This window comes from Triticum urartu, chromosome 5 (assembly GCF_003073215.2).
Source record: "Triticum urartu cultivar G1812 chromosome 5, Tu2.1, whole genome shotgun sequence".
Taxonomy (NCBI): domain Eukaryota; kingdom Viridiplantae; phylum Streptophyta; class Magnoliopsida; order Poales; family Poaceae; genus Triticum; species Triticum urartu.
Genome location: NC_053026.1, coordinates 179,993,336 through 180,065,424, shown reverse-complemented (window position 1 = coordinate 180,065,424; position 72,089 = coordinate 179,993,336). Strand labels below are relative to the sequence as shown.

At 49.6% G+C, this 72,089-nt stretch overlaps 1 pseudogene; it reads right to left on the bottom strand.

The window, feature by feature from the left end:
* Positions 1 to 46,819: 46,819 nt before the first annotated feature.
* Positions 46,820 to 59,758, bottom strand: LOC125506900 (annotated as a pseudogene).
* Positions 59,759 to 72,089: the final 12,331 nt, after the last annotated feature.

The following is a 72,089-nucleotide window of genomic DNA, read 5'->3' as shown; positions in this document are numbered from 1 at the left end:
GTTTTCAGCAGAATTGCCATGGTGTTATTTTTGTGCAGAAATATAAGTCCTCGGAATGACCTGAAAATTCACGAAGATCATTTTTTGAATTAATAAAAATATTGGGGAAAGAATCAATGGAAGGGGGCCCACGTCCTTCTTGTTGTGTTTCGCCTAAAAGAGAGGAACAACATATTAGTCAAGGGCTCAAGCTAGCATGAAGAATGAAATTGCATGAATCGTTAAGGGCACAAACCACATACCCAGTGATCCCTGTATCAAACAGGTCGGAGCTCCCTTGATGGTGTGGCACACCTTGCATTTGGGCACGCTTATCCCTGGCCTTGTTGTGGACGGCTAGCCATTGGGGAGAGCACCACTCATCCACCAACGCCTCCCAACAGTCCATCCTATCCGCACACCATCTCGGGGGCACCTAAGTTAGGAAAAGAGAAATTGCAGCGCTACGCCTACGAATGAAATCAAGGAAACTAAGTACAAGGCCTTAAAAATAGGTAATTACCTTCATGTACTTCTCCTTACTCAGATACATGGCGCGACACTTCTTCTTGGCCCTCCTGTTAGGCGAGGCGTAGTAGTCTCGAACAGCCTGCACCCTAGCCTCGTGCCGTAACTTCTGAAGTAGGCACTTGCACTCGACTTCGAGAGCCATAGCCGTGCCCGCCTTGTGTTCCTCAAGACACCTGTAGAAGGTCTGCAATCGAACAAGACAACACTGATTAGTACAATCACTAGGTACTGTTGATTTTTAATTATGTAAAGGAGAAATTACCCAAAAACGCCGCCTCACAATGTCGGCCACCGTCTCGCACAAGACACCATCGAACCTCTCCTCCGGCGGGGCCGTGGCAGCCACATACAGCTCCCAGCTCAGTGCTAGCTGTGGAACGTGACCCTCACCGGGAAACGTGACCCACCCCGGGAAGTGGTGCCGGCAAAGCACACCAAGGACCTGGTTGGGCCTGCAGATTCCATTGTCGTATTTCCACCCCCCTGCAGTATGACAAGGCCAACACATTAGATATTAATTTGAAGAAACATGAAGGACAAAGGTTAAAAAAGAGTAAATGCACTTACTTCTCCTTGTTAGGCTCAATCAACCACCTCTGATCGCGGGTCGCCAACACGGCCGGGAGCTTCATACCACCATGCTGGAAGACCTTCTTGCCCCCCTCAACCAGCTCGCCCTCGCTATAACTATCATTAGAAAAGGTGTCCTCACCATCATCATGGCCACTAGTCTCCGGAGTCACGTGGGACGAAGACTCTAGGACCGGAGTCTCATGGAACGAAGACTCTGGGGCCCGAGTCTTGTGGGTCGAAGGCTCAGCGACCCGAGGCTCCTCGGCCTGAGGCTCGTGGACCAAAGTCCGAGACGGGTCCATGTCTGACGGGTCCACCTGAGACGGAGTACTCCAGTGGTCCAGAGAATCAGCCGGGGGTGGCGGTGAGGAAGGTACAGCAGCCTTCCTACCTCTCCTGCCGCCACGTCCACCTCTAGCATCCCTCTTGGGCTTCCCCTGACCTCTCCCGGCCGAAGAAGAAGCGCCCGCCGGTGTCGTCATGCTGTCTACCAGCGCTCTCCGAAGGTGCTGGGGTGGAATAATAGCACCCCTCCGAGCACGCGGCGAGGAAGGAGGCTCGGAGCGCTCTCGACCCGCGCCCACCATCTATCAACACCTACAATGACAAAGAGTAAACAAAATTAGTACAACATAAACATAATAAAATATTTAAGTGTGTACCATCATCATGAACATAATAAAATATTTAAGTGTGCCGGGGTCGGGGTTGCCGTGTCGGGGTCGGGGTATTGTGTCGGGGTCGCGGTGTCGAGGCGGGGTCGCGGTGTCGTGTCACGGTCGGGGTGTCGAGATCAGGGGGTCGGGGCGGCGACCCTCGACCCCTAGAGACCTCGATCCTCGACCCCTAGACCGTCAACTCCTTTTCCCCTCGATCCTCGACCCCTTTTCCCCTTGACCCCTCGACACCTCGATCCTCGACCCCTAGACCCTCGACTCCTTTTCCCCTTGATCCTTGACCCCTTAACACATGGATGCACCCGAACAATGGTCTTTCATAATGAAGGTAAACGGGATCAACTACTTGAATCCTACACTAGCTATAGTAGGAACCACGTCGTGAGACCAATAATACACCCCACAGTGGTTTAAGCGGATTGCGAGTAAAAGGTGTATTAAAATGGGTTGCATTTGGAATGTGGTCGGATAATGATAGTGGCTAGGTACATCACCACTCCTACCGCACTATAGCTACAATCAGTGTCATCATCCCTTAAAAACGAGGAAAAGCAAGCATTGCCCTCAATCGAAAAGCAAACGGTTTGCTTATTCCCTTGCTTGATACAAGTTACGGGAATATGCAGATTATCTGGAATGGTGATTGACGAAGAACATGAAAACAACGATGTCGCAAGTAAACCAACCGCACTAAAGAGGGGTTATGACCAACTTATTATATCCGTCGCATCTCCAGCGGCAGCGACAACGCTAGCTACACTCGGTTTAGTTGCGACAACTATGGAAATAAGCTTCTCCCAGTGACAGTAGACTTTAGTTCTTCTTTCCTTCTTTTTCTGTTTTCTTTCTTCTTCTTCTTCTTCTTCTTCTTCTTCTTTCTATGTTTTCTCCTCATAGTCCTTTTAGGTCTTCTTTCTTTCTTTTCTTTTCTTGTTCTAGGGCTTATCTAACTAAGTAATTAACCTAAAAACTAACTAAGTAATTAACCTAAAAAATAACTAACTAACTAACCTATGTATAGTAGGGTAAAACAACTAACTAATTAACCTAAAAAACTAACTAACTAATTAACCTAAATCAAAAAACATCAACAAAAAAGACAGAAAAAAGGAAAGAAATCTCACCACGGGGCGGAGCGGCGATGGATGGCGGGGCAGCGGGCGGCCTGAGCGGCGGGGGGTCGGGGGCGTGATACGTCTCCAACGTATCTATAATTTATGTAGTATTAATGCTGTTATATTATCATTATTGGATGTTTTACAATCATTTTATAGCAACTTTATATCATTTTTAGGGACTAACCTATTGACCCAGTGCCCAGTGCTAGTTACTGTTTTTTGCTTGTTTTTTACATCGCAGTAAATCAATATCAAACGGAGTCCAAACACTGCAAAACTTTTTGTGGATTTTTTATAGACCAGAAGACCACTAGTGGGCAAAGAAGCACCTGGGGGTGCCCCGAGGGGGCCACAACCCACCAGGGCACGCCTGGGGGCCCAGGCACGCCCAGGTGGGTTGTGCCCACCTCGGTGGCCTCCCGCACCCCCTCTTTACACTACAAATTCACAAATATTCCGAAAAACCTCGGGGTTAACCTAGATCAAAAGTTTCGCCGCCGCAAGGCTCTATAGCCACCGAAAACCAATCTAGACCCCGTTCCGGCACTATGCCGGAGGGGGGAATCATCTTCGGTGGCCATCTTCATCATCCCGACGGCCACCACGATGAGGAGGGAGTAGTCCACCCTCGGGGCTGAGGGTCTGTACTAGTAGCTATGTGTTTGATCTCTCTCTCTCTTGTTCTTGAGATGTCACGATCTTGATGTATTGTGGGCTTTGTTAATATAGTCGGATCATATGGTGTTTTCCCCTCTCTATCTTGTTGTGATGAATTGAGTTTTTCCCTTTGAGATTTCATTGTTATCGGATTGAATACTTTTATGGATTTGAGAACACTTGATATATGTCTTGCAATTGAATACTCGTGGTGACAATGGGGTATCTATTGATTCACTTGATATATGTTTTGGCACTCAACTTGCGGATTCCCGAGGTGACATTGGGGTAATCTATGCATAGGGGTTGATGCACATTCTTGTCTTTGTTTCTCCGGTAGAAATCTTGGGGCACTCTTTGAAGCTCTTTGTGTTGGATTGAATATTATGAATTTTAATTGCTTTGGTGTTATTTTAGTACGAACTCTTGGTTAGATCGATCGGAAAGAATAACTTCGTGTTATTTTAGTACGAACTCTAGGATTGATTAATCGGAAAGAATAGCTTTGAGGTGGTTTCATACCCTACAAACAATTCCGTCCTATGTTCTTTGCTAGATTGGAACTTTGGAGTGATTCTTCGTTGCACGTCGAGGGACGGTTATATGATCCAATTATATTAGCATTGTTGAGAGGTTGCACTAGTGAAAGTATGGACCCTAGGCCTCAATTTTAAGCATTGCAATACCATTTTTCTGCCCGTTTACTATTTTCTACCTTGCTGTTTTTATTTATTCAGATTACAAAAATATATTTCTACCATCCATATTACACTTTTGTCACCATCTCTTCGCCGAACTAGTGCACCTATACAATTTGCCATTGTATTGGGTGTGCTGGGGACACAAGAGATTTCTTGTATTTGGTTGCAGGGTTGTTTGAGAGAGACCATATTCATCCTACACCTCCCACGGATTAATAAAGCTTAGGTCATCCACTTGAGGGAAAATTGCTACTGTCCTACAAAACTCTACGCTTGGAGGCCCAACACGAGTCTACAAGAATAAAGTTGCATAGTAGACATCAGGGCGCGGGGCGGAGCGGCGACGGGCGGCGGGGCGGCGGGGGGTCGGCGGCGTCGGGGGCTCGGGCGGTGCGGTGGGGGGTCGGGGGCGTCAGGGGTGGTGGTGGTCGGGGGCGGCGGGTCGGTGGGGGTCGGGGGCGGTGGGGGCGGGTGGGATTTGGCGGCGGGGGCGGTGGGATTTGGCGGCGGGGCCGGCAGGCACGAGGGTGGCACGGGTGAGGTGAGGGGAAAGAGAGGGGGTGGGGTGCGGGGCCGACCGGTTTTTAGTTAGGTTTAATTTGTTTATCGTCTGCTAGCAGACGACAAAGAGCGTAGCTAGTGGGGTGGGGCCGGGGGGAAACAGTCGTTAGGTTGGCTATTCTCTTTGCCGTTTGCTTGCGGATGGCAAATAAAGTGGCCCCTAGGTGGTTCTCATTAGTGGGCAACCCTCCCTCTTTGCCGTGTGCTAGCAGGCGACAAAGAACTGGTTGATGGCAAACATGTTCTTTGCCGTCAGCTCTTTCTTTCCTGACAGCTTTTTTTTAATTTGATGGCAAACACCTTCTTTGCCGTCAGCTAGCAGACGACAACGAGCTGGCCGACGACAAAGATCCTGATTCCAGTAGTGAGATATGAATTGCCTGTTGTACCTGAGGGTTATGTTATGGATGAAGAAACCGCTAGACTTTTTGTTTGTAATGATAGAGAGCATCTTAAGAAACTGTTAGCTTAGCTGAAAGAAAAATCCTTGAATGCTAGAATGAAATATGATCCCAATTTTTCTACTTCACCTATATTTGTTACTGATAATGATTATGAATTCTCTGTCGATCCTGAGCTAATTACTTAGGTTGAATCTGATCCTTTCTATGGTTACGAATATGAAACAGTCGTGGCACATCTTACTAAATTGAATGATATAGCCACCCTATTTGCTCATGAGGAAAAATTTGCTATTACTATATTGTCAAATTGTTTCCTTTCTCATTAAAGGGTGATGCTAAGTTATGGTTTAATTCTCTTGCTCCTGGTTGTGTGTGTAGTCACCAGGATATGATTTACTACTTATCTCAATGTAACATCCCAAAATTCTAAATTTTGGAATGTTATATTAAATAATAATTATGATTGCTTGTTTGATTGCTTGGGTGATTGATTGACTGAAATTGACAGGAATTTGAAACTTTTTGAATGTTGAATGAGAGGGAATGAAATGACTTTCCCAAACTTTATCTTTGCATTCTGATCTCCATGAATTCAAATTCATTTCATCACAAAACCCTAGAGTGAAGATGACATGACTTCTTCCATTTAATTAAATGAAAAAGGTTTTGAAAAGATTTGAATTCCATTTGGAAATATTTCAAATTTGGAAACTTTATGCAACTCAATGATTTTCACAAGAGAGGATAAATGACTTCTTCAATTATATGAAATATGAGTTGGAAGTTACAAAGAATCAAATTGAAAGTCATTTGGAAGTATTTTGAAACCCCCTTTCAATTTGTAGTTATTTGGTTTTTATTCAAATTATTTTCTCCAAAAATAAAATATATTGAAATAAGGGTAAAATGATTCCCTTCCATGAAAAATTAGGAGAAAATAAATTTGAAATGATTTTGGTATTTAAAAAATGATTTTTGTTGGGTTTTAATGCAACAGTAGCACTGTTTGTTTTATTTGTACTTTTATGTATTTTATTTGATCTTTTAGAAATCTTCATCTTTTAGGATTTCGTTTTCTGAACATTTTGATATAATATTCCTATATATAATTTTGCTTATGTTTACTTTGTTTTAGTTTTCCTTGCCATGGTTAAAACAAATACAAAAAAAACGCCTTCGGCCCACTGCCCTACCGCACCAGGGCGGCCCATGGCCACATTCCCCACGGCCTCACTCCCACAACCGCTTCGCCCCGGTCGCCCGCTACCTCCTCTCTCTCTCTCTCTCTCTCTCTCTCTCTCTCTCTCTCTTTCTTGCCGATGCTGACTTGCGGGGCCCACCTATCCGCCCGAAACCTTGCGCCCACCTTCTTCTTCTCCAAGCCACGGGGCAGAGCCCACCGCCGTCGCACCGCCGGAAAATGCCGATCTCCTCGGGATCCCGAATCCATCTCACCCCTCCTCCAAGTCGACCCCATCTATATAAGGACGCCCCCTCGACCCTCTGAGCGCAAAACCCCTCTTCCCCGTTCCCTCTGCCTCGCCCGATCGCTCGTCGGAGCTCACCTCGGCCACCGCCGCCATTGCCGCCCACCCGAGCACCTCACACCTCCCCATCACCTCCAACGCTCACCCACGGCCTTCCCTCGACCTTCTGCGTCACGTCGACCATCTCCGGGAGCTCGAGGATGTCACACCCTAGCTAGTTCAAGAATTAGAGTGTGCATCATGTTTAAATTCCTTTTAAATTTGAAATGGGGATGACAGAAGCCCCAGCACCCCCCTGGAAACAACTAGGGTTTACTAAAAACTTTTTCAATGAACCTGAAATGCCCTTCTAAAAAGCCCACCCTTTTTGTTTTGGGTTAAAACCTTTGACAAAAATGGTGCACTCTTTCTAGGACATTCTGGATTTTTTGATTTAAATCATAAGTATTTGAATTTGGGCATTTAAATGCTATAAAATATGTTAAATGCTCAAATAATTCTGGAAATAAGTGTGGGCTATTGGAAATAATCTAAACAGAGCCTATGATTATTTTCAGGATTTTTGTAAGTGCCTAAGTATTTTTAATAAAGCCACAAACTTACAGAAAAATAGAAAAACAGAAATAAAAGAGGAGCAGGAAACTTACCTGGCCGCATCCCACCTGGCAGCCCACCTGGCCGGCCCAGCACTGTGCTGGCCCGCGCCAGCCAGCTGCTTCTCCCTCGCCAGGCAGGCACAGAGGTGACGCCGGCGAGCTCGAGCTCGCCACGGCGTCAGCTGCTTGCCGCCCGCGAGGCCAAGACACCTGGGCGAGCTCCACGTCGCCGCCCCGACCCCGTGGAAATCTCATTCGCCCCCTGCCTCTCTCCCTCGCTCCCCCGAAGCCATGGCCGACGCAGCCGCCATCGTCTTGCCGTCGTAGCCGCAGCCACCGTCGTCCCCGTGTCACCCCACCGTGCCCACGAGCTCCGCAACATCTCGCTCGACCTCCTCAACGAGCCACGAGGCCTCGGACGCGCTGCAACGCCGCCACCGCTGCCGTTCGCCTCGTCGGTCACCGGAGATCGTCTTCAACATTTTGCCGCCTCCCAAGCTTCCCCGAGCCCGCTTTGACGCCCACTGCACTCATCGTGAGCTCCTCTCTCTTCTCCCCCTAGCCACGTCGCTCGAGCTGCCCTCTAACCCCGTTGGCCATCACGGCCGAGAGCTCGGCTCCGCCGGCCATGTCGCCGCCGTGGCCACAGGCGCGTAAGCTCGATTCCGAGCGCGTCACCACATTCACCATGTTCCCAGGAGCCTAACGCACCACTCCCTGCGCCTCGCCGTGCCCTGTAGCTTCAGCTTCATCCTCGCCCGAACTCCGGCAACTGCCAAGGTCGTCGCCGACGTCGTTCCCGGCCTCCCCGAGCTCCACTTTCTCCACCAAACGACGCGGCTCGCTCCCCACGTCACGTAGCTGCTCTCCGCCATCGATTTGGTCGCCGGAGACGCAAACCCGAGCCCCTCCGCCGCGTCTGTCGTCGCCGGCGTCAAGCCGCTGGCGAGTTGACCACGTCTGACCCGTGTGGGCCCAGGTTGACCCTCCTGAGTCTATGACAGGTGGGGCCGGTCTGCTAACTAGTTTAGGATTAGTCTTAACTAATTTTAATTAGTTTAGACACTGACATGTGGGCCCAGGCCCCACTGACAGCTAATTAGTGTTAATTAAATTCTGATAATTAGCTGAGTCACTGATAGACAGGGCCCACCAGTCAGGTTTGACCTGGCTGACCCAGTTGACCTGCTGACATCACACATATGTCATGCTGACGCATTAAATCAATTACTGGAACTATTCTTATATAGGAAATTCCAGAAAATAGCCAAAACTTCTAAAAATCATAGAAAATCAACCATAGCTCCAAATGCAAAGATTTATATATGAAAAATGATCAGAAAAATCCAATCTATCCATCTGTAATGGTTTCATGCATGACAAAACAAGTTAACCTTGCTGTTTAAGAAGAATAAGGTAATGCACTAATAAGGCCATGTTTAATGAGCTAACATTTGAATCTTTGATTCAAATGAGTTCATCCCCTTCTGTTTTAGCTTGCATTAGGCCAAGACACTTTCATATTGCCATGTCATAGCATGCATCATATTGTTGCATATTGCCATGTGTTGATTATGTTCGGTGTGTCTTTCGTGGTAGGTTCTGCCTCCGAGGATAACCCCGAGTATCCGTCTGAAGGGCAGTACCCTACTACCACTACAACAGGCAAGCAACCCATTGATCATTCCGATACAACCCATGTTCTCGCTTCTGCTCTTGTTTACTGCATTAAGACAAGACGATTCAAACTGCTGTGTGCTACGGTAGTTGAACCCTTATCCTCTGCATGACCTGTCATTGCCATAGTAATTAGATGAAACCCACTAGCATGTGTAGGAGTTGATTGAGCCATGTATGTGATTCCTACCTTGCTATGCCTACTATGCTTAGAGTTGTGTCAGGTCTGGTTCATCTGGGTGATGGGCTAGAGTGAAATGATTATGTCGGTAATGTGAGGGATGTGTGGAACATGTTTTGGTAAAGGTATTTATGAGAGGCCATGTAGGAGTACATGGTGGGTTGTTTCATTGAGGCCGTCCCTAAGAAGTGAGATCTGTATGTGTGATTTTAAGATTCAGCTACTACCATGTGTCGGATTTGGGTTCCGGCAGACCCTTGGGGTGCGCGCGGAGATCTCGCTTCCTACCTACCTGCACCCCTCCACCTTGCTAAGATCTAAACTATGGAACGAACAACATAAGAGACACAGGGTTTATACTGGTTCGGGCCACCGTTGTGGTCTAATACCCTACTCCAGTGTGTGGTGTGGTGGATTGCCTCTTGGGCTGATGATATTGAGTGATACAAGGAAGAACAGCCTTGCGAGGGTCTGTTCTTGGCTGGGGCGATGAACTGCTGGGGGGGAGTTCAGCCACCTTTCTCTCTCTCTCTCTCTGATCGAACCCCTCTCTAAAGAACTTCCTCTCTAGAACCCTTGTGAACCCCCCTTTGCTTTTGCGGGTGGCTGGTCCTATTTATAAAGGCCCTGGTCCTCTTCCCAAATAACGAGCGGGAAGGGAGCCAACAATGGCGGGCTAATTTGAAGGGGGGCAGCTAGTACTAGCTACCCTGACAAAAGTAGTCTTTGCCTGCGCAAAGCTCTGGTGGTGACGCCGTCTTGGGCTCCACGATGACCTCCGTCTTGCAGTCCTTCTGGTCTTGGTCTTGTTGCACCGAAATGGCAACCTTTGCCTGATGCCTCGGTACTCCGCGGCTGCGCTTGCCCCCTTTGCACCAAAGAGGAAAGGAGGACACTGCGCGGGCTGGCACCAGCCTGGCGCCCTTGGTCGTCATGGCTTGCGTCACGGGCACCTCGTGAGGTACCCCGCCTTGGTCTCTCCGCCTCCTCGTGAGCCAGCCTGATGAGGTTGTGCCTGAGGAAGCTCCGTGTCGTCCGCCCCGCGAGGCTTGGCCCCTCGCAAGGGTCTTGGGTTTATGTTGGTGAAGATGGGCCGCGCTGGGCCCCCCTTTGAGCCACGCTGCTGGCCGCAGGCAGGCAAGTCTGGGGACCCCCGTTCCCAGAACGCCGACAGTAGCCCCCGGGCCCAAGGCGCGCCCGGACTTGGCCGTGCAGGGAGGCGAAAGAGCAAGAGCGAAGCGCTGTGGGCCCTAACAGCCTGTGGCCTTGGGCGCCGCGTGGCGGTTGACTGGACGTGGGCGTCTCCACTTCCCCATGGCGCCTCGGCAACTACACGGATTGGACAAGTCCCTGCATGCAAAGCGGGTCATGATTACCTGCGATCGTGGAGGTCGGCGGTTGGCCTTCGCCGGCTATAAGTACGGAATGGCGCGCGCCCTTCCAGTCCATCCCTTCTTGCTTCTCCTTCTTCCCGATCCTTGCTCCGTCTTGCTGCGATGGCTCTGATCCGCCGGTTCTTGACGGCAGAGAAGGGAAAGGCTCCCCGAGAGGAACCAGACCCACTCCCACCGAAGAAACGGCTCGTCCCCCGTGGGCCGGACGAGGGGGCCCTTCAGGTGGTGTCGAGGCCTTGGTGCGAGCGGGCGCCGCCGGGGTTCCCGCTTTCATTGTACGCCCACGTTGAGGGCCCTGAAGGAGCTGATGCTGACCGCCACGGGCGGCGCCGCCGTCGGCGCCGACGGGTCATGAAGGTGTGGGTCGTCCCCGTTGGGGTCCACACCGAGGGCTCCTCCCGAGAGTTCGTGCTCCATGTCGCCATTCCTCTTCAGTCTTGGATTCTCCTTCCTCCCTTCTCCACCTCCATCATCCCGCAGGGGGAGCTGAAAGTGCAACTATCCCTAGGTGGTTTTGGTAATTCATAACAACATATAGCTCATTGAGCTAATGCTATTCCAAGATGATTATTTCAGGAAAGCTCAATGATTGGCATGGCATGGATGTGAAAGTGGAACCCTCAAAATGCTAAGGACAAAGGATTGGCTCAAGCTCAAAAGCTCAAGACTCTTCATTTTATATTTTAGTGATCCAAGATCGCATTGAGTCTTTAGGAAAAGCCAATACTATCAAGGAGGGATGAGGTGTTTCTTAATGAGCCTCTTGATTCATGTGCGTAGTGATATGCTCCAAAACCCTCAACTACTTTCCCATATCCACATTTGACCTAAACCCTAAGCCAAACTCGGTCCTACCGATCTTCCTATCCGGCGCCACCGAGTTTCACTTGTCATTAGCCGATAAGGATCTCGGTCTCACCGAGATGGGGTTGCAAACTCTCTGTTTCCCTTCCGTAACTTTTCGGTCTCATCGAAAGAGAGAATCGGTCCCACCGAGATTGCAATGTAAACTCAGTGTTTCCCCTTTGTAACTTTTCGGTCTCACCGAGTTCCACTCGGTCTCACCGAAAGAGCAAATCGGTCCCACTGAGTTTGCCTGACCAACTCTCTGGTTAGCTAATTACCAAATTCGGTCTCACCGAGTTTGTGTAATCGGTCTCACCGAGATTACGTTATGCCCAAACCCTAACCATATTGGTCCTACCGAGTTGCATGTCAGTCCCACCGAAAATCTCTAACGGTCACTAGGTTTACATTTTCGGTCCGACCGAGTCTATTGATTCGGTCCCACCGAGATTGGAAAACTGTGTAATGGTTGGATTTTGTGTGGAGGCTATATATACCCCTCCACCTCCTTCTCATTCGATGAGAACCATCAGAACACATACACCATTCCAACTCATATGTTCTGAGAGAGAACCACCTACTCATGTGTTGAGACCAAGATATTCCATTCCTACCATATGAATCTTGATCTCTAGCCTTCCCAAGTTGCTTTCCACTCAAATCTTCTTTCCACCAAATCCAAATCCTATGAGAGAGAGTTCAGTGTTGGGGAGACTATCATTTGAAGCACAAGAGCAAGGAGTTCATTACCTACACACCATTTGTTACTTCTTGGAGAGTGGTGTCTCCTAGATTGGCTAGGTGTCACTTGGGAGCCTCCGACAAGATTGTGGAGTTGAACCAAGGAGTTTGTAAGGGCAAGGAGATCGCCTACTTCGTGAAGATCTACCGCTAGTGAGGCAAGTCCTGTGTGGGCGATGGCCATGGTGGGATAGACAAGGTTGCTTCTTCGTGGACCCTTTGTGGGTGGTTGCTTCTTCGTGGACCCTTCGTGGGTGGAGCCCTGTGTGGACTCGCGCAACCGTTACCCTTGGGTGGAGCCCTATGTGGACTCGCGCAACCGTTACCCTTCGTGGGTTGAAGTCTCCATCAACGTGGATGTAGGATAGCACCACCTATCCGAACCACGGGAAAAACATCCATGTCTCCAATTGCGTTTGAATTCTCCAAACCCTTCCCTTTACATTCTTGCAAGTTGCATGCTTTACTTTACGCTGCCTATATACTCTTTGCATGCTTGCTTGAATTATGTGATGATTGCTTGACTTGTCCTAAATTAGCTAAAATCTGCCAAGAACTAAAATTGGGAAAGGTTAAGTTTTTATTTGGTCAAGTAGTCTAATCAGCCCCCTCTAGACATACTTTCGATCCTACAAGTGGTATCAGAGCTTTGGTCTCCATTTGCTTTGATCTCCATAGCTTTGGTGGTCATAGCCTTGGTTTCACAACCTAGGAGAGTATGGCGTCTAGCGAGGGAAATTATCACCGTAGAGGTCCTTACTTTGATGGTACTAATTTTGCTAGTTGGAAGCATAAAATGAAAATGCATATTCTTGGACATAACCCCGCCGTTTGGGCTATTGTGTGTGTTGGCTTGCAAGGCGACTTCTTTGATGGGACAGAACCAAACCGTGAAGCTACCGCGGATGAGTTGAAGATGTTGCAATACAATGCTCAAGCTTGTGATATTCTCTTCAACGGATTGTGCCCCAAAGAATTCAACAAAATCAGCCGTCTTGAGAACGCGAAGGAAATTTGGGACACTTTGATTGATATGCACGAAGGTACCGACTCCGTCAAGGAATCCAAGTTGGATGTGCTTCAAAGCCAACTTGACAAATTCAAGATGAAGGATGGTGATGGTGTCGCCGAAATGTACTCTAGGCTTGCTCTCATCACAAATGAGATTGCCGGCTTAGGAAGTGAAGAGATGACCGATAGATTCATCATCAAGAAGATTCTAAGAGCCTTGGATGGAAAATATGATACCGTGTGCACATTGATCCAAATGATGCCCAATTACAAAGATCTCAAGCCAACGGAGGTGATTGGAAGAATTGTTGCTCATGAGATGTCACTTAAGGATAAAGAGGAACTTCACAACAAATCAAGTGGTGCCTATAAAGCCTCATGTGAAGCCCCTAAATCATCAAGTGAGAAACAAGACTTCAATGAAGAATCGAGCTTAATAGTGAAGAACTTCAACAAGTTCTACAAGAGTAGAAGCAAAGATAGAAGCGCCAAGTCAAGGTCCTACAATGTCAAAAGATCTTCTAGTCGAGAGCGAAACTGCTACAATTGTGGAAGACCCGGACACTATTCCAATGAGTGTATGGCTCCCTACAAGAGAAGAGAAGATTCTCCAAAAAGAAGAAGCAAAGGATCACCACCAAGAGAGAGAAGGAGTAGAGATGATCGTTATGAACGAAGATACTCACGGAGAAGCAAGGATTCGGAAAGGAAGGAAAAATCATCAAGGAGCTACACAAGACGAAGACATCAAGATCATGTTGGTGAATGGGTATCCGGCTCTGACTCCGACAGCCACTCCGAGAGAAGTTATCACTCCGATTCCGAAGATACTCAAGATGAAGATGTTGCCGGTCTAGCACTTGTGTCAACCAACTCCTACGACATATTTGACTCACCAAATGAAGGAATTGGAAGATGCTTCATGGCCAAAGGTCCTAAGGTAACACACCCCGAGTATGTTGATTTCAATAGTGATGAAGATGACTTGTTAGGTGATGATTTGCTAGGTGACAACTCTAGTGATGAATATTATGATGAAAGACCAATTAATCATGCTAATCAAGATAAAACGAATGACAATGATAAGGAGAAGATTGAGTCTCTAACTAAAGAACTAAACACTCTTAAGTTAGCTCATGAAACCATCTTCGAAGATCATCGAGAACTTTTAAGAGCTCATGAGAAATTACGCTTTGAAAGGATCAATCTTGAGCAAGAGCATGAGTTCTTAAAAGCAATCAATGATGATCTCCGCAAGAAAAGTTCTTCTTACATTGCCAAGCGTTTACTCTTATCCACTTACATGCCTCAAGTCAAGTCTAGCAACAAGAACAAGAAAGATTCTTCCTCTAGTAGTAACAATGATCATGCTAAATCCAATATTGTTACTTCTAGTAGCTCTCTTGATTCCACTAATGATTCTCTTAGACAAGTTACACTTGAACAAGAAAATAGTTTATTGAAGGGAATTATAGAGAAAGGAGTGTACAAAAGCCTTGCCGGGAGTAAGCAATTCGAGGAAATTGTGCGCAAGCAAGGAATGCACCGGAAGAATCAAGGTGTTGGTTTTGAACGAAAGTTCAATGCCAATGGAGTTGAGTGGGAAGAAGATCAATACCCCAAGACAAAGTTTGTCCCTCAACAAGAGAAGTTCAAGGGGACACAAGCTCAAGATGATCTTCCACCACAAGACTACAAGCAAAAAGGCAAGGACGAGCTTCAAGAGGAAATTGATGCATTTGAAGAAGCTCCAAAGACCTTAGTCAAGTGGATTCCCAAGACTAATTCAAGTTCGACTTCATCAAGTACGACTACAACTCCAAGGATTCCCATCAAGATGATGTGGATCCAAAAGAAGAAGAACTAGAGAGTTCTTGAGGGTGACTCCGCCAACATACTTCACTCTTATCATTTTGGCAAGAACAAGTGCAATCAACTTCCACATCGTGCACTAGTTCAAGGAGTCACAAACCCTCTTGTTGGTAAGACAAGGGACAAGGTAACCTAAAAGTTTTCATGGACATCATCTTTTGTGTGCATCACTCTATGTCTATGGATATCCTTGTTTGTTCCTTGTGGGACTAACCCATGTAGGTATTGAAAGTGCAATTCACTCAAATGGATAGCTCCAAGTGATCTACATCAACATTGAGCATCCACATCTTCAACATCTACATGAAGTCATCATCGACAAAACCCAAGGTTAGTTCATCCCTCTTAGGGGGGATATCACATCTAGGGGGAGCTTTACTCTAAGACTTGAGCTAAAGCAACTCTAAAGATGTGAACACAACAATGCTTTATGTAAAAGTGGTAACCCCACTTGAGCTTAAACGATGAGTATGACCTATGATCAAGTGTTCTCACTTGACTCCTAAGTCAATATACTCATATATAGATGACCTTGTCATCGCAAATTGCTTGATAGATGCTAGAATTGGTTGTGCATGCCTTGCACATATTTCATTTGCCATCTTATTGTGTGAGCATGCTGGTTGCATATTTTACTCATTCGAGGACATCCACTTGTTGTTTTGATTGTTTGGTTTTATCTCTTTGCCAAGTGGATGGACAAGAATGCCTAAGAACCTCCTCTAGCTATCTTATGCTTTTCTCGTCTCAAACTCTATTCATGCTGCATCACAAAATTTGATCAAGTCAGATTCGAACCACTCTGTGTGAGGAGCGCTCGGAGTCCCCGATTCGTCATAGACTTAAACTTCCAAAACCTCTTTATGATTCTCGGTCTGACCGATACTCCACTTTCGGTCCTACCGAGATCATTAAGTTGATCTAGGTTTTCGATCTCGGTGCAACCGATTTGAACATTTCGGTCACACCGAGTTTCAGTAACTGCTTGCAGTTATGAATCTCGGTGCCACCGAGTTGTTCCACTCGGTCACACCGACAGGGTCGGGCTATATATAGTCACGGGCAAAATTTTGGAAATTTCTCCGAACCCCTCGCCCGCGCGATAGCCTGCTCTGCCCTCGTGGTCTCTGGATCGTCTTCTCGCCGCCAGCCGGCTCCAGTCGCTGGTCTCCGTCGCCGTCAATGGGAATTCTGCCCCGCCGTTGCCGCCATAGCAAGTCTCTGCCGAACTAGGGGTCAGCAGTTAGAGTTTGCAGCATGTCTGATCAAAGTGATAGCCAGAATGTGTCAGAACAGCAAGTGGTGATGAGTGAGGGCACTAGTCCCTCCAGCTCTTCTGATGAAGGCAGCAAGAGCACTCCTAGCAATTTGCCAAAGGCTGCCACGAGACAGAGGAAGAAGAGGACTTCAGATTCCGAAGATGAGGACTATGTGGCAGAGGAAGAGGCCACTTCCAAGAGAGTTGAGCCAGCTCAAGGCACTAAGCCAGGCCTGAAAATCAAAAGGCCAGCAGGCAGGCAGCCAATGTCAAAGGACAGAATATCAACTGAGAAGCCCATAGAGCCAGTTGCAGCTGAGGGAAAGAAAAGAAAGGAAAGGGTGAAGAAGACTGTGGCTACAGTACTTGGCAAAGCTTCCATCATGGAAGAGGAAGAAGAAGAAGAGGTAGCTGCACCAGCGCCCAAGGCACCCAAGCTAATGGGAGATGCCATAAAATCAGGGGGAGCTGCTTCCAAGGCCAAGCCAGCTCCAAAGCCAAAGCCAAAGAGGAATACAAGAAGCATTCCTGCAGCTGAGAAGAACAAGGCCCCAGTGCCTGAGACTGCTGCAGAAGAAGAGGAAGAGAATGTCCTGAGAAAGCTAAAGCCCAAGATCCCAGACCACAACGATGCTCATCCTGTGGCTGAGGATATGAAGCTCAGGAGAGATTCAGGGCTGAGGAAGTGGAGAGAAGCAGACCCGTATGCTTCAAGGAGAAGGACAGCAGTTGACTACAGGTTTCACACCAAGGAGCTGCAGGATTTTTATGAGACAGTGCTGCTAGATAAGAAGCCCATTGTCTGTGATATGCGATGGGTTGATTGGCAATACATTAAGGACAATGAGGAGCACTATCCTGGAGTGCAAGACAGCTTCATAGCTGGTGGAGTAGCTGACTTTGTTGGGCAGAGGCTCACAAAGTGGAACGAGGAGCTTATCATGCAGTTCTACTCCACGGCACACTTTTATCCAGATGGGAGGATCACATGGATGTCTGAGGGTACAAGGTACCAATCTACAGTGGCTAAGTGGGCACAGATCATTAATGCCCCAGAGGAGCATGATGATGACATGGACATATATGCCAAGAAGAAGATGGACCACAACTCAATGTCAAATATGTACAAGGAGATCCCAAATGAAGCACTTGATACCTTCAAGTTTGGCTCAGTACATTACCTTCTGTCAGGGCTCCCGACTATCAATTGGATCTTGAGGCACACCTTATTGCCCAAGTCAGGTGATCACAAGATGATCAGAGGCCACGCTATCAACTTGCTACATGTGTTTGATGTGCCTCAGAAGTTCAAGGTGATGAGCCTCATAGTGGAAACAATCAAGAGGACTGCAGCAGATCACAAGAGGAGTTGCGGATATGCCCCTCAAATTCAGGAGCTCATCAACTCCAAGATGGGCACGGGCATATATCTATTGGACAAGGAACACCTGCCCATCCGTCCAGATTTCGAGGACAATCAAGTTGTCATGACTGAGAATGAGCCATCATCTGCCCAAGCATACGCAAAGAAGGAGAAGGCGAGGAAGGAGAAAGCTGCCAAGATGCCTACTCAAGAGGAGGCATCTGAGTATTTCTTGAAAACTAAACAAGAGCAGCTTGGTTACTTGATTGCATCCATGCTGAGGATTGAGCAAAGTCTGGCCACCCTCACTCAGAATCAGCAGAGCCTAGAGAAAATCATGGAACCGAAGTTCTATGACTTGGATGTCAAGGTAACGGAAGTTCAGTCTGCAGTGGAGCAGCTTCAGGAGGACATGCAGGAGAGGAGAGGCAGGACTACCACTCATGCCTTTGCCAGAGTGCCAAGAGGCCCGAGGTCATCTACCGTGCCAATTGCTGACACAAGAGCCACCACCTCAGCACCAGCCACAGCCTCAGTTCCACCAGCTCCAGCATCTACTTTAGCTCCAACTCCAGCGTCTACTTCAGCATCTACCGAAGCCTTCGTCCTTGGAGTGATCCGGACTCCACCACCACCAGAAGATCAAGCCTGAGCGTCGATTTAGCACTATGCATTTTCTAGGAACTTTTTGGTAACTTGTTGCCAAAGGGGGGGAAGATGTATAGATCATAGGCTTCGAGAGAGAGAGTGTTGCTTTTCTCTCTTGCTTTATTTGGTGGTTTTTCGAACTTGTTTGCTTTTGAGTGCTTGAGATACTACGTCATTATTTGTGAGACATTGATGATCATGTGTTTGATCATAAGCTACACTTAATGCTTGATGAATGCTATTATCTTATCCATCTTATGTGATCTTTCACTTTTCTTGGTGATGAGTGCATGTATTTCATTCTTATCATTTTAAGCGCTCCACCAAGATGTATGTGACATGGAAGAGTAACCCATGACTCTAACTCTTTGTGCATTTGCAGTCCAAAGCAAATTTTAAATATGTACAAATTTAGGGGGAGCTCTTACTTATCACATACTTCTCAAAGCGACGATATATTTCATGCTTATTATCATTTGTCGAAGCTTTGATCTATATGTTGTCATCAATTACCAAAAAGGGGGAGATTGAAAGTGCAACTATCCCTAGGTGGTTTTGGTAATTCATAACAACATATAGCTCATTGAGCTAATGCTATTCCAAGATGACTATTTCAGGAAAGCTCAATGATTGGCATGGCATGGATGTGAAAGTGGAACCCTCAAAATGCTAAGGACAAAGGATTGGCTCAAGCTCAAAATCTCAAGACTCTTCATTTTATATTTTAGTGATCCAAGATCACATTGAGTCTTCAGGAAAAGCCAATACTATCAAGGAGGGATGAGGTGTTGCTTAATGAGCCTCTTGCTTCATGTGCTTAGTGATATGCTCCAAAACCCTCAACTACTTTCCCATATCCACATATGACCTAAACCCTAAGCCAAACTCGGTCCTACCGATTCTTTCTATCCGGCGCCACCGAGTTTCACTTGTCATAAGCCACTGCCAAACCCTAGCAATTCGGTTCTACCGATAGGGATCTCGGTCAAACCCTAACCATATTGGTCCTACCGAGTTGCATGTCAGTCCCACCGAAAATCTCTAACGGTCACTAGGTTTACATTTTCGGTTCGACCGAGTCTATTGATTCGGTCCCACCGAGATTGGAAAACTGTGTAACGGTTGGATTTTGTGTGGAGGCTATATATACCCCTCCACCTCCTTCTCATTCGATGAGAGAGCCATCAGAACACATACACCATTCCAACTCATATGTTCTGAGAGAGAACCACCTACTCATGTGTTGAGACCAAGATATTCCATTCCTACCATATAAATCTTGATCTCTAGCCTTCCCAAGTTGCTTTCCACTCAAATCTTCTTTCCACCAAATCCAAATCCTATGAGAGAGAGTTGAGTGTTGGGGAGACTATCATTTGAAGCACAAGAGCAAGGAGTTCATTACCTACACACCATTTGTTACTTCTTGGAGAGTGGTGTCTCCTAGATTGGCTAGGTGTCACTTGGGAGCCTCCGACAAGATTGTGGAGTTGAACCAAGGAGTTTGTAAGGGCAAGGAGATCGCCTACTTCGTGAAGATCTACCGCTAGTGAGGCAAGTCCTGTGTAGGCGATGGCCATGGTGGGATAGACAAGGTTGCTTCTTCGTGGACCCTTTGTGGGTGGTTGCTTCTTCGTGGACCCTTCGTGGGTGGAGCCCTGTGTGGACTCGCGCAATTGTTACCCTTGGGTGGAGCCGTATGTGGACTCGCGCAACCGTTACCCTTCGTGGGTTGAAGTCTCCATCAACATGGATGTAGGATAGCACCACCTATCCGAACCACGGGAAAAACATCCGTGTCTCCAATTGCGTTTGAATTCTCCAAACCCTTCCCTTTACATTCTTGCAAGTTGCATGCTTTACTTTCCGCTGCCTATATACTCTTTGCAAGCTTGCTTGAATTATGTGATGATTGCTTGACTTGTCCTAAATTAGCTAAAATCTGCCAAGAACTAAAATTGGGAAAAGGTTAAGTTTTTATTTGGTCAAGTAGTCTAATCACCCCCCTCTAGACATACTTTCGATCCTACAGGAGCCCCTGGAGCTCTGGCTGCAGCACGCCGGCTGCAGCACCCTCGCGACTGAGGCAGAGGTCGCGGTCGTTGCCCCGGGCGAGGTCTTCATGACTCGGGGCTGGAGAGAGATCGCCCCGGTTTGCAGGACAAGGGGCGTCTTTGCGATCCACTTGGATTACAACGGTGCTTTGGTGATGCTCTTCAAGGTCTTTGATGCGAGCGGGCGCCGGCTGGAGTGCTGCCCCGGGAGAGGTGGCCGGGCGCTTGGAGCTGGCTTCAGGATGGGTTCGCTCCGACGCTTCGATTCGGGCGGCGCTGGTCCAGGCCTCGACGTCTTGCGATGAGGAGAAATAGGTCGTTCTTGAGGTGAAGGCTGCTCGTGACGCAGCCCTGGGGGAGGCGGTCGATGCCCGTGGTCGCTGCAAGGCGCTGGAGGACGAGCTGCAAGGACCACGGGACCAGCTCGCGAAAGAGGCCCGCCTTCGCCAAGAGCAAGAAGAAGGCGTGAAGGCTCGCGAGGCGGCCATCAAGGGAGAGGGAGGTCAAGCTCAGGAAGCGCCGCGACCGCCTAGGTGCACTGGAGGAGGAGTTGGGGCCGAGGAAGGCCAAGCTAGATGACGAGGCCCTGGTTCTTGCCGAGGACCGCGTGGCCTTTACGGAGATGGAGGCGAAGGCTCTCTCCTCGCTGAGGATGCTTTACGACAGCGGCCTGGAGAGCCCGCTGGCTGGCGCCGAGGACGGCCCCGCCAAGCTGCTTCCATTCCTGGTTCGCGCTCTTGAAGATGTTGCCCTTGGCCTTGGCCCCACGGCCGAGGCCGAGGCGCGTGTCCTGTCTTCTGCAGCACTGACGCGGGTCCTCACCCACATCTACCTTCGCGATCCCGGCGTCGACCTCGACAGCCTGCTGGAGCCAGTAAGCGGCGAGCGTGCTGCTGTCGCTGCCGAGGTCGTGAAGGGTCGCGCGGAGGCTCTGCTGGGGATGTTCCTGGCCTTCAGCACCAAGCCGAAGCAAGGCGCTGCCGACCCCACTGCTTCATGAGGCGAACCCACTCCGTGCTGCTCCATCGCCGACAAGTGACTCCGTCGTGGCTCCTGTCCTGCCTTTAATTCCTGCACATGTATCATGCCTCGGGGAGGCGTTTAAACTTGCATTTGGCATTGAGATAATAGTGTGGACTGTAATATTTTCTTTTGAATTCCTTGAAATTTGCGCTTTTCCTTCCTACTTGCTTATGTTCTACGCCGGCAGAGCCCGGCCCCGCGCATGCCTCACCCAGCGTTAGTCCCGACCGGAAACCAGGACGGGGCCATGGAGTGAGGGGCTACATCCAAGTTAGGCTCCTGAGTCGCGATGCTCAGGAGTCCCCCTTGGCGCACGAACAGCAAGTAGGGAGGTGTGATGTGGGTGGATCTACCGTTCTATGTCTGCAGAGCCCGGCCGCGCGCATACCTCACCCAGCGTTAGTCCCGACCGGAAACCAGGACGGGGCCAAGGAGTGAGGGGCTACGTGACCAGTTAGGCTCCTGAGTCGCGATGCTCAGGAGTCCCCCTTGACGCTCAAACGGTCTTCGTACCTTGGCTCCGCTCGGGGAGAGACGCGCGACGAACCAGGCCCCGGGGGGGCCCGACTGGGTGGCGTGCGTCTGGGCGTGACCTAGGCGCAGCCCCCGTGCCTAGCCCCCTCGCGCGGCACTCCCGACGGGAGGCGTTGCGACGAGGATAGACACTGAGCTCTGGGCTCCCTGAGGTTGATGCGGCCCGGGGGCCACCCTCAGTTGTTTATCACCAGCGCAGAGCATAGCGCTTCCGTATGTGTACGGGCATAGCCGCTCCTCGGCAGTGTCATCAGCCAGCGCGGAGCATGGTGCTTCCACTGGTACGTGGGAGGGCGCCCCCTCCGGGAGGAGCCCCCGGGGCGTATACAGCCCCGCCCTGACACGTGGCTGGCACGGTAGGGCCTGGCGAGGTGTATTTGGGCACCCGTGAGCCAGCGCGGGACTCACGGGGCCCTACCTCTAGGCAGGTTGCGCCTGGCACTGGGCCTTATCTTGTGATGTGTCCCTGCAAATTTGGTTAGATGTCGGCACACTATGTCCTCGGGTCCCGGCCCTCGAGCTGGTCTCAGCCGTCGCTGGTATGCCAGGTCGCGATGCCATGGACAAGGCCAGAGGGTGAGGGATGGAGAGCCAGTAAGAGCCCTGAGTCGCGATGCTCAGGTACCCCCCCTTTAACGTGCAAGTGGTCGGCATGGAGAAGAAGAGGTTCCGTGGACCGGCATCAAATAATCAAGCATGGTGGGTCTAACGCATAACCGGAAATAAACGCAAATGGGATACATGCCGCTGGGCCTGGCCCGAGCGGCTTGGGGATCATGCAGCCCGAGGGGCGCCCCCAACAAGGTAAGCTAACAACATGAAATAAAAGGGGATACATGCTGCAGGGACGGACCCACGCGGCCTGGGAATAATGCAGCCCTGGGGGGCGCTCCCAGCTGGAAGTGAAACTCGAAAGATGTCACCTGATGGCGTTGAGGACGAAGGAGCGTTGGTGTAGCAGACTTGATGGGCTGCGGAAGCTGATCCTCACGAGCCCCCAGGCCCGGGGGCCTCGGGAGTCTCTAGAGGTGCTGGCGGCTCCTCGAGGACCATCTCCATCTCCGCCAGGGCTGCGGAACGCCTGTCCTCTCGTGCCTCCGTGATGCCCCTCATGAGGCGCTGGTACGTGGCAGTCGCGTTCAGCAAGCCGTAAGGCATGCAAATGTAGCTGTGGGGTGGGCCTCCGCAGCGCCCCACTCGCGAGGGCCAGAGACGCTCCAGAGAGGCGACTCGGTTGAGCCCTGGTATGTCGATGCAGACGCGCAGCCCGCCATCCTCGCCTGGATGGGGAGCCACTGCTGGTAGGCGGCGGCCTCCTTTCATGACTCTTGACTCCTGTAGCTCCTGAATGGCCTTGCTGACGAACTCCTGAGGGTCCGGATCTCCTTGCCTTGCTCCTTCTTGAGGGAAACGTGCTTCGAAACACGCCTCCATGTGGTGCCCAAGCGCCTCCCTCATGACCCTAGCTAGGTCGGTGGCCCTCCAGGGGAGAGCCCCCGAGCCCTGCCTAAGGAGGGGGCCGGGCGCGCTTTCCTATGCAATGGAAGGAGGTTCCCCCTGGGCAGGCGCGGGCCCGGAGGGGCCTGCCTCCTGAGTGGTCAGGCCGGACGATGTCTTCTTCTTCTTAGGGGCGGTCTCAGGAGGCCTCCTGCTTCCGCGATCCGGGTCTTCTAGTGACGCGGCCTGAAAGGCTCGTTCTAGGGAACACACCGCGTCCTTCTCTTCACAGGGCACCGTGATGACTCCGCCCCTTCCTGGCATCTTGAGGACGTTGTAGCCATGGTGAGTTACGGCCATGAACTTGGCCAGCGCTGGGTACCCAAGGATGGCGTTGTACGTCAGGCGAATGTGAGCGACGTCGAAGTCGATGAGCTCAGTGCGATAGTTGTTGCATGCCCTGAAGGTGACAGGGAGGCGGACCTACCCAATCGGGACCGTGGAGCCGTCGGTGATACCGGAGAAAGGCTTGGTTGGCTGAAGCTGGCTATAGGGCACTTGGAGATTTTTGAATGTTTCCACGGACAGGACGTTGAGCTCTGCCCCGCCATCGATGAGGGTCTTGGTGACCACCACGTTGCTGACGATTGGGGAACAAAGCATCGGGAGGACTCCAGCTGTAGCCGCACACTTGAGCTGGTCTGCCGAGCTGAACATGATGGCGCACGCCAACCACCTGAGAGGGCGCGTGGCTTCGAGCTCTGGGAGGACTGCGTTCACTTCGCGGGCGAACTACTTGAAGATGCGTTGAGAGGCTGGGGCTTGTGCCCCGCCCAGGATGCAGGCGATCACGCGCGGCTCCTGGAAGCCCCCAGCCCCCTCGTCCTGGTGGCGGTCCTCGTTTCTCCTTGGCTGCGGCGGCAGCAGTGGGAGGCCTGCGTTGCCTTGCTGGCAATCCTCGCGAGGCTGATCCCTCCAGTCTCCCTCGCGAGGCGGGTCTTGCCAGCGATCCTCGCGAGGTTGATCGCGCCACCCTTGGCGCGGGCCACGGTCTTCCCAGCGTCCTGCGTTCCTTACTCCTCCTCGACAGTAGCCCCGGTCACCGCGGTCAGGGCGACGGCCAATCCTTCCTTCTCGCACGGCTCGGAGATCTTGACATTCGTTGGTGTTGTGGGTGTGGAGGTCGTGGTACACACAGTACCGGCTGCCCTTGGAAGGTTCGAGCTGATCTCTGCCCCGCTTGGTGTCTGGTTCTGCCGCGAGCACGGCAGCCCCCTTGCGCTTCACATCCTTGGCCTTGGGCTTCTTCTCTTCTGGGTCTGCGGCAGGCAGCTCGAGGAGGGAGAGACGCCCTTCCTCGGCCCTAGCGCACTTGGTTGCCAGGTTGAACAGCTCCAAGGAAGTGCACAGGTCTTCATGCATCGCTAGCTCCTCCTTCATCTTGACGTCGCGCACGTCGTCGGAGAAGGCTGAGATGATGGCCTCCTCAGTCACCTTGGGAATCTTGAGGCGTGCATTGTTGAAGCGCTGGATGTACTTCTGCAGGCTCTCCCCGGGCTGTTGCTTGATGCGGCGCATGTCGCTCACGGCGGGTGGCCGGTCGCGAGTGCCTTGGAAGTTGGCGATGAAGCAGGTGCGCATCTCGTCCCAAGAGGAGATTGTGCCTGGAGCCAGGTTCAGGAGCCAGGTGCGGGCCCCGTCCTTGAGCGCCATGGGGAACCAGTTCGCCATGACCTTCTCGTCTCCGTTGGCAGCTTCGATGCCCAGCTCATAGAGCTGGAGGAACTCCGCAGGGTCAGCCGTGCCGTCGTAGTGAGGAGGCAGGTCTGGCTTGAACTTGCCGGGCCACGCGACGCTGCATAGCTCGGCGGTGAAGGCGCGGCAGCCCGCTATGGCCACGGGAGGCCTTGGGTGACGAGGACCTTGGTCTTGCATGTCCCCACGCGCTGCACCTGGGAGCAGCGCGGGGTCTTGACGCGCGGGAGCGGGAGCATGGTCGCGACGTGCTGGAGCAGGGAGTGCCCAGGCAGCTTCTTGCGGGCGAGGGACTTCTTGACAGCTCTGCTCTTGCCGCGCTGGCACCTGACGGAGCGGGTTCCGCCCAGGGGCCACGCGCCTTGGAGCCATGGCGCCTTCCTGAGGAGGAGGTGGCCGGGGTGCCGCCGGAGCTTCATCGCCCGCGCGGTGCGGGGTGCGGTGCAGCGGAACGGACGGCGCAGGAGAGCCCCCTGCGGCGCGGACGAGCTCAGCGACGCGGTCGAGCCATTCTTCATAGACGTCGTTGACGGGATGGTAGCGCAGGAGCTCATTTGCCACGATGAGTGCAGCCTGAGCCTCCATGGGCGCACGGAGCGCGCGGGACGAAGAACCAGCTGGGGTGAGCGAGGGAGTTGCGGTGCAGCCTTCTTGCCGCACGAACTGATGCTGAGACGATGCTTGCTGCTCGTCCCCCGTCGGGCCAGTGGCGGCGTTGACGGCAGGTGACGAGGAACGGCGAGGACGCCCGCCAATAGGGGCTGTCTGGGCGACACAGGAAGCGAGAGCGGCCCGGCGCTCGGCGTGGGCCCGACGAGCGTCAGACATGGGCGTGATGGTCGGAGGAGAACGGGGTGGTGGATGTCGGATTTCGGATTCCGGCAGACCCTTGAGGTTCGAACACTGGGGTGCGCGCGGAGATTTCGCCTCCTACCTACCTGCACCCCCCCGCCATGCTAGGATCTAAAACTACGGAAAGAACAACTCAAGAGACACAGGGTTTATACTGGTTCGGGCCACCATTGTGGTGTAATACCCTACTCCGGTGTGTGGTGTGGTGGATTGCCTCTTGGGCTGATGATGATGAACAATACAAGGAAGAACAGCCTCGCGAGGGTCTGTTCTTGGCTAGGGCGATGAGCTGCTCGGAAGAGTTCAGTCACCTTTCTCTCTCTCTCTACTTCTTCCAACCGACCGAACCCCCTTGCCATGTGGGTGGCTGGTCCTATTTATAGAGGCCCTGGTCCACATCCCAAATATCGAGCGGGAAGGGAGCCAACAATGGCGCGCTAATTTGAAGGGGGACAGCAAGTATCATCTATCCTGACAAAAGTAGTCTTCGCCTGCACAAAGCTCTGGTGATGACGCCGTCTTGGGCTCCACGATGACCTCCATCTCGTAGTCCTCCTGGTCTTGGTCTCGTTGCACCGAAATGGCAACCTTTGCCTGATACCTCGGTACTCCGCGGCTGCGCTTGCCCCCTTTGCACCAAAGAGGAAAGGAGGACGCTGCGCGGGCTGGCACCCGCCTGGCGCCCTGAGTCGTCATGGCTTGCGTCACGGGCACCTCGCGAGGTACCCCGCCTTGATCTCTCCACCTCCTCGTGAGCTAGTGTAGGATCGAAAGTATGTCTACAGGGGGGGTGATTAGACTACTTGACCAAATAAAAACTTAAAGTTCTTGGCAGATTTTAGCTATTGTAGGACAAGTCAAGCAATCATCACACAATTCAAGCAAGCATGCAAAGAGTATATTGGCAGCGGAAAGTAAAGCATGCAACTTGCAAGAATGTAAAGGGAAGGGTTTGGAGAATTCAAACGCAATTGGAGACACGGATGTTTTTCCTGTGGTTCGGATAGGTGGTGCTATCCTACATCCACGTTGATGGAGACTTCAACCCACGAAGGGTAACGGTTGCGCGAGTCCACGGAGGGCTCCACCCACGAAGGGTAATGGTTGCGCGAGTCCACGGAGGGCTCCACCCACGAAGGGTCCATGAAGAAGCAACCACCCACAAAGGGTCCACGAAGTATCAACCTTGTCTATCCCACCATGGCCATCGCCCACGAAGGACTTGCCTCACTAGCGGTAGATCTTCACGAAGTAGGCGATCTCCTTGCCCTTACAAACTCCTTGGTTCAACTCCACAATCTTGTCGGAGGCTCCCAAGTGACATCTAGCCAATATAGGAGACGCCACTCTCCAAGAAATAACAAATGGTGTGTAGGTAGTGAACTCCTTGCTCTTGTGCTTCAAATGATAGTCTCCCCAGCACTCAACTTTCTCTCATAGGATTTGGATTTTGTGGAAAGAAGATTTGAGTGGAAAGCAACTTGGGGAAGGCTAGAGATCAAGATTCATATGGTAGGAATGGAATATCTTGGTCTCAACACATGAGTAGGTGGTTCTCCCTCAGAACATATGAGTTGGAATTGTGTATGTGTTCTGATGGCTCTCTCCATGAATGAAGAGGAGGTGGAGGGGTATATATAGCCTCCACACAAAATCCAACCGTTACACACAGTTTTCCAATCTCGGTGGGACCGAATCAACAAACTCGGTCGGACCGAAAAGGTAAACCTAGTGACCGTTAGAGATTTTCGGTGGGACTGACATGCAACTCGGTAGGACCGATATGGTTAGGGTTTGGGCATAACGTAATCTCGGTGAGACCGATTACACAAACTGGGTGAGACCGATTTTGATAATTAGCTAACCAGAGAGTTGGTCAGCAAACTCGGTGGGACCAATTTGCTCTTTCGGTGAGACCGAAAAGTTACAAAAAGGAAACACTGAATTTACATTGAAATCTCGGTGGGACCGATCCGCTCTTTCGGTGAGACCGAAAAGTTACAAAAGGGAAACAGAGAGTTTGCAATCCCATCTTGGTGAGACCGAGATCCCTATCGGTAGAACCGAATTGCTAGGGTTTGGTAGTTGCTTATGACAAGTGAAACTCGGTGGCGCCGGATAGAAAGAATCGGTAGGACCGAGTTTGGCTTAGGGTTTAGGTCATATGTGGATATGGGAAAGTAGTTGAGGGTTTTGGAGCATATCACTAAGCACATGAAGCAAGAGGCTCGTTAAGCAACACCTCATCCCTCCTTGATAGTATTGGCTTTTCCTGAAGACTCAATGTGATCTTGGATCACTAAAATATAAAATGAAGAGTCTTGAGCTTTTGAGCTTGAGCCAATCCTTTGTCCTTAGCATTTTGAGGGTTCCACTTTCACATCCATGCCATTCCAATCATTGAGCTTTCCTGAAATAGTCATCTTGGAATAGCATTAGCTCAATGAGCTATATGTTGTTATGAATTACCAAAACCACCTAGGGATAGTTGCACTTTCAGCTAGCCTGACGAGGCCGTGCCTGAGGAAGCTCCGCATCGTCCGCCCCGCGAGGCTTGGCCCCTCGCGAGGGTCTTGGGTTTGTGTTGGTGAAGACGGGTCGTGCTGGGCCCCCCTTTGAGCCACGCCGTAGGCCGCAGGCAGGCAAGTCTGGGGACCCCCGTTCCTAGAACACCGACAGTAGCCCCCGGGCCCAAGGCGCGCCCGGACTTGGCCGTGCAGGGAGGCGAAAGGGCAAGAGTGAAGCGCCGCGGGCCCTAACAGCCTGCGGCGTTGGGCGCCGCATTGCGGTTGACTGGACGTGGGCGCCTTAGCAACCGCGCGAGTTGATAAAGGAGTGGCATCCACCTAGGCCCTGCTTCTTGCTTTCCCCGGTTTCTGCTCAGATCCCCTTTCTTGCGCCTCTCCTTCCTTCCTCCGAAATTTCAAGATCTGCTCTGACCGTGCGACCTAGGGAGCCATGGCACCTCGTCAGCCCCCGGCCGCGGCTTGGTACTCGTCTGCCCTGGACTCGCCGAACGTGTCGGAGGCGAGCCTTGCCCGGTTGCGCCGGATGGCGATGGCGTGGGGCATCGACGGGGCGAAGGTGTTTAAGGCCCGCTCCGCCACCCCTGAGGGTCAAAGGAGCACCTTCTATCCGCTCTTCGTAAGTGCCATTGTTGCTGGCCTGGAGCCTCCCTTCTCCGAGTTCTTCTCTGTCCTCCGCCATTACAAGCTACAGCCCTGCATCTCCATCCCAACTTCGTCCTTCTCCTGGAAATCTTTTCTTATTATTGCAAGGCCCACGTTGGGGTGCAGCCCTCAGTGGCCTTGCTGCGCCACTACTTCTACCTCCGGACCTCTCACGGTCCTGCTTCCGCGTGCGCGAGCTTCATCGCGTATGGTGGCGCCATTGCCATCTCGAATCCTGGGAAAAGGATTGAGGGCTTCAGGAGCAAGTGGATCTTGGTGGATGCTGGGAGCATCCACCCTCGGCTGATCTTGCCCATGGAGCAGCCCACGAGCTCCAGCGACTGGGGTCGAGCGGAGCTCGCGGATCCCCGCGCGAAGATGGTGTTGGAGAAGATGGACGCGGATCTGAGGCCGACCGACATGGCGGCGGCGAAGATGACCGGTGCGTCGCTGCTGAGGGAGTTCCTGGAGCACCAGCTGGCTCCGCTTTGGCAGTACTCACTTCCAATGTGGAGGCCCCGTCCGAGCCCCGCGGCCTTGGCCGACGGAGACCTGGCTGCGGTTCTCCAATCTCTGGTCGGGGGCAATGTGGCGAGGTTGGAGGGCACTCCTACGCCCTTGTTCCTCTGCGACGACTGGGAGCGGGTGGTGAAGTCCATGCCCGTCTTCAACGGGGAGGGGCCCATGCCCCTGGAAGCTCCCGAGGGACCGGTGGACGTGCCCTCCGACGACTCCGGCGAAGAGGAGGAAGGAGGGGAGCGGCGAAAAGGGCCTGACTCCGAGGCAACTGACGGAGAGTCGAGGGCTCCCCTCCCCCGGCGCAGGTCCCGCGTTCTCCGCCTCTCTCCGAGCGATGACGATGAGGATGACGACGAAGACGACGACGAGGACAACGAAGAGCAGGACGGCGGGAGCTCGCCCCCGATCCCGAAGAAGGACAGGACCGGGCTGATCTCCCGCGGGTCTCCCCCGGCCCCGGGGCGAACTGCAGACGCACCTTCCGCCTCCAAGCTTCCCGAGGTTGACCCTTCCAGCCGGCTTTCAGGCTTCAAATTTGGCCGAAGGCCGCTCGAGCTCGCTGGCGACGACCCGTAAGTGTTCGATTCTTGTCTTTATTTCTTGCTCTGCTTCTGCGGCTTGACGTCCGCATCTCTTGGATAGGCTGGCGCCCGCAGCAAAGAAGCCGAAGGGGGCTCCCGAGGTCCCATCCGTGGCGGCGCTTCTGCCCGCGAAGGACGGTGACCGCGACGCACAGGCTTCTCCTGCCCGACCGTCCTTGAGAGGTTTGGCTGAGCCGGCTAGAGCGAGCTTAGCCCCCACGGCCCAAGTGGCTCCCGAGGTGCTCTTGCCTGCCGCCGCCACTACAGCTGTCGGGGTGCGGCAGACTCCGCCTCAGGATGCCGCGGCTGCGCTGCTGCCTTCTCCTCCTACTCAACCGGCCGCTGTCTCTCCGACTCCTTCTGCCGTTCTGGATCGTGTTGTTGCTGAGCTGGACCGACTGCGTCAGGATCTTCTTGGCGCCGACCCCGCCTTGGTGGCCGGGCGCTCGGAGCTGGCTTCAGGATGGGTTCGCTCCGACGCCTCGATTCGGGCGGCGCTGGTCCAGGCCTCGACGACATGCGACAAGGAGAAGCAGGCCGTCTTGGAGGCGAAGGCTGCTCGTGATGCAGCCTTGGGGGAGTGGTCGATGTCCATGGTCGCTGCAAGGCACTGGAGGACGAGCTGCAAGGCCTGCGGGATCAGCTCGCGAAAGAGGTCCGCCTTCGCCAAGAGCAGGAAGAAGGCGTGAAGGCTCGCGAGGCGGCCGTCGAGGGCCGGGAGGCCAAGCTCAGGAAGCGCCGCGAAAGAGGTCCTTTGTGTTGGTTGAATAGATGAATCTGAGATTGTGTGACGCATATCGTATAATCATACCCACGGATACTTGAGGTGACATTGGAGTATCTAGGTGACATTAGGGTTTTGGTTGATTTGTGTCTTAAGGTGTTATTCTAGTACGAACTCTAGGGCTGTTTGTGACAATTATAGGAATAGCCCAACGGATTGATTGGAAAGAATAACTTTGAGGTGGTTTCGTACCCTACCATAATCTCTTCGTTCGTTCTCCGCTATTAGTGACTTTGGAGTGACTCTTTGTTGCATGTTGAGGGATAGTTATGTGATCCAATTATGTTAGTATTGTTGAGGGAACTTACACTAGCGAAAGTATGAACCCTAGGCCTTGTTTCTTATCATTGCAATACCATTTACGCTCACTTTTATCACTTGTTACCTTGCTGTTTTTATAATTTCAGATTACAAATACCTTTATCTACTATCCATATACCACTTGTATCACCATCTATTCGCCGAACTAGTGCACCTATACAATTTACCATTGTATTGGGTGTGTTGGGGACACAAGAGACTCTTTGTTATTTGGTTGCAGGGTTGCTTGAGAGAGACCATCTTCATCCTACGCCTCCTACGGACTGATAAACCTGAGGCCATCCACTTGAGGGAAATTTGCTACTGTCCTACAAAGCTGTGTACTTGCAGGCCCAACAACGTCTACAAGAAGAAGGTTGTGTAGTAGACATCAAGATCTTTTCTGGCGCCATTGCCGGGGAGGCAAGGAAAGCAGCACTAACACACCCCGTCAACTAAGCTCTTTTCTGGCGCCGTTGCCGGGGAGGTTAGCGCTTGAAGGAATATCTTTAGATCTTGCAGTCGAGTCTTTTAGTTTCTTGTTTTATCACTAGTTTAGTTTATAAAAGAAAACTATAAAAAATGGAATTGAGCTTGTCTCATACGCTTCACCTTTTTAATATCTTTCGTGAGTATGATGGAAAGGAAAATTGTGCTCAAGTGCTAGAAGAAGAAATCTATAAAATGTTTGGCACTAAATATTTAAATGATGAGCAAGATTGCAATGTCGTTAGTATGAATTCCTTGAATATCCATGATGCTAATGATATGCAAAGCCACAAGCTTGGGGAAGCTATGTTTGATGAAGATGATATTTTCTATCCCCCAAGTTTTGATGAGCAAATTTACTATGATGAAAGCATGCCTCCTATATATGATGATTATTGTGATGACACGTATGCTTTAAAGAATAATGATAACAATGAAACTTGTCATCTTGATTTCAATTTTCAATCCCATGATAGTTACTTTGTTGATTTTGCTCCCACTATTATTCATGAGAAGAAATTTGTTTATGTGGAGAGTAGTAAATTTTCTATGCTTGTAGATCATGAAAAGAATGCTTTAGGTGCTGGTTATATTGTTGAATTAATTCATGATGCTACTGAAAATTATTATGAGGAAGGAACATATGCTTGTAGGAATTGCAATAATATCAAGTTTCCTTTCTATGTGCTTAAAATTTTGAAGTTATGCTTGTTTTACCCTCCTATGCTAGTTGGTTATTGTTCCCACAAGTTGTTTGCTCACAAAATCCCTATGCATAGGAAGTGGGTTATACTTAAATGTGCTAGTCATATTCTTCATGATGCTCTCTTTATGTTAGAATTCTTATCTTTTATATGAGCATTATTGAAATCATCATGCCTAGCTAGGGCGTTAAACGATAGCGCTTGTTGGGAGGCAACCCAACTTAATTTTTGTTCCTTTACTTTTGTTCCTGTTTAGTAATAAATAATTCATCTATCCTCTGTTTAGATGTGGTTTTATGCTTTTAATTAGTGTTTGTGCCAAGTAGAACCTTTGGGAAGACTTTGGGAAAGTCTTGTTGATCATGCTGTAAAAAACAGAAACTTTAGCGCTCACGAGAATTGCTGACATTTTTATTTGGAGAGTGATATTTAGTTAATTCGTTTTGCAGATGATTAATAGATAAATTCCTCAGGTTCAGAAATTTATTTGAGAATTTTATGAGTTCCAGAAGTATACGTTTGATCCAGATTACTACAGACTGTTCTGTTTTTGACAGATTCTGTTTTCATTGTGTTGTTTGCTTATTTTGATGAATCTATGGCTAGTAAAATAGTTTATAAACCATAGAGAAGTTGGAATATAGTAGGTTTAACACCAATATAAATAAATAATGAGTTCATTGCATTACCTTGAAGTAGTGTTTTGTTTTCTTATACTAACGGAGCTTACGAGTTTTCTGTTAAGTTTTGTGTTGTGGAGTTTTCAAGTTTTGGGTAAGGATTCGTTGGAATATGGAATAAGGAGTGGCAAGAGCCTAAGCTTGGGGATTCCCAAGGCACCCCAAGGTAATATTCAAGGATAGACAAGAGCCTAAGCTTGGGGATGCCCCGGAAGGCATCCCCTCTTTCGTCTTCGTTCATCAATAACTTTACTTGGAGCTATATTTTTATTCACCACATGATATGTGTTTTGCTTGGAGTGTCAATTTATTTTGATAGGATTTGCTTGCTGTTATTTAGAAAAATGTTTTGCATCTTTTATTTCAATAAAAGTGGCATTAATAGTCTTTACTATGCCTATGTTACAAGTATACATGTTGCTGTTTGAAAACAGAAAGTTTACTGCGGTTGCAATAATTCCCTAGAAAAGTCAGAATGTGATAAAATGTTGAAACCTTTTGCATATTAAGCTCTGATAAATTTAATACAGTGGGAATTTTCTTTCATAATTTTTGGAATTAGGGAAGTATGGATGTTGTAGCATTCTTTACAGACTATCCTGTTTAGGCAGATTGCTGTTATGTTTGCATTGTTTGCATATGTTTGCTTCTTTAATGATTCTATTTGAGGATAGGACTATTAAATATGCAGAGGCATTTAGTATGCAATGTTGAATAATAATTTTAGTGATTTGCTACAGTAGAATATGATAAGGTTTTTGCAATGGTTTATACTAACTTATCTCACGAGTCCTTGTTGAGTTTTGTGTGGATGAAGCTTTTGAGATTTAGGGGGGCCTTTATATGAGAGGAATTAAGGAGACACAAAAACTCAAGCTTGGGGATGCCCAAGGCACCCCAAGATAATATTTCAAGAAGTCTCAAGCATCTAAGCTTGGGTATGCCCCGGTTGGCATCCCACCTTTCTTCATCAACAATTATCGGTTAGTTTCGGTTGATCCTAAGTTTTTGCTTCTTCACATGATGTTTGCTATTCTTAGATGTCATTTTATTTTTCTTTGCTTGATGTTTGAATAAAATACCAAGATCTGAAATTATTAAATGTTAGAGAGTCTTCACATAGTTGCATAATTATTCGAATACTCATTGATCTTCACTTATATCTTTCGGAGTAGTTTGTCATTTGCTCTAGTGCTTCACTTATGCATTTTAGAGCATGGTGGTAGTTTTATTTTGAAGAAATAAATGAACTCTAATGCTTCACTTAGATTATTTTGAGAGTCTTAAATAGCATGGTAATTTTCTTAAAATCCTAATATGCTAGGTATTCAAGAATAATAAAATTCTCTTATGAGTGTGTTGAATACTATGAAAAGTTTGATACTTGATAATTGTTTTGAGATATGGAGATGGTGATATTAGAGTCATGATAGTTGAGTAGTTTTGAATTTGAGAAATACTTGTGTTGAAGTTTTTGATTCCCGTAGCATGCACGTATGGTGAACCGTTATGTGATGAAGTCGGAGCATGATTTATTTATTGATTGTCTTCCTTATGAGTGGCGGTCGGGGACGAGCGATGGTCTTTTCCTACCAATCTATCCACCTAGGAGCATGCGTGTAATACTTTGCTTTGATAACTTCTATATTTTTGCAATAAGTATATGAGTTCTTTATGACTAATGTTGAGTCCATGGATTATACACACTCTCATCCTTCCACCATTGCTAGCCTCTCTAGTACCGCGCACCTTTCGCCGGTACCATAAACCCACCATATACCTTCCTCAAAAACAGCCACCATACCTACCTATCATGGCATTTCCATAGCCATTCCGAGATATATTACCATGCAACTTTCCAGCGTTCCGTTGTTATGACACACTCCATCATTGTCATATTTCTTTGCATGATCATGTAGTTGACATCGTATTTGTGGCAAAGCCACCGTTCATAATTCTTTCATACATGCCACTCTTGAGTCATTGCACATCCCGGTACACTGCCGGAGGCATTCATATAGAGTCATATTTTGTTCTAAGAATCGAGTTGTAATTGATGAGTTGTAAGTAAATAAAAGTGTGATGATCATCATTATTAGAGCATTGTCCCAGTGAGGAAAATATGATGGAGACTATGATTCCCCCATAAGTCGGGATGAGACTCCGGACGAAAATAAATAAATAAAAGAGGCCAAAGAAGCCCAAATAAAAAATATAAAAAAAGAGGCCATAAAAAAAAGAGAAAAGGCCCAAATAAAAAAATGAGAGAAAAAGAGAGAAGGGGCGATGCTACTATCCTTTTACCACACTTGTGCTTCAAAGTAGCACCATGATCTTCATGATAGAGAGTCTCCTATGTTATCACTTGCATATACTAGTGGGATTCTTTCATTATAGAACTTGGCTTGTATATTCCAATGATGGGCTTCCTCAAAATGCCCTAGGTCTTCGTGAGCAAGCGAGTTGGATGCACACCCACTAGTTTCTTTTGTTGAGCTTTCATACACTTATAGCTCTAGTGCATCCGTTGCATGGCAATCCCTACTCACTCACATTGATATCTATTGATGGGCATCTCCATAGCCCGTTGATACACCTAGTTGATGTGAGACTATCTTCCCCCTTTTTGTCTCCTCCACAACCACCATTCTATTCCACCTATAGTGCTATATCCATGGCTCACGCTCATGTATTGCATGAAGATTGAAAAAGTTTGAGAACATCAAAAGTATGAAACAATTGCTTGGCTTGTCATCGGTGTTGTGCATGATTTAAATATGTTGTGTGGTGAAGATGGAGCATAGCCAGACCATATGATTTTGTAGGGATAGCTTTCTTTGGCCATGTTATTTTGAGAAGACATAATTGCTTAGTTAGTATGCTTGAAGTATTATTATTTTTATGCCAATATGAACTTTTGTCTTGAATCTTTCTGATCTGAATATTCATATCACAAGTAAGAAGAATTACATTTAAATCATGCCAACTAGCATTCCACATCAAAAATTATCTTTTTTATCATTTACCTACTCGAGGACGAGCAGGAATTAAGTTTGGGGATGCTTGATACGTCTCCAACGTATCTATAATTTTTTATTGTTCCATGCTATATTATCCACTGTTTTGGGAAAAAATGGGCTTTATTATCCACTTTTATATTATTTTTGGGACTAACCTATTAACCGGAGGCCCAGCCCAGATTTGCTGTTTTATGCCTATTTCAGTGTTTTAAAGAAAAGGAATATCAGACGGAGTCGAAATGGAACGAAATCAACTGGAGAAGTTATTTTTGGAAGGAAACACACCCGATGGACTTGGACCCCACGTCAAGGAAGGAACGAGGTGCTCACGAGGGTGGGGGGCGCCCCCCCCTAGGGCGTGCCCCCTGTCTCATGGGGCCCCCGTGGCTCCCCTGACGTACCCCCTGCACCCATATATACCTACGTGACCTGAAACTTCCAGAACGCAATATAGATCGGGAGTTCCGCCGCCACAAGCCTCCGTAGCCACCAAAAACCAATCTAGACCCGTTCCGGCACCCTGCCGGAGGAGGCAATCCTTCTCCGGTGGCCATCTTCATCATCCCGGCTCTCTCCATGACGAGGAGGGAGTAGTTCTCCCTCGGGGCTGAGGGTATGTACCAGTAGCTATGTGTTTGATCTCTCTCTCTCTCTCTCGTGTTCTTGAGATGATACGATCTTGATGTATCGCGAGCTTTGCTATTTTAGTTGGATCCTATGATGTTTATCCCCCCTCTACTCTCTTGTAATGAATTGAGTTTCCCCTTTGAAGTAATCTTATCGGATTGAGTCTTTAAAGATTTGAGAACACTTGATGTATGTCTTGCGTAGGATAACCGTGGTGACAATGGGTTATTCTATTGATCCACTTGATGTATGTTTTGGTGATCAACTTGCGGGTTTCGTGACATTGGGAACCTATGCATAGGGGTTGGCACAGGTTTTCGTCGTGATTCTCCGGTAGAAACTTAGGGGTACTCTTTGAGGTCCTTTGTGTTGGTTGAATAGATGAATCTGAGATTGTGTGACGCATATCATATAATCATACCCATGGATACTTGAGGTGACATTGGAGTATCTAGGTGACATTAGGGTTTTGGTTGATTTGTGTCTTAAGGTGTTATTCTAGTACGAACTCTAGGGCTGTTTGTGACACTTATAGGAATAGCCCTTGCCTAACTAACCTTTCTTATTGAAACTCCACCAAAGCATGGGATGGTATTAGAGAAGCAAGCAAGAGGCGATAATCACTGAAACCTCACTGAGAAACAACGTACAACTCCCTATCAATACACTAGGTTAATACAATCATAACAACTCCCTTGAATGTGATCGCTTTCATACTTGGGATCCGGAACAAAGGATAGTAACGTTATGGCAAATGCGAGTGAAAATAGTGAACAATGGAACGACAAAAATATTAAAGTCTAATGTTTATGGAAATAGATGATAGGTATATGGTGAACATAGTGGTAGACTTCGCCGAACTAGTGCACCTATACAATTTACCATTGTATTGGGTGTGTTGGGGACACAAGAGACTCTTTATTATTTGGTTGCAGGGTTGCTTGAGAGATACCATCTTCATCCTACGCCTCCTACGGATTGATAAACCTTAGGTCATCCACTTGAGGGAAATTTGCTACTGTCCTACAAACCTGTGCACTTGCAGGCCCAACAACGTCTACAAGAAGAAGGTTGTGTAGTAGACATCACTCCGCAACAGCACCGGTGCCCACTGCCGGAGCCGAAGCCCGCCAGGCTTGCCTCGCTCGCCTCGGACCTCCCCGGAGACGAACTCCACCACCATCTAGACCGCAGTGACGCGCCACATCTGCCCGTCTCCTTCGCCGTCACCGAGGACCACCAGAGGCCTCGCATGCATCATCCCCGAGCAGCCACCGCCGCCAACGACCTCGCCGGAGCTCTTCCACCGCCGCGGTAAGCCCTTGACCGTCCGATCTCCCTTTGACATTGTAGATTTGATCGCAGCGAACGGGTAGGTTTTTTTATTAGATCGGTTCAGTATGGTTTATTCTGTGGTTTAGATCGAACCGGCCTCATCAGTTTTTCTTTTAGTTGCGCCGTGTACCGTTTTTCTTAAACAGTGGCCATCCGCCAGTTTAGCTCTCGCAGCGCACGCCTGTAGCTAGTCAGAAGCCGCCACTTAGCAGTGGCCAATTTGTAGCGCTTCTGTTTTATTGTTTTCTGTTTTAATTTACAGAAACAGTTTTGATTTTACTTTACTTATAACTTTTATGTTTTACATCCAAATTGAGTGATTCTTTTTGCACTGTGTCACAAATTTGTTTAAGTTTCAGTTTGCGTACTTAGTTTTCAAATTTGAGTAGTCTAAATTTGAATTATTTCAAATATGCTTCAAATACTATTTTGGCTCTAGTTTGAATTCTAAAATAGATTTTTGATTGATTCTTTTTGCTGTTGTTTTGTTGTTGTATTGTCCATCCAGAAGCATTTAGTTATTTATTTTTAGTTGATTTTAAATTAGGTTTATTGCGAAAGCAGTATTGTTTTTCTTATGTAGTTGTTTTAGTCATACAATTAGTGTTTCTTATTATTTTTAGTTAATTCTTTTGTAGATTTTTACATGTTGTCATATGTTTCTGTTAGACTACAGTAGATAAATTTTTGTATTTATTTATTAGTGTTTAGTTACTGTTTTAGCATTTGTTTGTTCAGTTCATAGTGGTAGTGGATAAAAATAGTTTTATTAGTTTTAAAATAATTTTTTTGCCACTTCAATATATGTTGTTATTGATTCTATATTTAGAACTAAATTAGTTTTCATAATTATTTTAGTATTTGTTTTCTATTGTCTTAGTGTTTTGCTAGTTGTTATAGTTGTTATAGTCTTAACTAGATAGTTATACTAGTTGTTATACTAGTTCTTTTGCTAGTAAATGTTTTAGTAAATTATTTTATGTTGTTTAATTAGAATTTTATTTTCTTTGCTGTAGAAAAGTTATTAAAGTAATTTAGTATGTTATGAGAGTATTGATTGTCATTGTGTGAGTTGGTTTCTTCTTTGTTTTCTTGAAGTTTTCTTTGGAATTCAATTTGTTTTTTTGGCTTCATTATTGTTTTGTTTATTGCTTTTTGATTGCTAGTATTGTTTGCTAGGATTATTGCTTCTGTGAATACAATGTCTGATTATATAGATTTCAACGGAGTGACGAATAGTTCTACCAAGTCATTATTATGATAGCGTATTTATCTTCATCAACTTACCAGGCAAGTTCACTTTGACCATGTTTTTCATACCTATGTTTTGTTTGCATGTAGTAGCACCCTTTCAACAATCCCTCCTGTAGTGTTATTGAACCTTGTAGTTGAGTAGATTGCATGAGGTAGAAACCCATCTCCCTATTATCAAGCCCAGGATGTTATGTAGTTTAAATGCTACGCTATAGTAGACGGGGTTGGTATGAATGCTCGGGAGTGGTATGATAATGGAGGAATCTACGTCAATGAAGACAAATTCATGATGGCATCGGCAAGGACTGCATCATCAGGACTTCAAGACTTCAAGATTTCGAGACTCGAGACAAGAATTCAATACACACTACTGGGTGAAGGACGGTTGATGGGCATCCTGGAGCAACCAGTGGATGGCCGAGATGCATGGAGAAGTGCCATGACATCTTGCGGAAAGCTTCACCCAGACTCAAAGAGATGGAAGAATACTTCATGCCCGAAAGCTCTGTGCAACCGCAAGCCACTATGGGCTCTGGCTTGGTTGACCTTAGTTGTGACTCTGGCTGGGACGGTGCTAGCAGATGTAGAACGACGGTAGGATTGGATGAGCACTGGATAGTGGTCAGGGGAACTCTTCGGAAGACCATGTTTCGGTCGTCTTGTTCCCAAACACCCTGAAGTGCGAGAACGTAAAAAGAGGGATCGAATCTTGTGGGTAAAGTGTACAAACCTTTACAGAGGGTTTAAACCTAATCGATTAGCCGTGTCCCCGGTTATGGACAATTTGAGCATCTGGACTTGGATCTATCTCGGATCTCTCAACACCGGACTGATAATTTAATTGTGGGCAACTTATGATGATCTGGGTGATGAGACATCGGTTGGCGGAACCATGTCATGATAGGAAATTCTGTAGTATAGACTCCTGATATTCCTTTGATGTAGCGAAAAATAAAACCAGCTTTTATGCAAAATAAACTCAGACCCAGAGCCACAAAGCCATATTGCATGTAGTATAGTTTATCATCTGTTTTTCTTACAGTGATCTTGCCGGTACATTCAATGTACTGACCTACACGGCTGCAATGTATCATGTTGCAGGATTTTATACGATGAGTGAGTTTCGTTGATTGGGTTACGGTCTACACTCAACCTGCCGATGGCGTTGATGGGACTCCACACCCGATTGTTTGTTTCCGCTGAGACTTATGAGGTATATATCAGTTTTACGTTATTTATACATGTGATTGCACTTTGATATATACATTAATGTACTGTGTGTGCCAGCATACCGATCCAGGGATGGCACAGATACACAGAGACTTGACCGTCTGAGGTCGGGTCGCTACACTCAAAAATATTTCCCTACTCATAAGAAAGAAGCTGCTTTAAAGGAAATATTTAACTTTGTGAAAATTGAAGAAGAGAGTCTCCCACAAGCTTGGGGGGCTTCTCCAATTACTTAATGCTTTTGCCTGATCATCCTCTCAAGAAAAATGAAATACTTGATTTCTTTTATAATGGACTAACCGATTCTTCTAGAGGCCACCTGGATGGTTGTGCTGGTTGTGTTTTCTCGCAAAGAACTGTTGAGCAAGCTGAATTGCTATTGAATAATATATTGAGTAATGATAATGATTGGACACTTCCTGAACCAACTCCGAAGAAAACTTCTATTTCTCAGTCCTGAAGATATGCAAGAGGCAAAGAAATCTATGAAAGAAAAAGGTATTAGAGCTGAAGATGTTAAAAATTTACCGCCTATTGAAGAAATACATGGTCTTGATAACCCGACACAGGTAGTAGAGGTAAACTCTCTCCATAGATTTGATGAAGGTGATATTCCTCATAATAAGTCTGCTAGTCAATGCTTGTATGAGTTTGATAATTTTATTGTTAAACAAGAAAATTTCAATGCTTATGTTAGTAGATAATTGAAACGTAATGCTTACATGCTTGACCACTTGGGTGATTATATGAGTAGAACCGTTAATGATCTTAAGCTTATTAGTAAACATTCCCTTATTTCCTCCTTCCTTCATTCCTTGCTAAGCTATAGTCGCTTCCTTGCTCTCGCCGTCTCGCATCCTACCGTCGGGGTCGCCATGGTCTTCTTCAAAGACATCTCCAGCGGTTCCTCCTCCGGCGACTACTCCTTCACCAGCTGGGTATGCCTCTCTTCTCTCTCTCGGGCTATGACTTGGAATGAAGGATTTTTACCCGGAGGTCGATTTGAGTCGTTTCTTCCTCTTGTAGCTTCCCAAGACCATCAGTGGCAACGAATGGAGAAGGGTGGCTGAAAATCTATCTGCTCGTTGTCACCATCAATCTCCATGCGTGAAGCTAGTTGCGTTTGATTCCGTGGACAGTGGGAGGAAGTTTATGGCATGTGCAGATAAGGTTAGACCCTCTTTCGTTGTTACAAATCATTTGTTAGGTGTGATTCAGACACTGTCACGGTTCCAACCCATTCATACCACACCTTCAACCAAACGCATCCTAAGACAGTGTCAAAGTATGTACCTAGTATCTTAAATTTTTGCCATCTCATCAGCGGTGCCATTAGAAAATTATTTGGCACCGCTTTAGCAGTTTGTGCAGCCAACTTTGGTCCACACATCCGAGCAGCCAAGCAGTAAAATACTAAATCTTTATGGCATGAAGGAACTGGGCATCGAAGCAACTACGTGCTCCGGAGTCTGGGTCCCTGATTTTTTGCCGCTGCATCGGCTCGCCAGTGTAGGGCACCGGTGCGAGATGTAGGAACAGTTGTCTTTACCCCAGTTTTGGCATACATAGTGGACGGCCTTAGTGCTATTACTTCTATGTTACTAAATTTGTGCATGTACACACCTGTTAGTATCAATTTGATGTCATCCAAACACTGTCGCTATGCTGTTGCAGTTATATTTACCTTCCTCATAAAATGTTCAATTTGTTATTTATTGTACATGAGTAAGAACTTGTAGCGTCGTTGTAGTTAATTATAGCTTCTGATGTTCCAGAATTTGGTTGTTGTCTCAGTACCAATTATTTCATTTACACATTGATCTTTTTGAGAAGATATGTCATAATTAACATGTTTCTTCAGTTTTTCAAAATAAGCATTGGTGATTTTCTATGTTGCTATAAACCCATTTCCCCTACAATTGTTACTGATCTAGTTTTAAATATTATAGGATGAACGGAAGTGTTCTTACTTGGAGTGGGTTGATCAAGAGTGGCCATAGTCTTTGAAGATGTGCCTAATGAAGCTCTGGAGCATGTATGAGGAAGAGAACACACGTAGGCTTAGAGAAAGTCTTGTCAATGCTGAAGAATATTTCAAGATGCGGGATAAAAAGTTGAAGATGGAGAATGAGCTCAGATTTTTTAAAATAAGACTTTGCTAAGATGGTGTTGGCGAAGGAGGAGGCACTTTCCCAGTTGGCCCGTGCAAAACGGGTTCTTACTGAACTGAAAGAAGAGGTGGATAAGACGAGCCTGGATGATCTTGATTAGGGAAATGAATATATTGTTCTTATGAAGTTGAACTAGCTATATGTTGTATTGTGTTGTTTTCATGTAGCTACCGTACTGTGATGTTATAATATATTTATGTGCCTGATATGAAATTGGCAAACAGTTGTTCGATATGAAATGTGAATTTGCGTAATACTGGAACTATTAATTGTAAACTAATAAACCTGCTAAATGTGTCATGGATCTTTGCAAATGGTTCTAGCAGTAAAAGTGCTTGCGATGGATAGCCCAATGCCACACAGTTTTATTCATCAAATCGTGTGTGATATAGTTGATAAAAGCAAACGGTTAACCAAGGAAGACCGTGTGTGATAGTTACACCGTTCAAACACGAGCCTACCCATCAAAACTGTGTGGGATGTACGTCCGAACGGAAACGTTTTCCCTAGATTCACTGTGTGGGATGTACATAAGAATGAAAAGGTATTCCTTGGATTGACTGTGTGTGATATACATACGAACGGAAATGTTTTTCTGGGATTCACCGTGTGGGATGTACATACCTACGGAAATGATTTTCTCGGATTACCGTGTGGGATGTACATACCTACGGAAATGATTTTCTCGGATTACCATGTGAGATGTACATACCTATGGAAATGATTTTCTCGGATTACCGTGTGGGATGTACATACCTACGGAAATGATTTTCTCGGATTACCATGTGGGATGTACATACCTACGAAAATGATTGGGTTTCGATGCCTCGCCCGATCACACACGGCCCCAGCCTGGGTCCCAGGAGGGCCTATCCCCGATGATTTCTGGGTTGTGTGGGAAGGACACCCTATCGCACACACTCACTTGGCGACGGTTCCAAATGCCGTCCCAAAAAGGGGTTAAAAACCGTTTGTTTAGGACCGACATGCACCAGTGACCCCTCGGATATGCTGGGAATCCCACGCGTGCTGGTCAAACATAGTCTCAACATATTTAAGGGATACAAGCCAGTCAAGCAAACGATGCGGCGATTTTCCAAACCCAAACAACAGGCTATGGGGGAGGAGCTAGCCAAGCTACTCAAAGCCGGGTTTATCAGAGGGATCAAACATCCGAATTGGCTAGCAAATCTGGTCATGGTGCTGAAGAAGGATAAATCTTGGCGCCTGTGTGTCGACTTCAAGGACCTCAATAAAGCCTGCCCTAAGGATCCCTTCCCACTACCTCGCATCGACCAGATTATTGATGCCACCGCAGGTCACGACTCACTGTGCTTCCTCGACGCATACTCCGGATACCATCAAATCAAAATGAAGGAATCCAACCAAGCCGCGACGACATTCATCACCCCATATGGGCCCTTCTGCTTCAACACCATGCCCTTTGGGCTCAAAAACGCCGGCACCACATACCAATGCATGATTCAAACATGCCTGGAAAAGCAATTCGGCAAGACAGTTGAGGCATATGTAATGATGTAGTCATTAAAACTAAGCATGTCGAATCATTGGTAGATGATTTATGCCTTACATTCAACAACCTCCGAAGATATGACATACGGCTCAATCCGGAAAAGTGCGTTTTCGGCGTTCCCGCCAGAAAATTGCTTGGGTTCGAATCGGAGCAAACCCAGCCAAAATCCGAGCCCTATCATAGTTGGCTACACCAACAGACCTCAAACAGGTCCAAAAACTAGTCGGATGCATAGCAGCTTTGAGCCGCTTCATCTCCAGATTAGGAGAAAAGGCGCTGCCATTGTATCACCTACTCTGACGCATCGACCACTTCGCGTGGACGGATGCTGCAACAGCCAGACTGGAAGAAATAAAAGCTTTGTTAGCAAGCAACCCAATCCTAGCTGCACCAAACGTCGGCAAACCCATGTTACTGTACATATCTGCAACACATCAGGTGGTGAGTGTGGTGCTCGTCGTTGAACGAGAAGAAGAGGGACATAAATTCCCACTTCAAAAACCCACATACTATGTGTCAATGGTCCTCACACCATGCAAATCCCGATATCCGCATTATCAAAAGATAGCGTATGCGGTCTACATGGCATCCCGGAAGCTATGGCACTACTTTTAAGAGTGTTCAATCACGGTGGCTTCCGAAGTACCACTTAATGATATTATCACCAACCGGTACGCCACCGGCCGGATCGCCAAATGGCCATTGAGCTCTTACCATTTGAAATAACATATAATCCGCACCGAGCCATTAAATCTCAGGTGTTGGCCGACTTCGTCGCCTAATGGACAGAGGTCGAACTCCCTAAAGAGTATGGCACATATTACAACTGGGTGATGCACTTCGACGGCTCTAAAATGCTAGCCGGACTTGGGGCTGGTGTCGTCCTGACATCCCCCATAGGAGACACAGTCCACTATGTGCTCCAAATAATGTATACAGACTCTAATAACACAGCCGAATATGAGGCCTTGTTGCATGGTCTTCGGATGGCTATCTCTATGGGCATACAACACCTGGAGGTGCGGGGGATTCAAACCTTGCAATATCCCAAATAAATGGAGAATTTGATGCCAAAGATCCGAAGATGGCGGCTTACCCCAATGTTATTCTTAAAATATCAGCTCGGTTCGAGGGGCTCGAGTTTCATCACGTGGCCCGAGAGAGTAATCAAGCAATGAACACCCTTGCTCCCATGGGTGCTAAACGCGACCCCGTCCCACCCAATACCTTTGTGGAAAGACTCTTCAATCCATCAGTGGCGTGGCAGGACGAGAGCAGCAATACCAATCCGGATCTGATCATACCCCCTGATTCCGAACACAATTCCAATATCATCGGGAGCTCGGCCACCGAAATAACACCATTGGCCCATGTAATCATGGCAGTAATCACCCCATGGACCGAACCCTTCCTGGCCTACCTTAATAGGCAAGAGCTCCCCGAAGACCAGAATGAGGCTCGATGCATTGTTCGTCGTTCGAAAGCCTACAAGGTTCATGAAGGAGAACTCTACAAGAAAAGTACTACCAGAGTCCTTCAAAGATGTATCTCCGAAGAAGAGGGACGGTAGCTCTTGGCTGAAATCCATGCTGGTCTTGGCGGCCATCATGCCGCAGCTCGGGCCCTCGTAAGTAAGGCCTTCCGTACCGGTTTTTCTGGCCCACGGCCCGAGCAGATGCACAAGACCTCGTCCAACATTGTGTAGGATGCCAACTTTTCGCCAATCAAAGCCACATGCCGCCTACCGCCCTACAAACAGTCTCCATTACTTGGACTTTCACGTTCTGGGGGCTTGACATGGTCGGACACCTCAAAGGGGGAAGCCATAAGAAAAAAATACCTGCTGGTCATGGTAGATAAATTCACTAAGTGGATAGAGGCCAAACCAGTTAAAACGGCCGAAGCTGCACCAATGATAGACTTCATATCTGGTGTCGTACACCGTTATGGTGTCCCACACAGCATCATCACCGATAATGGCTCTAACTTCACAGTCGATGATGTAAAAACCTGGTGCGCTAATATGGGCATCAAGCTCGATTATGCCTCCATCTATCACCCCCAAACAAACGGTCAAGTCAAATGGGCTAACGGCCTGATAATGAGGGGCATTAAACCCATACTAGTGCGATCCTTAAAGGAGTCAGATAAACACTGGGTTGAGGAGCTCGACTCGGAACTCTGGGGACTGCAGACCACGCCCAATCGCACGACCGGATACACACCGTTCTTTATGGTATACAGCGCATAGTTAGGCTGCAGGTGGGAGTGGGACTAAGTGGGATTAGCCATCCCATCCCACTTAAACGGTTCTAATGGGCTCCCATTGGACAAGAATAAAATTAAGTGGGCTAGCCCTATTAGCCCATTGGAATCCCACTTAATCCACCAGCCCAGTCCCAACTCTTGTGCATGGAAGAGGAACGAATAGAGGAGGCGCCGTGGTGCAGCCGCCGCCACGAGACGCCGGTGCGTCAGATCCTATTCCGCCTCAGTACCTTCCCGACCTCCCCTGCCTCGCAGCCTCTACCCCATCCTCACGCGATGGCAAGGTCTCCTGTAGTCCCAACGCTCGCGCATGGCATTTTCCACCTTGGGTATAATTCCCCCCACCCAGCTTCCCCTCGGTCACCATCTACCGTACACCGGCGATGTCAATCTCCCTCACCAGGCTCCTGGGGTCATCCTGGTCCGCGAGTATGCCGGACATGTCAGTGATCAGCAACAGCTTCTCGACGCATATGGCAGATGCGATCTCCCCCGCGGTGACTTGGCGTTGATGTTGTAGGCCAGTCTCGTCGGCGGCCACGGTGGAGATCACCGGGATGTGGCTGGATGCGATGATTGGGTGGAGCACGGAGGGGTCTATGCACATCACCTCGCCGACAAAACCGAGGGCTGCGACATCGGGGGAGGGGCCGCAGTGAGAAGGTGCGCATCCTTGCCGCAGAGGCCGACGTGGTGGCGCCGGCGAGATTGATGAGGGAGAGGAGCTGCTTGTTGACCTTGCTGACTAGCACCAACTCGACATCGACGCGCCGTGCAGCCAGAAATTTATCTCCGGACCTCCGTCGTGCATGAGCACGGGGCGCAGGCCAACGTAGGAGAGGAGGACAAGGTCGCGGATCACCGACGCCAGCACCTCCGACGACTTCATGGCCGCGCCGCCGTACTTCACCATCACCTTCTTGCCCTTGAACTGCTGGATGAAGGGGAGCGCCTCCGATAGGACGTACACGCGGTTCAGCGCCGCGACTGCGGGACACGGGATGAATTGTTTTTAGGTGGGATGGTGGGATCCCACTTCCACCCGCTTAATACATGTGGGCTATCTGATATTTCCCACGAATTCTTAGTGGGATCAGGTGGAATGAGGTGGGATGCCCACAGGCAGTCCCACTTGCAGCCTGAGCGCATAGGTTGTCTTGCCCTGCGATATTATTCACGACTCGACTCGAGTACGCATGTACGAAGAGAGAGAGGCCGAGCTCGATCGGCAAGATGACTTAGGCGGCCTGGAGGAGGAGCACGATGTCACAAAATCTCGCTCAGCATTCTACCAACAACAAGCTTGAAGATACCAAAGCAGAGAAGTGCGGGCCAAGACTTACAATGTAAGGGAACTCGTTCTACGCCTACCGGAGAAGAAAAAGGACAAGCTCAAGCCCAAATGGGAGGGTCCCTTCATCATAGATGAATTTCTCATTGGAGGAGCCTATCGCCTTCATAATGCATCGGACAATCGCTTAGAGCCGAACCCTTGGAACGCTGCCAGACTCCGAAGATTCTACGCCTAAGTCCGGAATCACAGTTCATTACCTTTTTCTCTTTTTTCTCTTTCTTCTTTTTGTTTTTATACGATTTCTAGCCCGTGTTCGGATAAACCGCACACTTAAGGGGTATACATCCTTAAATGTACATACCCCCCAATACCTGGGGGTTTCTTGTCACAAAAGCTTATTATTATTTTTCGAGCATCAAGCTCACCGCATATATGCGTCGTCTTCTCATATATGTCTTTTCTTCGCCATTATGTGCACCTTTATGACTTAAGTTTTTGCCAAGCTGGGTTGCCTGGCTCCTGTGCTTATGCTCGTTTGTTCGGCTAGGGCATAAAGGGAGCACCTCTGCGATTGTTACAGCTGGGTCATCCGGACGTGTACCTCAGACGTGTGAAGTCGAAAGCTAGCGTTCTTAAGGGAATAATAGGTCGGTGAACAAAAGATGAAATGCAGTCGTTGCGCTACAAGCCCCAAAAATATAAGGTATTGTGATTTTTAGCATCACAACTCAGGCGTGCACAACAACACACGCTAGCCCAGGGAAAGGAACCCTTAACGGAACTATTCTCTCTAGAAGATGTTTCTTATGATCAAATGTAATATAACATAACTCCCTGAATACAACTTGTCTGTTCAAGCAACTATGACCGGACTACCTGGTTTCCAAACATACTTCGGTGTTTACCACCACTACAACATTCGGAAACATTCCAAACTTTGGATTTAGGAGGTTAAAGTGGAAGGTCTGCCATGACAATCATTTTATAATTCGGCTGGAGATACGTTTGTCGATAAAAGTACATTACTACTTGGACTCAAAAACTTCCTCCTCCTCTAGACCATCTAATAAGTTGTCTAGCTTACAATCCTGCTGAGAAAACTTGGCGGCTACCTTTACTTGGTCATATACTAAGCTAACAGGAATTTCCTATCTGTCTGGTCCCCGAGGCCCGACTCGGGCCATATGATTCGGATAAAGTCCGGTGTACCGTGTTTTCACCGTGGCCGAGGCCTCTCGTGCACCTTCTCGGCATGCTGATATCTTCCATAGTCCAAAGCGGCGATGAGCTTCTTTGAATAAATTCACGAGCTCCTCCATACTTCTTGGAGGAGAATCGGCTGGCCATAGAGCTTTAGCAATGTTCCTCATTGCCTTCCGGGCTCGTTCATGCACTTTGGACAGCTCTTGTAGCAGATCGCTTTGAAATCCGGACACCTCTTCTTCAGGCCGCCCAGTCAGCACGCCTACAGAAATAAAAGTTGTTAAAACTTCCCATTAGGGGACTGTACTGAAGTAAGGATAAAAGGCATACTGAATATGTCGCCTTTCATCTTTCTGTTCTCTTTCAAGGCATCTGCCAGTTGGGCTCGTTTGTCCTTCAGCTCCTCTGCCTGCTTAATGTTGGCATCTTGCAGCTTGTTCTTCTCATCCCTGGTCCGCGTTAGTACACGTTGACCAGTGGCTTCTTACCCTTCACATGCTCCTTGTCCGCCTGAGCAGCCTTTAGCCTTTCTTCCAACTGCTATGTCGATCCTGCCGCTGAAAACAAAACAATGCATATTTTAAAATCATTGTTGGCGCAGAATCGTAGTTCCCGGACACTGTTGTGCTTACCATCTGATGCCTTTCCGGAATTCTTCAAATTCTCCAGTTCGGCGGTGACAATAGCTAGTTTGGTCTGACACCCTTCAAGCTCCTTGCACAATGTGTTATTATTCTTCGTGAGAAGCTGACGATATAACAATCCTTCAATCAGTTGGGCCAACTGCTTCAAGTCTTGGGCGCTACGGGCATATGACCATGTTAAATTGTGTCAAATTTCACCTGTATTTTCTTTGAGAATAGCTGAATAATTCCGGCAAGGCCATCTCAAGCTGCCCGGATATAGGCGTCCGTCGAATTCAGTGCGGTGAATTCTTGTTCGGACAAGTCCGGTGTACGCATGGCCTCCTTCAAGCGACGGTGGTTCATCACGCTCTCCACTTTGGAATTTGTGACCGACACGTCATCCGAATCCTCTTGAGGAGGCGAAACGGGCGCGGCTTTTGCTCGCGTCCTAATAGACGAGTTCGGCACCGGATTAGTGGGCATCTGGCTAACTGGGCGATTTCCCACCGTTTGCCGTGTACTCCTCCTAAAAGATAAAAAGGGGGAGACCCTTAAACATTCCAGACTCATGCCTAGGTGTCGGATTTCGGGTTCCGGCAGACCCTTGAGGTTCGAACACTGGCGTGCGCACGGAGATCTCTCGCCTATCGATCTTCGTCTGATCCTCTCGTGCAAACTAAGATGAAAATGATGAACAACACAAGAGAAACTACGTTTATACTGGTTCGGGCCACCGTTGTGGTGTAATACCCTACTCCAGTGTGTGGTGTGGTGGATTGCCTCAGGGGCTGATGATGAATAGTACAAGGGAAGAACGACCTCGTGAGAGGTGTTCTTGAGCTGGTGCGATGAACTACTATGGTGAGTTCCGTCGCCTCTCTTTCTTCTGGGTGTCCCCCCTTCCTTTGTGGAGGCTAGCTCTATTTATAGAGGCCCTGGGCCTCTCCCCAAATAATTGAGCGGGAAGGGCGCCAACAATTGGCCATTTTGAAGGGGAACATCTAGTACAAGTTATCCTGACCAAAGGTGGTCTTCGGCTGCCAAAAGCACTGGTGATGATGCCGTCTCGGGCTCCACGGTGACCTCCGTCCTGCCGTCCGGCTGGTCTTGGTCTCGTTGCACCGGAATGGCAACCTTTGCCTAATGCCTTGGCCTGTGCCTGCCCCCTTTGCACCAAAGGGGAAACAAAGACCCCGTGCAGGCCGGCGCCCGCCTGGCGCCCGCCTGGCCTTGATCGTCATGGCTTGCATCACGGGATCCTCGCGAGATACCCCTGCCTTGATCTCTCCGCCTCCTCGCGAGCCTGCCTGATGAGGCTGCCTCTGAGGAAGCTTCCTGTTGTTCGCCCCGCGAGGCTTGGCCCCCGCGAGGGTCTTGAGCTTGCGTTCATGAAGATGGGCCGCGCTAGGCCCCCACGCTTCAGGCCGCAGGCAGGCAAGTCTGGGGACCCCCATTACCAAAACGCCGACAGTAGCCCCTGGGCCCAAGGCTCGCCCGGGCTTGGCCTGGCAGGGAAGCGAAGGGGCAAGCGCGAAGCGCCGCGAGCCCTAACAGCCTGCGGCCTTGGGCGCTGCGTGGAGGTTGACTAGACGTGGGCGTATGCGCTTCCCACGACACCTCGGCGACCGCACGACCTGACAAGTCCCTGCATGCAGAGAAACCGGTCAAGATTACCTGCGATCGTGGTGCTCGGTGGTTGGCCTCCTCCAGCTATAAGTACGGGGCTGGGCGAGCCCCTTCAGTCCATCCCTTCTTGCTGCTCCTTTTCTTCTTCTTGGCTAATCACCGTCCCCATGGCCCCAAAGAGATTCTCGACTGCGGAGAAAGGAAAGGCCCCCCGGGCAGGGCCTGATCCTCCCCCGACCAAGCGTGACCGAGGCCGCCCTCGCAAGTACACCACGGTCCCCGTGGTAGCCTCCCGCGGTCATGGACACAGTTCCCTGCGTGGTGGTGAGCGCCCGGTTGCCGACGGGGGGCACGCCATGGGTGTGCGCCCCCTAGACCACGCTTCCGCTCTGTGGAGGTGCTGCCGGAGTTCATCGTGTGGTCGGCGGACCCATCCAGCACCCGGCTCCAGCTCCCACGTTTCTTCGTAGATGAACTGCCGGCCAGCGCTCGGTGCGGCTTCTGGCTCCAGGCAGACGGCTGCTGCAGCAGGGCCTCCTGGGCTTCGCTGGAGGTCTCCGTCTCTGGGAACGGGGCCCTGAAATGTGGCTGGCAAACATTTGCCCGCGCGCACGGCCTGGGCCGGTGGTGTACCCTGTACTTCAAGTTTGATGGCGACGCCAGCCTCTACGTGAGGGTGTTTGTGGAAGATGGTCGCCGTGCCGGGTGCTGCCCTGAAGATGACGACCGCGGCCGCCTGCCCAGCCCCGGCACCGACCAGGATGAAGATGGCGACTGGCGTACAGGCGGCGGTGCTCGGGGTTCGCCAAGTTTCGGCGACTCTTCCTCAGGCAGCAGCTCCTCCAGCGGTGGCCGCGACCAGCCCCCGCGCTGTCGCGCCCGCCTGGATGAAGGCGGCGGGTCCACCCACCGCCGCTCCCTGGTGAAGCTTGAGGAGGCGTCCGCCTGACCCCCAGGAGCGGCTCGAGCTTTTGCTGTAGGTTGGTGTTGGACAGGTCGTGTCCATTTTGTTTCCTTCCTTTCCTGCTTTAGACGAAGGTGGTACAGGGCCCCGTGGGGGCGTGTTAGAACTGTTGCTGTCAAGTGTCGCGTTGCTTTTGCCATCTCTGCGCTATGTTTCCATGTTGCGTGTCCATGTACAGGAGTCATTTGAGCTTGGTGGAGCTTGACACGGCACTCGCCTCCAGAGGCTGAGGCCTCGCCATGCGCTTCATGCCCTATAAGGATTAGTTAGAGGGGTAACCTTTGGTCCCGGCAGCGAGGGCGATCAGCCTAGGTCCTGCGTTTGTGTCACGATGCCCATGAGGCATGGACTGGGAGGGGTGCTCCCGCAGAGGACCCGGACAGGAAAGCTCCAGACGATCGGGGCAGAAGACGCTCGCGAGGCGCCCGCGAACATCCCTCGCGAGACTTGTGCGAGAGAAAACGAGGCGAGCGAGCAAGAAAGACAAAGAGTCACAAGCCAGGAACGCCAACAACTCCAATAAGACTTCAAACGGAAATAAACACGCCAACTGCAGAAAGCAAATGAAAAAGCCGCGTCTGGCACCTATTCTAGTCTTCGACGTCTTCTCACCAGCGTGGAGCTAAGTGCTGCCACTGGGCGTGGGCGGGAGCCCCCGAGGCCCAAGGGCGGCACTCCAGAGACTCGGGGGCGTGTACAGCCCCACTCATTATTACGTGAGAGTGTCACGGGCGGCGAGCTTCACAGGCATTGGCCTTCTTCACAGGCACCGGGCCTTTCTCGAAACGCGGCAGCTTCACAGGCATTTGCCTTTTTCACAGGCACCGGGCCTTTTCCAAAACGCAGCTTCACAGGCATTTGCCTTCTTCACAGGCACTGGGCCTTTTCCAAAACGCAGCTTCACAGGCATTTGCCTTCTTCACGGGCACTGGGCCTTTTCCAAAACGCAGCTTCATAGGCATTTGCCTTCTTCACAGGCACCGGGCCTTTCCTTGGCACTGGGCCTCGCTCAGGGGTAAAACCTCCGGAGATGTTGAATGTTCCATGCGTTCTAGATGGGTACTCCCTTCGGGGTCTCCAGGCGCGCGGAGCCAGGCCTGGAAACATGAACAACCTTGAACGGGCCCTCCCACATGGGAGAGAGCTTGTGCAGCCCCTCCCTGGAGAGAACCCGTCTGAGCATGAGATCCCCTACCTCAAGGGTCCTGGGGCGGATGTTGTGGCAGTGGTATCGTCGTAGCGCCTATTGGTACCTTGCCACTCGCAGTGCGGCTTCCCGACGGCGTTCCTCCCCCAGCATGAGATCCGTCCCCCGCATGGCGTCCTGCTGCGTCTCGTCGAACGCTAGGACCCATGCGGAGCGATGCATGACCTCGTGAGGGAGGACAGCCTCTGCTCCATAGACAAGGAAGAACGGGGTCTCGCCAGTCGGTTTGGTCGCAGTTGTGCGGATTGACCACAACACGGACTGGAGCTCGTCGTACCAGCCCCTGCTGCAGGCCTCCAGCTTCTTCTTGAAGGTCCTGGCTTTGAGGCCCCTAAGGACCTCCGTGTTGGCCCGCTCGGCCTGGCCGTTGCTCCGGGGGTGTGCTACCGAAGCATAGCATATCTACGTTCCAAGGTTAGCACAGTACGTTTTGAAGAGATTACTGGTGAATTGCGAACCGTTGTCGGTGATGATGCGGTTGGGCACCCCAAATCGGCTCACGAGGCCCTTGATGAATTTGACCGCTGAGCCTGCCGGGATTGTGCGGACGGCTTCCACCTCAGCCCACTTGGTGAATTTGTCCACGGTGACGTAGAGGTAGTGATAGCCCCCTGGCGCCTGAGGAAACGGGCCCAGAATGTCAAGCCCCCAAACTGCGAACGGCCATGAGAGGGGTATAGTCTGTAGACCCCCCGCAGGCTGATGGATCTGCTTAGCGTGAAACTGGTAGGCCTCGTAAGCCCTCACAAGCTCAACAGCGTCATTGAGTGCCATGGGCCAATAGAATCCAATACGGAACGCCTTGCCGATGAGGGTCCGTGACGACGAGTGGTGCCCGCAGTCTCCGCCGTGTATGTCCGCCAGTAGCTCCTTCCCTTACTCTCGGGAGATGCAGCGTAGGGACATGTCATTTGGTCGCTTCCTGTAGAGCTCGCCATCCTGAATGCAATAAGCCGTGGCCTGCCGCGCCACACGCTCCGCCTCCTCCTCATTCTCCGGCAGAGTCCCTTGCATCAGGTAGTTCTTGAGCTCCGAGATCCAACACCCTTCCTGAGGCTCTAACACCAGGAGCAGACGTGCCCCTGAGGCTGGGCCACAGACCGGGGCTCCTGAGGTAGGCAGCTGAGGGAGCTCCTCCCTTGGTTGTGCCGTGCTCGACAGCGACGGCACCGCCGAGGGTTGGAAGAGCCGCTCCTCAAAGACGCCGGGCTCCTGAGGCAGCCGCCTAGATGCCCTCTTGGCAATGTCGTCAGCCTCCTGATTGGTGCCGCGAGGCACATGCTGCAACTCCAGTCCCCAGAACTGTTTGTCCATCTTGCGGACCTCAGCGAGGTAGGCTTCCATGTGCTCATCCTTTGGCTCATATATCTCGTTGGAGAAGTTGACGAGGAGCTGCAAATCGCCCTTGATGATGAGGCGCTTCACCCCTAAGGCAGTTGCGGCCTTCAAGCCTGCTATTAGGCCTTCGTACTCCGCTATGTTGTTGGAGACCTTTTCTCCATGCTGGAAGCAAAGTTGCACGGCGTAGTAGAGTTTGTCCTGGGTAGGGGATACAAGCACTACGCCAGCTCCCGCACCGTGCCAGGAGAACACCCCATCAAAGTACATGACCCAGTCATCCGGTGCTTCACTTCCTGGGGAAAGTGATCGGTCTTCGCCTGCCTCGAGACCCGGCGCTTCTGCCCATTCTGCCACAAAATCCGCTAGCGTGGCTCCCTTGATGACTCTGGTCGTACTGAATTCTAGCTGAAATGCCTGTAGCTCGATGTTCCATTCAGCAACCCTTCCAGCTAAGTTGGGCCTCCTGAGTACCCTCTCCAAGGGGTATGCCGAGATGACCTTGATGGGGTGGCCTTGGAAGTAGTGTCGCAGCTTGCGTGAGGCCACCAATAGCGTGAGGAGGAGCTTTTGAGGCATGGGGTACCGTGCCCTCGCGTCCCGTAGCACTATGCTGACGAAATACATGGGGTGCTCGACGAGGTTGAGGGTGCTGGCACTGCTTGCATCCTCCAGAGGTCGAGGCGTCTCTTGAGACGACAGAGCTCCCAGTGCTTGGTCGCCTGAAGGGGCCTCTCCTGCTCCAGGTGCGTTCTCCTGCCACGGCTGTTCCTTTCCGGCTGCAGTTGCGGCCTTCGCGAGGCCCTCCTGGCTCTGCTTCACTTCAGTTCAGACGGTTGATGCGGCACATCGCTCCTCCCTGACCGCTACCAGGGCTGCGCTAGCGGAGTAGGGGGTGGCCGCAAGGTAGAGCACCAGGGGCTCCCGAGGGCGCGGAGCTACCATTACTGGTGGACTGGTAAGGTACCTCTTGAGGTCTTGGAATGCCTTGTCGGCCTCTTCAGTCCATTCGAAGGGGCCCTTTTTCTTCATCAGCTTGAAGAAGGGCAGCGCTCGTTCCCCCATCTTGGAGATGAAACGCCCCAGCGCAGTTACACGCCCAGTCAGCTTCTGCATTTCTCTGAGGGTCCTTGGCGGGCTCACGTCTTCGACTGCCTTGACCTTCTCCGGGTTGGCCTCAATGCCCCTGTGGGATACGAGGAAACCCAGGAGCTTGCCTGAGGGGATTCCAAACACGCACTTCTCCGGGTTGAGCCGTAGGTCCACTTCGTTGAGGCTCACGAAGGTTTCTTCTAGGTCCTGTATCAGGGTCCTTGCCTCACAAGACTTCACCACAATGTCATCGACGTAAGCTTCTGCGTTCCTCCCGAGCTGCCGGCCTAAGGCGATGTGCATCAGCCGCTGAAAGGTCGCGCCTGCATTGCGCAACCCAAACGGCATGCACGTATAGCAGTACACTCCACACGGGGTCAGGAAGGCCGTCTTCTCCACGTCTTCTACCGCCATCTTGATCTGGTGATAGCCCGAGAAGGCATCTAGGAAGCACAATAGGTCACACTCTGCGGTGGAGTCGACTATCTGGTCAATGCAGGGGAGCAGAAATGGATCCTGCGGGCAGGCCTTGTTGAGGTTGGTGAAGTCGACGCACATGCGCTCCTTTCCTCCCTTTTTTGGCACAACGACCGGATTAGCCAGCCAATCAGGGTAGCGGACCTCGCGGATAACTCCTGCTGCCTCTAGCTTCCGGGTCTCTTGAACGATGAAAGCTTGTTTCTCAGTAGACTGCCGCCTTGCCTTCTGCTTCACGGGGCGCACATTGGGGCACACGTTGAGGTGATGCTCAATCACTTCCCTTGGGACCCCTGCTAACTGATCGGGTTCCCATGCAAACACCTTCTTGCTCGCACGCAGGAAACCGATCAAGGCTTTCTCTTGCTCGGGCTCGAGGTTGGCCCCTATGGTGAAGGTGGAGCTAGCAGACCCGTCCTCGTCGATTGGTACCTACTTGGTTTCTGCCTTGTCTTGGGTGAACAGTTGCTTCTTTTTACTCGGTGCAGCCCCCTTGGGCTCAAGGGCGTCGGTGCCAGTGGGCTGCGCCACCGCGGCCGCCCTGAAAACAAGCTGGAGCACCTGCAGCGCATCCCTTGTGTCTCCTGACATGGTGAGGACGCCGCTGCTCCCAGGCATCTTCATGAGGTTGTACGCCGGGTGAGTTGCTGTCATGAACTGAGCCATGGCCCGATAGCCGAGGATGGCATTGTAGGGGAGGCCGATGGGGGCGATGTCGAAGTCGATCAGCTCCGTGCGGAAGTTGTCGCAGGTGCCAAAGGTCACTGGGAGGCGGATCTGCCCCAAGGAGGCGGTGGAACCGGTTCCGACGCCCAAGAAAGGCCTGCTGGGTTGGAGCCGCTCCAGCGGCACGTGGAGGAGGCTGAAGGCCTCCACCGAGAGCACGTTGAGGCCGGCACCACCGTCGATGAGGGTCCTGGTGATGGCCACTTGGCAGATGGTGGGGGTGCACAGCATCGGGAGCACGCCCGAACCAATGGGGTTGATGTGGTGGTCCTCCGAGTCGAAGGTTAGATCGGCCTCGGGCGCCACCCAGCCCGGGGGGGCTTCTCAGCGCTTGGAGGCGGTGCTGATCTGGCGGGTGAATGGCTTGATGTGATGGCTCGAGGGTGGTGCCTGGGAGACACCTAGGAGAGCTGCGACGACGGGCGGCGCTGGAGCGGCGAAACGGGCGAGGAAGAGGTCGCGCAGCTCCTCCCAGGAGGTGACAGAGGCCGTCGGTAGGTGGAGGAGCCACGCGCGCGGGATGCCGATGAGGGCCATGGGTAACTAGTTGGCCATCACACGATCGTTGCCCCCGGCTCCAAGGACGGCCTCCTCGTATGCCAGCAGGAAAATCATCGGGTTTGTCTCGCCATCGTAGCGCGGCGGCATCTCGGGCCTGAACTTGCGCGGCCACTGCACCTATCGCAAGGCGGAGGCCAAGGCCCGGAGCCCCCTGGCCCCAGTGTCGGCATCCGTTGCTGGAGCGGGCGGCGCGTTGTCCGCCATGAAGGCAGGATGCGATGTCGAGGGAGAGCGGGTCATCAGGAGGGAGGACTCCGGCGCACCCCTACCTGGCACGCCAAATGTCAGATTTCAGGTTCCGGCGGACCCTTGAGGTTCGAACACTGGGGTGCGCGCGGAGATCTCTCCCCTACCGATCTTCATCCGATCCTCTCGTGCAAACTAAGATGAAAATGATGAACAACACAAGAGACACGAGGTTTATACTGGTTCGGGCCACCGTTGTGGTGTAATACCCTACTCCAGTGTGTGGTGTGGTGGATTGCCTCAGGGGCTGATGATAAATAGTACAAGGGAAGAACGGCCTCGCGAGAGGTGTTCTTGAGCTGGTGCGATGAACTGCTAGGGTGAGTTCCGTCGCCTCTCTTTCTTCTGGGTGTCCCCCCTTCCTTTGTGGAGGCTAGCTCTATTTATAAAGGCCCCGGGCCTCTTGCCGAATAATTGAGCGGGAAGGGCGCCAACAATTGGCCATTTTGAAGGGGAACATCTAGTACAAGTTATCCTGACCAAAGGTGGTCTTCGGCTGCCAAAAGCACTGGTGATGACCCCGTCTCGGGCTCCACGGTGACCTCCGTCCTGCCGTCCGGCTGGTCTTGGTCTCGTTGCACCGGAATGGCAACCTTTGCCTGATGCCTTGGCCTATGACTGCCCCCTTTGTACCAAAGGGGAAACAAGGACCCCGTGCAGGCCGGCGCCCGCCTGGCGCCCACCTGGCCTTGATCGTCATGGCTTGCGTCACGGGATCCTCGCGAGATACCCCTGCCTTGATCTCTCCGCCTCCTCGCGAGCCTGCCTGATGAGGCTGCCTCTGAGGAAGCTTCCTGTCGTCCTCCCCACGAGGCTTGGCCCCTCGTGAGGGTCTTGAGCTTGCGTTGATGAAGATGGGCCGCGCTGGGCCCCCACGCCGCAGGCCGCAGGCAGGCAAGTCTGGGGACCCCCGTTCCTAGAACGCCGACACTAGGCATGCATTAAGTACAAATACCTCTTGGAAGACTGTGAAGCCTCCGCAGTACTCCCAGCTCCTTTTCGTTTTGAGCAACGGCCTTGTGCAGGGGACGTCCTCGAAGAGTTACGGTCCTTGGAACGCCGATCCTGATGAAATCCGGATTAGTACAACAGGAAAGGATATAAATGAGGATCTCTTCTTAGGAAGCCTCTGGATACTCACGATGCAGAATGGGTAAAGGCGAGGGTAGTCAGCGATAATGGCCACTTCCGAACCGTCAAGGCTCGCCTGATAGAATACCCCATCATCAAATTCTATATATATATATATATTTGGATCCTCACAAAATCCAGGATCCTTATCGCGATTTTGATCCTCCAGCTGAGGAGCAGGACAGTGGACATCCTCGATGAAAGGTCATTTCCCCACTTTATGTTTTGGATGATGATGACAACCCTTTGTTGGTCTAATCTTGTGCTAAATGTTTCAGGTTCCCGATTCTTAGGCCTACATCGGAAAGCTATTATCTCTCTTAGGAAAATATCGAAGACGGAGCCCTCTATGCTTTTTATCTCTTTGGTCGTAGGGAACCCGTACTATCAAGAGGGAATCCTCATTAGAAAGAACTGGGGGGGATCTATTCACGTACACCTTCCTCTCCCCCCCCTTTGTCTTTCTTAGGTGTGAGAGAGAGAGTTTCCCTTATCTCTTCTCTTATCTTCTTCTGCTCACTGTTACCTCCCAGCGGTTGTACCGCTCTCTGGAGCGGTTGTACCGCTGGTTCTTGACGCTCACCAGCTTTGATCGAGCGGTTGTACTGCTGCTTCCGGGCGGTGGTACCGCCACCATGCTCTGCAAAAGCTAGGGTGGTGGTTCCGTCCATGCACCGCCCAAGTACCGCTCAAGGCTCTGGTTTGATGCGGTTCTCGGGCGGTAGTGGCCCGGTTGGTCCGGTCGTTCCTTGATGACCGGTACCACCGGTGGTCTGAGCGGTTCTTCCGCTCAGAACTTAGCCTCCCAAGAGCTCAAGGCCATGCGGTTGTTCCGGCCATGCACCACCCAAGTACCGGTCAAGCTTCTGTTTTGATGCGATAGTTGTGCGGTGGCTAGGCGGTTAGTCCGGTTATTTTCTTAACCGGTACTACCGCCTGCTGGCCCGGTTGTACCGCCTGGTAGGGTTCTGCAGATACACCGTGAGTCCTGGTTGTACCGGGACAAGGACCGATTGTACAGGTGCAGTGCAAAAAACGCAGTAACTGCTGGAATTTAGGGTTGCTATATAAGGGTGCTTCTCCCACCTACCACTCTCGCCTTTGACCTCTCTCACTCCACCATTAATGCACCTCAAGCTCTCTTGCCCGATCTCTCTCTCTAGCCACTCAAACTTGTTGATTTGCTAGGGATTGAAGGAGGATACCTAGATCTACACTTCCTCCAAAGGATATTTGCTTCCCCCATACTTTCTTGTGTGGATTTTGTTACTCTTGGGTGTTTGAGCACCCTAGACGGTTGAGGTCACCTCAGAGCCATATTCCATTGTGGTGAAGCTTCGTGGTTTCGTTGGGAGCCTCCAATTAAGTTGTAGAGAGAGCCCCAACCTTGTTTGTAAAGGTTCGGTCGCCGCCTTCAAGGGAACCAATAGTGGAATCGCGGCATCTCGCATTGTGTGAGGGCGTGAGGAGTATACGGTGGCCCTAGTGGCTTCTTGGGGAGCATTGTGCCTCCACACCACTCCAACGGAGACGTACTTCCCCTCAAAAGGAAGGAACTTCAGTAACACATCCTCGTCTTCACCGGCTCCACTTTTGGTCATCTCGTCCCTTTACTTTTTGCAAGCTTACTTGTGTTACTTTCCTTGCTTGCTTGTGTGCTTGTGTGTGTTGCATCATATAGGTTGCTCACCTAGTTGCATATCTAGACAACCTACTTTGATGCAAAGTTTAATTTGGTAAAGAAAAGCTAAAAATTGTTAGTTGGCTATTCACCCCCCCCCTCTAGTCAACTATATCGATCCTTTCAATTGGTATTAGGGCCTTGTCTCTTTGTTAAGGACTTTGCCGTCCGAAGAGTATGGTCGATACCGTAGACGGTGTGGAGGAACACTCCGGTGTGAATCCGATCTCGTCTACGGGCGATGGGGGAACCTCGGTCTCTTGTGAGGAGTTCAATGTGGCCTTGGAGACATTGAAAACCTCCATGACGACCGAGGTTGAAAGCATGTTTACTAAATTCCTTGAAGGGCTTAAACTATCCACCGCACCGTTGAAAGTGGGTGATCCCACCGACAAGGTGACGGATGCTATCTCCGACAAGGGGGAAGCTAGTAGTGAAAAGGCTCCTTCTTCTAGTGGTAAAAATGGCACCGACATCTTTGCTCATGTGGAACCACCACTTGTTTATGGTGGACTGGTTCCTTCCACTCATTTGAATCATGCCGGTCCTCCCCCTAAGATTGTGAAAAATGAGGACTTTGATTCTTGGGTTTACCTCTTTAAGCGTCAATTAAATCATGTGAACTCTAATCTTTGGAGAATCATTGAAGAAGGTTCCCATCCGCATGATCCAAGCAACTTCACTCCTTGAGAAGCCGCGGATAATCAATTCAATGAGAATGATCTCTTCATCATTCAAGATGCAATTCCACCCGAAGATCTACCTCATCTTCGGCCCTTCGCTTTGGCCAAAGACGCATGGATTTGTGTTGTCTCGCTCTACCGGGGAAGCGCAAGCATTCAACGCTCCAACTATGAAGTGGTGCAAGATGAAGCCGATGAGTTTGCAATGAAAGAAGATGAAGAACCTCGTGAGCTTTATCAGAGAGTAACCAAACTCGCGATCTCACTCCGAGATCACGGGAGCAAGGACACGGATGACAATTGGATCAAGCGCAAATTCCTCAAGGCAATGATGCCCTACCACAAGGCCATGTCCTCCGTCATTCGTCAAAGGCCGGACTTCCACACTTTGACCTCAAGCGAAGTGTTGGATGAGTTTGTGGCCATGAACATCTTGGACAAGACTGCCGACAATGTGGTGCTTCGTTCTCAAAGGGAAAAGAATCCCAACCTTGCATTGAAGGCAAAGGTGTGCGTTGAAGAAGAAGAAGAAGAGGAAGAAGAGGAAAGCAATCTCGAAGATACAAAGTATGCATATCATGAACACATGGCACTTGCTTCAAGGCAATTTTGGAGTAAGAAAAACTCAAGGCCAAACTTCAACAAGAACAACTCAAGTGGTACGAAGAGCAAGCAACGTGTAAGGACTTGCTACAATTGTGGCAATGTGAGTCATTTTGTTGCGGAGTGCCCGTATGAGAAGAGGGAAGACAATGGTGGCAAGCTCATTCGAAAGGACAAAGCCAATTCCTTCCTCAATAAGAGCAATTTTATCAAGAAAACCCCTCACAAGGCATTGGTGGTTCAAGAAGAGTACCATGAGGACGACGATGATGATGAAGATGGTGAGTCAGTTGCCATGGCCTCCGTTGCCATTGCAAAAACTCCACGAATATCTCTCTTCGACTCACCCAATGAGAACATCACCGCCAAGTGCCTCATGGCTAAAGCCACCAACAAGGTAACTCCCAACATCAAAACTACCATCATTAATAATCCTTCCTTGATGGATTGCATTGACGAATGTGAGGGATCTAATGTGGAAGAAAATGAGTTTGAGTCCTTTATGGGTAAACTCAAGGGTAAATCCAAGAAGCATTTTGTTGCTCTCTTGGAACAACTTGGTGAAGCCAATGACGTGATCGAGTATCATGAAGATACCATCTCCAAGATGGAGGGGGCATGGTCGTGACTATGCCGATGAGATCTCGGATCTTTCCCTTGCTCTTGAGGAAGAGCGTGGTCTTCATTTGGCTCTTGAGGAGTCACACAACGATGATCATGCTAAGTTAAAGAAAGATCTTGATCATGCTATCATTGTTTCTCGTGTGCTAAACTCCGAGAAGGCCAAACTTGGGGTTGATCTTGTTAGACTCAAAGAGGAGTTTGATCTACTTTTCAAGGCTCACAAGGTCTTGAAGGGTGCTCATGCTAGCCTCAAAGAGTCTCATGATCAACTCCAAGTAAAGCTAACCAAGGAGAAAGCCACATTCCCTCGTATGCTATTAATTGATAATGCAAGTGCTACTAACCCTTGTTGTGAGCATGTGCATCTTATTGAGGAGAATGTTAAGTTGAAGGAGCAACTTGAGAAAGGCCTTGTGTCATGCATACAAGGGGAGAAGAACCTAAACGACCTTTTGAGAAATCAAAAGGAAGTTGTGGCCAAGGAGGGGATTGGGTTCGCTCCCAACCCCAAGAACAAGAAGAAGGATAACAAGACCAAACGACCTCCTCCTCTCAAGCAACCTTTTGTGAAGGAGGGAGAGAGTGCTTCCAAGGAGAATAAGAACAATGCGAAGGGTGGCCGTGTCAAAAGGGGCAATGCCACCCCTCCCAACAAAGCCGGCGACTTTAATCCTTCTTATGTGTTATGTCGTGCTAGTGATGGGCATGTCTATGCCAAATTCGTTGGTTCTCCTCATGAGTACATTGAATGGTCTATTTGGGTTCCTAAGACCCTTGTTACTAACATCAAAGGACCCATTACAAAATGGGTACCTAAAACCAAGCATTGATCTCTTGTAGGTGTTTGCTTCCGGTGGGGGATCATGGTTGCTCGATAGCGGAGCTACAAATCATATGACCGGAAGCAAGGACTTGGTGGTGGACGTGCACGAGATTCCATCTATGCCCACCAATATCGAGTGGGGTGACGCCTCATCTTCTAAGGTATTGGGACTTGGCAAGGTTGTCATCTCTCATGATCTCACGATCGAGAAGGTCATGCTTGTTGAGTCCCTTGCATACAATTTACTTTCCGTTCGTCAACTTGCAATCATGGGCTTTTCCACTTTCTTTGATATTGATACCGTGGCCCTCTTGTGGAGCAAGACTCTTAAAGTAGCCTTTGTTGGGCATGTCGAGAACGGTCTATATGTGACTAACTTTTTGGAGCGACCCACTAAGACCGAGACATGCCTAATGGCTAAAGTTGATGTGGGATGGCTTTGGCATCGTCGTTTAGCCCATGTCAATATGAGATCTTTGCAAAGTCTTCTCAAGGGGGACCATGTCCGTGGACTAACGAATGTTAGTTTTGCTAAAGATCGTGCTTGCAGTGCTTGTATTGAAGGAAAGCTACATGAGAAGGCTCACCCTCCCACAACTATCATTTACTCAAAGAGGCCTTTGGAGCTCCTTCACTTGGATCTCTTTGGGCCTCCATCCTTTGATAGTCTTGGGGGTAGGAAGTATTGCTTGGTGATTGTGGATGACTACTCAAGATATACTTGGGTGTATTTCTTCAAGAGGAAGAGCGAGACCCAACAAACCATCATTGACTTTGCAAATGAAGCACAACATCAACACAATGCAAAGATCTTGACAATAAGAAGTGACAACGGCACCGAGTTCAAGAACTACACCTTGGATGAGTTTCTTAGTGATGAGGGGATCAAGCATCAATATTCCACACCCTACACCCCTCAACAAAACGGTGTTGCGGAGAGGAAGAACTGGACATTGATGGATGCGGCAAGGACCGTGATGGCGGAGTTCAAGTCTCCGTACAACTTTTGGGCCGAAGCCATTAACACCGCATGTCATGCATCCAATCGTCTCTACCTCCGCAAGGGCTTGAACAAGACTCCATATGAGATACTCACCGGTAACAAGCCCAACCTCAAGTACTTTCGGGTGTTCGGGTGTAAGTGTTTCATTCTCAAGAAAGGTGTTCGGTTGTCTAAATTTGAGGCTAGAGCTTATGAGGGCATATTTGTTGGTTATGCTACAAACTCTCATGCTTACCGTGTCCTCAATAAATCCACAGGACTTATTGAGGAGACGTGTAACGTGGAGTTTGATGAGAATAACGGCTCCCAAGTGGAGCAAAGTGGCACTTGTGATGTAGGTGATGAAATTCCTCCTCAAGCCATAAGAAGAATGGGTGTTGGTTTTATCCTACCCGTTGAGGAATCCCTTGTGGCCGAAGGAGAAGGACAATGCTCCACTCAAGTGGAGCCATCACCAACCCAAGGCCCACACGCTTCCGAAGAACAAAGTGAAGGCCCTCATCCTCATGAACAAGACCAAGGGCAAGATCATGCTCAAGACAGTGTTGACACACCAAGTGATGCCCAAGGTCAAGTGCTCTCCTCCGAGCAAGTTCAAGATCAAGAACAAGCTCAAGACGTCGCTCAATATGATCAAGTGACCTCTCCTCAACTCACCGCCGAGGAGGAATTGGAGCGTCGTGCCGCCAAGGTTGCTTCCAAGCTCTCCACCAAGGATCATCTCATGATGAATGTGCTTGGAAGCTTAAGAAAGGGGGTAAGCACTCGTAGACAATTAGAAAACTATTGTGAACATCACACGTTTGTCTCTTGTGTCGAACCCCACAAGGTCTATGAGGCGCTCGAAGATCCGGATTGGCTCAATGCCATGCATGAAGAACTCAACAACTTCGAGCGCAACAAAGTGTGGAGATTGGTGCCAAGGCCTACGGTGAACCACAATGTCATTGGAACCAAGTGGATATTTAAGAACAAGCAAGATGCTCATGGGATTATCATTCGCAACAAGGCTCGTTTGGTAGCACAAGGCTACTCCCAAGTCGAGGGTATCGACTATGGTGAAACCTTCGCTCCCGTTGCTCGTCTTGAGTCCATTCGCATGTTGATTGCATATGCTTCTCATCATAACTTTAAGTTACAACAAATGGATGTGAAGAGTGCTTTTCTTAATGGTCCTATTAATGAATTGGTTTATGTCAAGCAACCCCCCGGGTTCGAGGATCCCTACTTTCCCGATCATGTGTATCAACTCGATAAGGCACTCTATGGCCTTAAACAAGCCCCACGTGTGTGGTATGACCACCTTACCAAGTTGTTACAAGACCATGTTTTGAAGTTGGGCTAATCGACCCCACTCTTTTTACTAAGAAGGCCAAAGGGGAGTTGTTTGTGTTCCAATTATATGTTGATGATATTATCTTTGGTTCCCCTAACAAAGCTTTCAATGAGGAATTTGCCGCTCTCATGACCTCAAAGTTCGAGATGTCTTCCATGGGAGAGTTGAAGTTCTTTCTCAGGTTCGAAGTGAAGAAAAGGAGAGAAGGAACCTTCATAAACCAAGCCAAATACACTCAAGATATGCTTAAGAGATTCAAGCTAAGTGATGTCAAGCCGGCATCCACTCCCATGCCCACCAAGTGCCAACTTGACATTGATCCCAATGGTAAAGTGGTGGATCGAAAGGTATATCGCTCCGTGATTGGCTCCTTGCTTTAACTTTGTGCATCTAGACCGGATATCATGTTGAGTGTGGGAATTTGTGCACGGTTTCAAGCTGCACCTAAGGAAAGTCACTATGTGGCAGTCAAACGAATCTTTCGATATTTGGCTCATACCCCAAACTTTGGCTTATGGTACCCAAGAGGAGCAAACTTCAAGTTTGTAGGTTATTCAGACTCGGATTGGGCGGGAGACAAAGTGGATAGGAAGTCCACTTCCGGAGGGTGCTAATTTCTTGGCTGCTCTTTGGTGAGTTGGTCTTCCAAGAAGCAAAGTTGTGTGTCTCTCTCGTCCACGGAAGCGGAGTATGTGGCTGCCGGTAGTTGTTGTGCTCAACTTTTATGGATGAGGCAAACTTTAAAGGATTACGGTGTCATTTGTGACAAAGTGCCTCTTTGGTGTGACAATGAAAGTGCCATCAAGATTTCTCTCAACCCGGTGCAACACTTCAAGACGAAGCATATTGAGATTCGGTATCACTTCATCTGGGATCACATTAGGCGAGGGGAGATCGAGCTCAACTATGTCAACACTCATGATAACCTTGCAGATATTTTCACGAAGCCGTTGGATGAAGCAAGATTTCGCGAGTTAAGGCATGAGCTAAATATCGTTGATTCGAGCAATGTTGCTTGAAGCCTTGCACACCCCACCATACTCAACCTGTTATCTTGTTTAGATGTTGGCATGGACATAGGGGGAGTGGTGTTCTCTCAATGAACTCTTCCTCCCCCCATTATGCATAAATTGATCAACTCTTTCACATTATCTTGTTGAAAGACGAGTTTTGGTCATGGGCCTAAGGATAATTCTTCGCGGTTCCATACCAATTGACTCATACATAGGTGGCTACGGCCTCCGACCCCCTTGTTCGTGTTGTGCCTTGTGTTAGTCCTTCTTGTCCGTGCCTTAGTTTGTTTTCTTAGGCGCTAGGTGTAGGGGTCTCCAAGTGTGGTTCTCTTTCTTTTTCTTTTTGTTTTTTTCTTGGAGACCCACCTTTTTCCCCGTGCCTTCTCTATCCCAAGCCTTCCATTCCTCAAGCCATCTAGTCTAAGTGCACACTCTTGTCCATGGCTTTAGTGATGGTGACCAGGCGGTACAACCGGGATCACGGGCGGTTCTACCGCTGGTGCTCTCCAGGCGGTCTCCCAGCGGTGGCTGAGCGGTTCCACCGCTCTACCACTGGGGTGCCCGTCTGGCCGGTTCTATCGGCTGGTTTCGGCGGTACTACCGCTACCCCTTGGCGGCGGAAGTACCGCTCGTAAGCACTGGCTCGTTCCAGGCTGCGGTACAACTACTCCCTTGAGCGGTACAACTGCCGCACGACTTTGGGCCTATATATTCCCCGCGAGGCTGGTGGGGGTTTCTTTTCTTTCTTCCCCAGCCCTTCCCGTCTTGTGCCCTAGCTGCCGGCCGCCATTGCCTCTGCCCCGGAGTGCTTCTCGCGCTTCGGATCCGTGGGGTCTCCGTGGATCCTCTCCAAGGAGGCCTCCTCCTTCCCGATTTCTTCCCATGGATGCCGATAATGCCCCTTTGACCTTCGTTCTTCGTTCTAGGGTTTGTTCCCCTTGTTTTAGGGCATTACTTGACATTCCGCGTTTATTGTTTAAACTATTGGGTGGAAGAGATCACTTTTTGCCTCCTGCTTAGATTGCACGTCTTAGAGAGTAGAATATGGCTAGTATGATTCATATTTCGCGGTTAAATCTAGTCTCTACCCGTAGTACCACTATTCAGCGGTTCTACCGCCTCTGCGAGCGGTACAACCGCTGGAGCGGTACTACCGGTAGGAGAACCAGTTCAACCGGGATATCTGCACCATGTAGCCCTGTTTCATTTTCTAAGTTTGTGCAATATATCTTTTCTTCTATTTGTGTGTGCAATCCTCTCATATTTGCTGGGTCTCTTGTGTTCTCCTTGTGCGTGTGTTCAGGTGGCTCTAGTTCTCGCTCTGCTCCTCGCAAGACCAAGAAGACGGCATGACGGACCTTGCGTCCGGTTGTGTCTGATGACGAAGAAGAGGTTGTGATTCCCACCAAGCCCACTCACCGTGAAAAGTCTGCCGCTGCAAAGCAACGTGTGGTATTGTCATTGCACCGTTGGAAAGCCAAGGATTGGGAAGCCTTCCGCTCGAAGAATCCTTATGAGGTTCCCATTGCTCCTTGTTGGACCACCGTTCAGTTCCGGAATGAGATGCAAGTCCGAATTGTTCATGAACTCTTTGAGCACAACAAGAACAGGTATGCCAAGCAGTGGACCATCGATCTTGACCATTGGAGGAACAACTTGGAGTATTTTGGTGAGGCATTGGCTCTCTGCGAGGAATTTGATCTTGTCAAGCTCATGTCAGTCAACTGTGACTTTGATGTTCAACTCATCCATCAATTCTATGCCACGGTTCACTTTGGAGAAGATGACGCGCGCACTCTCACTTTCATGTGTCGTGATGAGCTCTTTTAAGTTCCCTGGAGGGCTTTTTGCAATGCTATTGGGTATGATGATACCGGTCTGGAAGGAAGGGGTGGCATTCGTCCTCATGACCATGCCTAAGGAGAAGCTTGCCCCTCTGTACATTCGGGGCCGTGGGATTATTGGAGAATCCAAGGATTTGGAGAAGGTCTATGACATCATGCACCGAGTGTTCCATAATGTGCTCTTGCCCAAGGTGGGCAATCAAGATGAGATTCATGACTATCTGGTTGAGTTTATGGTTGCTATGAAGACCATGGTGGGGACTGGTGCAATGTTTGATGTGTCCAATTGGCTGTGGCATGAGATGTACAACATGGTCATCTACCGTAAGGTCCCAATCTATGCTCCGCTTGTCATGTGCTTTCTGAACTCTGTGTGGGCTGTTCGTCGTCCTGGAGAGCTCCTCACTTCTCCATACAATCTCACTGTTCATGAGGTCAAGCTTCTTAAGAAGAAGAAGCACGCCGAGCCTCACTTCCCTGCCAATGCTCTTGAGGATGTCTATGCCACTTCTGGCGATGAGGACTTTGAGATGGAGCCAGGGGCCAAGCCCTCTTGGGTGGCCAAGCTCACTGCCAAGGTGAAGAAGACCTTTTGTCTCCAGACTGACATCCAGAAGAAGATGTATGCGGCACATGTCAATGAGAAGCTTGCACGGCGTCTCCAAATTGCAATGATGAAGCACCTCAATATGTCGGTTCAGAGTGGCTCTGAGAAGAGCATCACCCCGGAGGAGCGTTGGATATCTATCCACAACACCTGGACTGATGATGAAGCCCCTCCCTAGCCATCCACTTCTTTTGCTGCAGCTGACAATGCCATGGAGGAATCCGATCACGACGACGATGACGACTCTGCTGATGAGGACCCAGATGCGACCGAGGAGTCAGAGGAGGACGACTGAGCTTTGGGACGCTAGCTTCGCTCTTTTCCTTTTTGGTGTCTTGATGCCAAAGGGGGAGAGGGTTCTATAGGTCTCGGGATTTGCATGGGTTTCTTGTTTTCTCGTGTTTCTCTTTAGTGTTGAACCTTGTTCGTGGTCTTGCTTCGTTTCTTGCTGTGTGTGAGTCTTGTGCTACTCCTTTTTTTATTTCAGTTCGTCGGTTATTATTATTATTATTATTGCTATCTATCTGTTGTTGTCTCTCATATTATGTGCTTAGAGTGGTGATTATATAAAATCTAGGGGGAGTCTAGCCCTGAAAGTGTGCCCATGCTTTCTAACAGCTAGTTCATATTGGGGCACACATCTAGGGGGAGTTCTGACTAGATTTCATAGTCTTGTCTCTTGCAAATCGTGTTGTTGTCATCATCCACCAAAAAGGGGGAGATTGAAAGGGCATTTCCCTACTTTATGTTTTGGATGGTGATGACAACCCTTTGTTGGTCTAATCTTGTGCTAAATGTTTCAGGTTCTCGATGCTTAGGCCTACATCGGAAAGCTATTATCTCTCTTAGGAAAAGATCGAAGACGGAGTCCTCTATGCTTTTTATCTCTTTGGTCATAGGGAACCCGTACTATCAAGAGGGAATCCTCATTAGAAAGAACTGGGGGGATCTACGTACACCTTCCTCTCCCCTCCTTTGTCTTTCTCAGGTGTGAGAGAGACAGTTTCCCTTATCTCTTCTCTTATCTTCTTCTGCTCACTGTTACCTCCCAGCGGTTGTACCGCTCTCTGGAGCGGTTGTACCGCTGGTTCTTGACGCTCACCAGCTTTGATCGAGCGGTTGTACCGCTGCTTCCGGGCGATGGTACCGCCACCATGCTCTGCAAAAGCTAGGGCGGTGGTTCCGACCATGCACCGCCCAAGTACCGCTCAAGGCTCTGGTTTGATGCGGTTCTCGGGCGGTAGTGGCCCGGTTGGTCCGGTCGTTCCTCGATGACCGGTACCACCGGTGGTTTGAGCGGTTCTTTCGCTCAGAACTTAGCCTCCCAAGAGCTCAAGGCCATGCAGTTGTTCCGGCCATGCACCGCCCAAGTACCGGTCAAGCTTCTGTTTTGATGCGATAGTTGTGTGGTGGCTAGGCGGTTAGTCCGGTTATTATATTAACCGGTACTACCACCTGCTGGCCCGGTTGTACCACCTGGTAGGGTTCTGCAGATACACCGTGAGTCCCGGTTGTACCGGGACAAGGACCGGTTGTACCGGTGCAGTGCAAAAAACGCAGTAACGGCTGGAATTTAGGGTTGCTATATAAGGGTGCTTCTCCACCTACCACTCTCGCCTTTGACCTCTCTCACTCCACCATTAATGCACCTCAAGCTCTCTTGCCCGATCTCTCTCTCTAGCCACTCAAACTTGTTGATTTGCTAGGGATTGAAGGAGGAGACCTAGATCTACACTTCCTCCAAAGGATATTTGCTTCCCCCATACTTTCTTGTGTGGATTTTGTTACTCTTGGGTGTTTGAGCACCCTAGACGGTTGAGGTCACCTCGGAGCCATATTCCATTGTGGTGAAGCTTCGTGGTTTCGTTGGGAGCCTCCAATTAAGTTGTAGAGAGAGCCCCAACCTTGTTTGTAAAGGTTCGGTTGCCGCCTTCAAGGGCACCAATAGTGTAATCACGACATCTCGCATTGTGTGAGGGCGTGAGGAGAATACAGTGGCCCTAGTGGCTTCTTGGGGAGCATTGTGCCTCCACACCGCTCCAACGGAGACGTACTTCCCCTCAAAAGGAAGGAACTTCGGTAACACATCCTCGTCTTCACCGGCTCCACTTTTGGTCATCTCGTCCCTTTACTTTTTGCAAGCTTACTTGTGTTACTTTCCTTGCTTGCTTGTGTGCTTGTGTGTTGCATCATATAGGTTGCTCACCTAGTTGCATATCTAGACAACCTACTTTGATGCAAAGTTTAATTTGGTAAAGAAAAGCTAAAAATTGTTAGTTGCCTATTCACCCCCCCTCTAGTCAACTATATCGATCCTTTCACTCGATCATCCTCTTCCATGACTAAAGTCGGTGGCAATGAAAGGTACATTTGATCAGCATCTGTGATGCAGTAAAATAATCACAGATGAATCGAGGTCTCACCCATTCAATAGGAGTGTACATGGAATAGCCCTCCCGACAGTCTAAATGAAGAAAAACTTCTTTTTCGCCCTTATACAGATCGGCCAAAGTACAGGCCAGTTCGGCTGGGGTATCCAGGCCCTACCGTCTATAACGGGACGCATCGTCTTCTCCATTGTAACACCATAAAGGAGTTACTCTGGATTGGAGGGGCTGCACGCACCTCTTTACTGCGATCGCCATGACTTCGACTATTGAGAGTTCGGAGTGGGCCAACAGCCTGACCTTGCTGACTAATCGTTGTATCTCTGCACTGTCCTTTTCTTTGGGACTTTGGGGACGCCAGTTGAGGCGCTTCCTTACAGGGGCACTAGATAATTCAG